The following is a 72,089-nucleotide window of genomic DNA, read 5'->3' as shown; positions in this document are numbered from 1 at the left end:
CGTCTCGTGGTGGCTGGTCTGGTCTGGGCTTCGCTTTTAGGGCCCTATGCGCTCTTTCTATTGGACATTCAGAGTCCATCGAGTTTCCTAGTATCGCATTGAATAGTTGCTGGAGATAATTGTTTAGTTCATCTGCTCCAATGGACTCAGGGATGCCTTTAAGTCTGATATTAGAGCGTCTGCTCCGGTTCTCCAGATCTTCAATCTTTTCTTCTAGATCTTGTATATGCTGGTTATGTGAGTTAAGAGTCTGGGAAACCATTGTAATCTCCTCTCCCATTTCCTCTGTAGCTGTTTCTAAGGAATCTACTCGTGTTCCCAACTCAAGCATTTCTGCTTTAATATCCGTAAGGCTGTTAGTAACTGCAGTTTGGAAGCTGTCCATTTTTTCCCATAGTTTCTCAAAGTTGGAAGCTATGTCCTGTTTGGATACCAGACCCTGCAGGTCTGCTTTAGTAGCGGGAATGTGTTCCGGGGATTCCTCTTCGTTCTCAGAATCCATATCTTCTTCAGTTTCCACTAGGGCGATTTCTTGAGATTTGGTGGTATTGGGGGCTTTAAAGAAGGTATCTACTGATAAAGATTTTAGGTTTTTGTCTCCTTTAAGACCTTTTCTTGTAGCCATGTTGTATAAGTTGGTAGACCAGTTGTTTTCTATTGCTTTTCTTTTGCGTTTTTTCAAGTGTCTATCTATGTGTTTAAGTTCCTTTATTTCTATTGTGGAGAGGTGCCAGTTCCTCCTGACCTCCGCTGAGTAGTAAGGTGTATTTAGCTATTTCTGCGCCCTCCCTATCTCCTCCTGCTCCTTCCAGAGATATTTAGTAGATAAGAGATGCTTCACCTTTCATAGCTTAAGTAAGCCCGTGTGCAAATATATCATCTTCATAGTATCGGTCTATGAGAGGCAGTGACACTGCAAGTGATGCAATAGTGGGTATGGGGTCAGCGTTTAATCATCCATGTCGGATCATCTCATCATATTATGGTTCTGGCCTCTACATCCTCTGTGTTAACTGTTTCTAGGCCTTGAGTGAGCGCTCAGACGGGAAACTGAAATAGTCACTGAAAGTTCCCCCACTCCAGGGAAGCTGTCCTCACTGGACGGAAACGGAAAAAGGAATTGGGGTATGACCTACTGATATTTCAATCAGCAGGAAATGTAGGGGAGAGGGAACCACACAGCGACCCCCAAGCTCCTGAAATATGCTGAGAGGGGGGCAGATGGGGAAGTGCTGCAAATGACTCTTCTTTATTTGATGTTACACCCTCTCCCCCCCCTCCTCCACAGCAATAACAACTTGTTGCAGCAAATAAAACTTTTTTCAGCATGGGTAGTACACTATATTAAAAGCTTCAGTATAACTGTCAAATAATCCACAAACAGATCTCCCTTTAGGTATAGTGCACTGATTTTCCCCAAACCATATGATTTCTAGACAGTTTGTGTCTGCAGGGGCATTAAGATCTTCTCACACTAAACATATGTAAAGTAATATCTGTAATCCCGTTTCTGATTTGTGGTTTTGGGGAACTTCTCTTTAATTATATCTGGGAGCTATGGTGTAGTTAGCTGGTATTGATATTTGGTGTCAGTCACTTTTGTGGTAGGGTAAAGAAAAGGAGAGAGAGACCGGAGCTCCAACTTTCTCTGCTCTGTGTGCTAGTGCTCTCAAAATGGCGTCTTTTCGCGCCACTGGGCTCTGTCTGATATGGCTCAATGTGCGTTATATATAACTTGGACTTGGGTGGTTTAAAATCAGCACATATGGGGTGAAAGTAAATGAATGTCTTTCCGGAGTAACCTCCGGTGTTTGCTTACCCCTCCAGAGTAGATTTGAAAGGCTGCGTTAGATAAGCCCACCTCTGTCTGCCTTTCTAACTTTCTTAGGTTGTTCAGTCGGCTCCGGAGAGGGGCCCCGACCCTCCGGAGGTGCCGTCCGGCTGTTGTATTAGTGCGGGTCTCCTTTTCTCTGTGTCCTCACCCCAGAATAGGAGCAAAGTGAAGAAAGTATCTGTTAGAGGGATTCCCCTTCTGAATATGTGCGCCGGTTCTCCTCTCCTCGTAAGATGCCGCTTCCCGTCCAAGCACCTAATTGCTCCTCACAGATGCCCCACTATATAAAATAGCAAATTAAGTCCTTTGGGGCAAATTTACTAATAAAAGACACCTAATTACTAAGGATTTTTTGAGGAGCTACTGTGTGTTGCGTCCATTCAGCTCGGCTGCTAGCTCCGCCTCCCATGAATAGATATTTAAAGGGACAGAATAGACAAAATTAAACTTTCATGATTCATATAGGGCATGCAATTTTTGCAAATTGGCTAAAATGCAAGTCTGTCAAAAGGGCCAAGATAACGGGGCAGTTTGCAGAGGCTTAGATACAAGGTAATCACAGAAGTAAAACATATATTAATAAAACAGTGTTTATTATGCAAAACTGGGGAATGGGTAAAAAAGGGATTATCTATCTATTTACACAATAAAAATTCTGGAGTAGACTGCCCCTTTAATATAACAAATACAATTTTAAACCAGATTATTGGGAAAAAGTGTACAATTTAAATCAAATAGTACTTCTCAGCAAACAAAAGAAAATGTTTCGATCTGGCATCATCAAGATCATTTTGGAGAAAATGTGGCAAAGAATTCTCACTTTCAGTGATAATGGGAAGTTGTTAGATTTCCAAATTTTTAAATCAAAAACCTGGTTAATTTCTTAGAAGAGTATTAAACCTGTGGGTTTATGTATCTATGAAATTTCATTGAGAAGTAAACCAGGAAGTATTGTTTAGTGTTAAGTGTTAATTGGGTGAAGTGGAAAGTAAAATAAGGAGATCATTTGTCAATAAGAAGGAAACTATGATTATAAGTTTTTAGTCACACCTTTTAAAGGACTAGATTTAGCACTCACAATTGCCCTATATATAAGATCTATCAATAATTCAAGGGTCATTAACTTGTTTTCATTATTTTTTCTTTCTTAATAACATTAACCATGATATACACACTTGATAACACAATCTTTTATTTTTAACTCTCACTTTATTTAACTTTAAACTCAGTATCAATAACACAATAGCATTATGGATGAATGAATGTAATTTACTAGCACATTATCCTAGATTACAAATGCAACACTATTGATAGCGCAGGGTGTGCGACCCCTATTGCAACCCTGTCTAAAGAATAGCACAAAATCTGGTATTAGAGGTGAATGGTTAAAGCGTTTTACCAGAGAATGTTAGCCCTGAAATTTTTTTTGCGCACCTTATACTTTCAATGGATAGCACAGGGTGCACTAGCATCACTCACATAAAAAGTAATTCATTTCATTTAAACACATGATATAATAGAATTGATTGCCACCATTTTTACTGCACAGTGTGCCCAGTCAGGTACAAAATTGCCTGACACTAGAATTGAGACGAGACACATGTGTTATTCTGGTTCACCAGTAGGTGGTGCTATTCTGTTTATTTCACATTTAGTATCGCGACAAAATCGTTCCTGCACCAGTTTTATTTTTCATATCGGTCATAAAATAAGTGCCTTTTACCACAGCAGCATTTTATTACCCCCTGCATTACCTCACCACCTGTATTCTGCCATCCACATATCCATACAGTCTCTCACTCAGCTGCTTCCTGTTAATCTGTGCTCCAAACTCCAACCTCCTTCAGCACATGTAAAACAGTGGACTTCAGTTAGATACTAGTACTGCTCCGACCTGTGGCTCTGCTCAGACTGATTATAAACTTTGCTCTTCACTCCTCTGTGTACCATTGTTCCCTGGCAATCAAGTAAGTCACCTAAGTACACTTTACACAACCCAGTCACACAGCATTTCCATAAGTAACCCTATAACTGCCAAACAGATCAAATTATTTGGGGCCGAATTATCAAGCTCCGAATGGTCCATAACTTGTCCGCCTGCTCTGAGGCCGCGGACATCAATCCGCCCGATCATATACGATCGTGCCGATTGACACCACCTGCTAGCAGCCGATTGGCCGCAAATCTGCAGGGGGCGGTGATACACAAGCAGTTGACAAGAAGTGCTTGTGTAATGATAAATGCCGACAGCGTATCATGTCCGCTCGCACATTAATAAATTGGCCCCTTCATCTCATTTTAGTCTTCTCAAATAAATAAAAACACTAGTTGGAAACCTAACATGTTTATTTATTCTAAACCTGCTGGTAAGCACAGCCTAAGGTCAATGTATCAATAGAGGGGGAAAAAAAGACAATAATAATGTAAGGTGGATGGAAAAGTTTTAGCATCAGCTGCTCTTTCATGTACTAAGGTAATATGTACTGCCTAAAATTTGAATTTGACAAATCTACCCAGACTTTATAAAATGGATACCCCCAAGACAGCACTTTCACCTAGATTACGAGTTATGTGCACTATAGAGAATTTAACGAACGCAACAAAAGTTGCGTTATTTAACCCTCTATATCGCAGCCATTACAAGTTTTGATGTGCTCGTGCACGCTTTCCCCATAGACATCAATGGGGAGAGAGCGGGTTAGAAAAAAATCTAACACCTGCTATTGCGAAATAAAAAGCTCCGTAACGCAGCCCCATTGATTGTAAAGTTTAAACACCCTAACATAGACTCACCGTCGAAACACCCCTAATCTGCCGCCTCCAACATCGCCGCCACCTACATAATGTTATTAAACCTTAGTCTGCTGCCCCCGATATCGCTGCCACCTAAATAAAGCTATAAACCCCTAATTTGCCGCTCCCGATATCGCCACAATTATACTAAAGTTATTAACCCCTATTCCCCTGTACCCCAACATCGCCCACACTATAGTAAATCTATTAACCCCTATTCTGCTGCTCCCCGACATCGCCGCCACTAAATAAAGTTATTAACCCCTAAACCGCCAGCCCCCCACATTGCAACAACTTAAATTAAACTATATTAACCCCTAAACCTAACCCTAATCCTAACATAACCCTAACACCTCCTAACTTTAACATAATTAAAATAGAGCTAAATTAAAGCTACAATTATTTACTAAATAATACCTATTTAAAACTAACTTACCTGTGAAATAAAACCTAAGCTAGCTACAATATAACTAATCGTTATATTGTAGCTAGCTTAGGTTTATTTTTTATTTAACAGGTAAGTTTGTATTTATTTTAACTAGGTAGACTAGTTAGTAAATAGTTATTAACTATTTAATAACTACCTAGTTAAAATAAATGCAAACTTACCTGTGAAATAAAACCTAAGCTGCCTTACACTAAAACCTAACATTACAAAAAATAAAAAAATACCATTACAAAAAATAACAAATTATCCAAAACAATAAAAATTATTCCTATTCTAATACCCTTTAAAAAAAAACAACCCAAAATATAAAAAAAAACTAATCTCAGAGGTGTAACTAGAAACCACAGGGCCCAGGTGCAAGAATCTAAGCCCCCCCCCCCCCCAAAAAAAAGTGAATTTGATACATATCTTTTTTTTTTTTTTTTTTTTAAACATTTAACACAGAAAAAAAAAATGGGAATCAGATTACATGTCTGCAAAAGGAGGTACCCTGTGCCCACAGTCTGTGAGATGGTCTGACCCCCCTATTACTGTATATAGTGGCACTGTTTAACCCACCAGTACTGTATATAGTGAGTCAGTGACATAGGCCCCTATTTATGAAAGTCTGGCGGACCTGATCCGACAGTACGGATCAGGTCCACCAGACCTCACTGAATACGGCGAGGAATACGCTCGCCGTATTCAGCATTGCACCAAGAGGTGACCGCTGCTTCATAACTGCTGTTTCTGGTGAGCCTGCAGGCTCGCCAGAAAAACGGGGCATCAAGCTCCATATGGGGCTTGATAAATATGCCCCATAGTCTGTAATCTGCCGGTGAGATGGCTGGCCTGACCCTACCTGCCCCAGTACTTTACATGGTCCAGCCCCCCCGTACTGTATATAGTTGTATGGTATAGTGACACTGTTTAACCCTGCCCCCCCATGCTGTAGTAACAAGGTCAGTAATATGCTGGTTCCACAAACATACACACACACACATACATACATGCATAAATACACACACAGTAACACACATACATACATGCACACATGCACACACACACATAAACATCAATGGGTAAAACAGAAATACTAACCCCTGTAGTCAGAGACGGTAGTCATGTCACACTCACATGATATCAGTGCAGGCAGTGGCAGGTCAACGTTTTATATTAAAAAAAAAAAATATTTTTTTTTAAGCTTGGCCCCCACCCTGGGGGCCCAGTAGCAATTGTGAACTCTGCACCACCTGCAGTTTCACCCCTGAATAATCTATAATAAACTACCAAGGGCCCTTAAATGGGCCTTTTGTGGGCCCTTAAAAGGTTCTTTTGTTGGGCTTTGCCCTAAAGTTAACAGCTCTTTTGATAAAAAAGAAAATCAAACACCCCCTAACAGTAAAAAGGAATCTACCCATTGCCCTTAAAATGGTATTTAGTTTTTTTCCTGCCCTTTAAAGGGCATTCAGCTCTTTTATGAAATGCCCAACCTCTAATCTAAAAAAAAACACACCACAAAAAAGAAAAACATTAGACAAAATAACAATTGAATTATCCAAAATAATAACAATTCATATTCTAGTACCCTTTAAAAAAAAAACACCCCAAAATAAAAAAACTAATCTATGATAAACTACCAATAGCCCTTAAAAGGGCCTTTTTAGGGCATTGCCCTATGATAAACAGCTCTTTGATCTGAAAAAAAAAATACAAAGACCCACTAACATTACAACCCCCCCAAACCCACAAAAGAAAAAAAACTATCTAAAAAAACCTAATCTACCCATTGCGTTGAAAAGGGCATTTGTATTGGCATTGCCCTTAAAGGGGCATTTAGCTCTTTTGCATTGTTCTGAGAAGGGCATTTAGTTCTTTTAAGAATAGCCCAAACCCTAAACTTAAAAAAAAAAAAAAACCCAACCAAAAACTCCTAAAAAAAAACTAACACTACTCACAGTTGCTGAAGTCCCGCTTGAAGGATCTTCATCCCGGTGGCTCCATCTTCATCCCGGCAGCTCCATCTTTATCCAGGCGGCGTCTTCTATCTTCATCCAGGCAGCATCTACTATCTTCATCCCGGCGGCGTCTTCTATCTTCATCCCGGTGGCGTGGAGTGGCTCCATCCTGAAGACATCCGGTGCAGAGCATCCTCTTCATACGGTCGCCGCCGTATACTGAATCTTCAATGCAAGGTACGAGATTCAAAATGGTGTCCTTTTCATTCCTATTGGCTGATTTGATTTTGGAAATTCAAATCAGCCAATAGGATGAGAACTACTGAAATCCTATTGGCTGTTCAAATTAGCCAATAGGATGAGAGCTTCTGAAACCAGCAAATAGAATTTCAGTAGCTCTAATCCTACTGCCTGATTTGAACAGCCAATAGGATTTCAGTAGCTCTCATCCTATTGGCTGATTTGAATTTCCAAAATCAAATCAACCAATAGGAATGCAAGGGACACCATTTTGAATCACATAACTTGCATTGAAGACTCAATATACGGCAGCAACCATATGAAGAGGATGCTCCGCGCGAGATGTCTTCAGGATGGACCCGCTCCGCCGGGATGAAGATAGAAGACGCCGCTGGGATGAAGATAGAAGATGCTGCCTGGATGAAGATAGAAGACACCGCGTGAATGAAAATGAAGCAGCCGGAAGGAAGATGGAGCCGCCGGGATGAAGATCCTTCAAGTGGGACTTCAGCAACTGTGAGTACCTAAAGAGGGGTTAGTGTTAGGTTTTTTTGAGGGTTTTTGGGTGTTTTTTTTTTTTTAGTTTAGGATTTGGGCTATTCTTAAAAAAGCTAAATGCCCTTTTCAGGGCAATGCAAAAGAGCTAAATGCTCTTTTAAGGGCAATGCCCATACAAATGCCCTTTTCAGGGCAAAGGGTAGCTTAGGTTTTTGTTAGAGTTAGGTTTTTTTACTTTGGGGGGTTGGTTGGGTGGTGGGTTTTTTGTTGGGGGGTCTTTGTATTTTTTTTTTACAGGTAAAAGAGCCGTTTAACTTAGGGCAATGCCCTACAAAAGGCCCCTTTAAGGGCTATTGGTAGTTTATTGTAGGCTAGGATTTTTTTTTATTTGGGGGGGATTTTTTATTTTGATAGGACTATTAGATTAGGTGTAATTCTTTTTTATTTTTGATAATTTTGTTTGTTATTTTTCGGAATTTAGTGTTTGTTATATTTTGTAATTTAGTCCTAGTGTTAGGATTTTGTAATGTGTAATATAGTTTATTTAATTAGTAGTTAGTTAAATTTTAGTTTAATAGTTATATTAGTTTAATTGTTAGTTTAAACTTAGTTTTTTTAATTTGACAGATATGTTTTAATTTAATTTAAGATAGGGAAATTTAAATTATTATATAAAGTTAGGTGGGAGTTAGGCTTAGGAGTAACTAGTTTAAATGTGTTTATTGTGATGTGGGTGGGCTTGCGGTTTAGGGGTTAATAGGTTTATTATAGTGGTGGCAGAATTAGGGGTTAATAACTTTAGTATAGTGGTGGCGATGTGGGCGGACGTCAGATTACGGGGTTAATAATATTTAAATAGTGTCTGCAATATGGCAGGGCCGCAGTTTAGGGGTTAATAACTTTATTATAGTGGTGACGATGTTGGGGAGTGGTGGAATAGGGGTTAATAAATGTTATTAGTGACAGCAATGTCAGGAGCGGCTGATTAGTAGTGATGTCGCAAACCTAAAAATTTCGGTTTGCGAACGGCGAACTCGAACTTCGGCTACTGTTCGCGAACCGGCGAACCTTGTGAACCGCCATTAACTTCAATAGGCAGGCGAACTTTAAAATCCACAAGGACTCTTTCTGGCCACAATAGTGATGGAAAAATTGTTTCAAGGGGACTAACACCTGGACTGTGGCATGCCAGAAGGGGATCCATGGCAAAACTCCCACGGAAAATTACATAGTTGATGCAGAGTCTGGTTTTAACCCATAAAGGGCCTAAATCACCTAACATTCCTAAATTGTTTGCAATAACGTGCTTTAAAACATCAGGTATGATGTGGTATCGATCAGGTAGTGTAAGTGTTACGCCCGCTTCACAGTGACAGACCAAACTCCCCATGTAACGCACTGCAAACAACCGCAAACAGTCCATTTGCACAACCACGAGATAGATAGATTTGATAGATAGATACATAGATTAAATAGATCAATAGATGCAATATACATATGATAGATACGAATTACATAGATCAATAGATGCAATATACATTTGATAGATACAAATTACGTAGATCATAAGATGCAATATACATTTGATAGATACGAATTACATAGATCAATAGATGCAATATATATTTGATAGATACGATTGATAGTTAGATAGATTCGATAGATAAATAGATAGATTTGATAGATATATAATTTCCCTAACAGAGTATAACAATAAGACATGCGGTCTGGGACCCGTGGTGTGTTAATTAGTACTATTCTTAGCAGTTCCATACCTGTTACTCCCCCTATCGGGGGAGGTCTATATGGCCTGCATTTTTGGAACAGGGAGATGGAAGAAGATGCTTGGTCTGTCCTCCTACTTCAAATTTGGCCGAAACACAAGTGGCTGTCACAAAACAGTCCGGCCACGAGATAGATTTGATAGATAGATATACATAGATTGATAGTAAGATAGAATCGATAGAAGATAAATAGATAGATTTGATATATATATATAATTACCCTGACAAAGTATAATAATAAAACATGCGGTCTGGGACCCATGGTAACTAGGTTGTGTTAAGTAGTACTATTCTTAGCAGTTTAATACCTGTTACTCCCCCTATCGGGGGAGGTCTATATGGCCTTGATTTTCGGAACAGGGAGATGGAAGAAGATGCTTGGTCTGTCCTCCTACTTCAAATTTGGCCGAAACACAAGTGGCTGTCACAAAACAGTCCGGCCACGAGATCGATAGATTTGATAGATAGATAGATATACATAGATTGATAGTTAGATAGAATCGATAGAAGATAAATAGATAGATTTGATAGATATATAATTACCCTGACAAAGTATAATAATAAAACATGCGGTCTGGGACCCATGGTAACTAGGTTGTGTTAAGTAGTACTATTCTTAGCAGTTTAATACCTGTTACTCCCCCTATCAGGGGAGGTCTATATGGCCTGCATGATATATAATTACCCTGACAAAGTATAACAATAAGACATGCGGTCTGGGACCTATGGTAACTAGGTTGTGTTAAGTAGTACTATTCTTAGCAGTTTAATCCCTTTTACTCCCCCTATCGGGGGAGGTCTATATGGCCTGCATGATATATAATTACCCTTACAAAATATAACAATAAGACTTTCGGTCTGAGACCCATGGTAAGGTTGTGTTAAGTAGTACTATTCTTAGCAGTTTAATCCCTTTTACTCCCCCTATCGGGGGAGGTCTATATGGCCTGCATGATATATAATTACCCTGACAAAGTATAACAATTACCCTGACAAATGTATCCAAAAGAATCCGCAAAATAGGCAAAAAGGGGAAGCGGCACTCACTGGATTTGTAATTTTAAAGAAAAAACTTTTTATTTCACAAACTCTCCTGTGACGTTTCGGGGTCGTTAACCCTTTCCTCAAACAATGCATAGTGAACAAACAAGCACCTAACCCCTTATCTAAACATACATGAGCTATAATAATAGTCCTGTGGTCTGGTTAAAGATTCAGCCTTGAGATTCTACTTGCTGACTTCAATGGACTATCTTCTTGCTCCTTGTCATATTTGCATCTTCTTACAGGCTATCTTCTTTATTTACAAAAAAAATATCCAGTCTTGATTGTCTATTTAGTTCAACACATAAGGATTTCTAAGGGTGGTATAACGTCAAAGCTGAGTCTGCCCACTCTTCTAGTAACACATATCTTATTATACATTTAATAATAATTTTTTCAATAGAAATGTTATTTGCTAGTTTCTTCCTAATAGCATTACCTCTTGTAAGTATAAGGAGGAACTATCCAATGTAAATGCAGTCACATATATATATATATATATATATATATATATATATATATATATATATATATATATATATATATATATATATATATATAGACATCAGTTCTCTTGTAAGATTTGAATTATTTTTCATTGAATAAATAGCAAATCACAGTTAGCCGTTTTGCCAAAAAGTTACTATATTTTACATCTGTTGACTTTAAATATGACTTAATGAATGGCTAGCATTTTCCTTTCAAGTGTGAAGTGGGCAGAAAAACTATTGTTTGGTGATGAGAGGCTATTAGTCTTTCAATAATAAAAGTTGGTCCAAGAAAAAAAATATTGTTAATTTTTGGATTCCTTTGAGCTCTAACATCCACATCCAACATATAAAGTATGACTTTTCAATTCCATGTGTCATACCACATGTCTGCTTTATGTGGCGATTGACGTGGTTTTTATTTGCATATTTATTGCACTCTAAATCTCTTTCCTGGACGTTGGCACAAAGCTGAAATGTAGATTCCAGTGCTTTCCCTATTCAGCAAGCTAAGCAATAAAAAACTGAAGTATACAGTAATTGGAATACATCACAAATTATCATACAGCCAAAAGAATAAATCAGAATTTAATACTTGGCTGAAGACATTCTTAATTTAAAACTTTCCTAAAATTACAACAATAATGCCAAGTTTTTTTTTTTGTTCTTCAAAGGTACATGTATAATTAGTAACAGACTCACACATAAGGAACAGGGAGTGAAGAAAAGTGCATGAATCTGCAGTATTTCATTTATTACATAATACACTTTTTAAAAGTTAATGTATTATTTACTTCAATATAGGAATGTACAATATGATCATACACAGTGATTCTATGGAGTATTAAATCAATAAAGAGAAAACATACAGATATGATCATTTATTTCTTCTTCATTTCCAAATGCTTCATTTGAAAGCCCATATGACGAAGCATTATCATAGGAAAGTCAAATAAAATACCTGTAAATTAGTGTTTGAAGATAAACAATAAAAAAAAGGTTAGCAAAAATTATTTTTAGAAGTTGTTTGTATTGTATTCCAAGATTTCCATTATAAGCAAAGTGGCATTAAAGTGACAGTCTAGTATAAATTAAACTTTCATTATTCAGATAGGACTTTTAATTTTAATCAACTTTCCAATTTCCTTTTATCATCAAATTTGCTTTTTTCTCTTGGTATTCTTAGATTAAACTAAACATAGGTAGGCTCATATGCTAATTTCTAAGCCTTTGAGGGCTGCCTCTTATCACATGCTTTTTTAATCTCTTTTCAACACAAAGAGACAGAAAGTACAAGTGGGCCATATAGATAACACTGTGTACAGGCACAGGGGGTTATTTAAGATTTAGCACAAAACAATGCTAAATTTAAGATAATAGATAATAAACAGTCACAGTCATGTGATCAGGGGGTTGGAAGAAGGTTCCTAGATACAAGGTAATCACAAAGGTAAAAAGTACATTAATATAACTGTGTTGGTTGTGCAAAACTGGGGAATGGGTAATAAAGGGATTATCTATCTTTTAAAACAATAAAAATTATATGGTAGACTGTCCCTTTAATTATAACCGTAAGATGAATTGATGTTCTTTATAAAAAAAAAGGCACACGTCCACCTAATCAAATGATAAAAAAAAAATGAATTCACCATTCACCATTCATGATCTTAAATTCTATGTACTACAAATTTGACTTTTCAGTAGTCAATTAGAAATTCACTAGAGATTCATTATGCTCATTTTATGTAGAGCTGGGATTGTGGAATAATTGTACATAATAAAATGGAAAATGGTTAAATGAACTTAGACTATAGTGCTGCCTAGATACCTATTGTTTGGTAAAGCTGGTAAAGATTCTGGGCTAGATTACGAGTGAAGTGATATTTTAACATGCGCACGTTTAATAACCATCCATTACAAGTGGCTGGTTAATGCTCCCATGAGCTTGTGCTTTCACTTTGTGCTTAATGCAATTAACCAGAGGTCAGACCACTGCCTTGCTAAAGAAGCTGAGGGTAAAGGTGATGGACTGGCCAAGCATGTCTCCAAACCTAAACCCTATTGAGCATCTGTGGGGCATCCTTAATCGGAAGGTGGGGGAGCGCAAGTTCTCTAACATCCACCAGCTCCGTAATGTCGTCATGGAGGAGTGGAAGAGGACGCCAGTGGCAACCTGTGAAGCTCTGGTGAACTCCATGCCCAAGGTGGTTAAGGCAGTGCTGGAAAAAATGGTGGCCACACAAAATATTGACACTTTGGGCCCAATTTGGACATTTCCAGTTAGCGGTGTACTCACTTTTGTTGCCAACGGTTTAGACATTAATGACTGTGTGTTGAGTTATTTTAAGGGGACAGCAAAGTTACACTGTTATACAGGCTGTACACTCACTACTTTACATTGTAGCAAAGTGTCATTTCTTCAATGTTGTCACATGAAACAATATAATAAAATATTTACAAAAATGTGAGGGATGTATTGACTTTTGTGAGATACTATATATACTGTATATATATATATATATATATATATATATATATATATATATATATATATATATATGTGTGTGTGTGTGTGTTAATATGTGTATATACACATATAAACACATAAATATATATGTATATTTTTTGTTTGTTTATATTCATATACATATATGGTTTTATTTTGCTGCCCAACACTGAGCAAATTGCCCCCTGTGCTGCGCTAAGGGGTTTGCAGTGTCTGACGGAATGAGAACAAGACTCCTATTGGAGCCTATGGAGGTGTGCTCAGGCTGCCAGGCAATGCACACCCGAAGTCACGTTTGCACAGAACTTTACTTGTAATATCAGTTCACATTTACGTACGCTGGTATTACTGAGTGGAGCGGCAATATCATACTTGTGTAAGTTCAATATTTCTCTCCACTCGTAATCTAGCCCTCTATATGGTTCAAAGTCTGCTCCTGATGTCTATCTCATTTAATTTGTGAATGTAATTAAATTATTATAGGGATTCTATATTCTTGCAGAGATATCTCCTTTCTAGCCAAATTAAACATTTCCCCTAAGATATCCATGTATTCGCTCCAATTTCCTTTCAAGCTTTAAAATCCCACAAAAAAGTTATATTTTGGCTTCTTTTACAGTTTTCTGAACTCTTTGTCTATAACATAAAACTCATCTAACACATTAATGAGCGTTTGCCAGTTACAGTAAAATGTATTTAGGTTGGTTTGATATTATTTCTATGGGATGGAAGTAAGCAGGCATTATTATTTTTCTGAATTCCCTCATAGCTGTACAGGATTTATGTTAAGAGGAGGCACCTTGAGTAATTTTCTTAAAATAAAAAAAATAATTAAACAAGACATGTACAAGAAACTAAAACAATTATATCAAGTGAGAAACAGGAATGTTTGCTTTTCATTCTGATTTTCTGCCAACAATGAAAAGAATAGTTTACCTACTGTGTTTAGCTAATTATTCTGAGTGTTATACAGGGCATTATGTCACCACACCTGTTTTCAGGTTGTTTCCAGACTCATGATTCAAGCCTTCAATTCAATGAATCAAACCACTTACACTTTCATTAGTTCATCTTTATTTCAATTTGCATCACACACTACACCATTGTTTTAACCAATGAGGTTACCTGAAAGTGTTTCAATCATTTTATATATGGTTAGGTCGAAATCCTCCCTAATTCATCTGTTTCCCACATTTTATATTTTCTTTATAATGAATTGAAAAAATAATGTTGAAAAAACTTTGTAAATAATAATTTATCTGGAGTTAAAGGGACAGTCTACACCAGAATTTGTATTGTTTTAAAAGATAGATAATCCCTTTATTACCCATTCCCCAGTTTTGCATAACCAACACAGTTATAATACTATACTTTTAACCTCTGTGATTATCTTGTATCTAAGCCTCGGCAAACTGCCCCTTTATTTCAGTTCTTTTGACAGACTTGCAGTTTAGCCAATCAGTGCCTGCACCCAGATTACTTCACGTGCACGAGCACAGTGTTATCTATATGAAATACATGAACTAACACCCTCTAGTGGTGAAAATCTGTTAAAATGCATTCTGAAAAGAGGTGGCCTTCAAGGTCTAAGAAATTAGCGTATGAACCTCCCAGGTTAAGCTTTCAACTAAGAATACCAAGAGAACAAAGCAAAATTGGTGATAAAAGTAAATTGGAAAATTGTTTAAAATTACATGCTCTATCTGAATCATAAAAGTTTAATTTGGCCTAGACTGTCGCTTTAAGACATGCTTTATGGGCTGAATAGCTTCCAATGATTTTGAGAAAGAAAATCCTGATTGTGAGAAAGAAGTGGAATAGTACAATAAAAAAGATCTAGGGGCCAATTTATTAAGTGCCGGACGGACATGATTTGCTGTAGCGAATCATGTCTGCCTGGCATCGCTAAATGCAGACAGCATACGCTGTTGGCATTTAACATTGCAAAAAACATTTCTGGTGAAATGCTTGTGCAATGCCGTCCCCTGCACATTCACAGCCAATTGACCGCTAGCATCCCGATCGGATCGGGATGATTGCAGTCCGCCACCTAAAAGGTGTCGGACAAGTTAAGGACAAGAGGTCTTACGACTGCTGCTTCTTTACTTAAAGGGACACTGAATCTTTTGTGATTCAGATAGAGCATGCAATTTTAATCAACTTTCTAATTTACTCCTATTATCAATTTTTCTTTGTTCTTTTGCTATCTTTATTTGAAAAAGAAGGCATCTAAGCTAAGGAGACAGACAATTTTTGGTTCAGACTCTGGACAGCACTTGTTGATTGGTGGGTGAATTTATCCACCAATCAGCAAGAACAACCCAGGTTGTTCACCAAAAATGGGCCGGCATCTAAACTTACATTCTTGCTTTTCAAATAAAGATACCAAGAGAATGAAAAAACTGTGATAATAGGAGTAAATTAGAAAGTTGCTTAAAATTGCATGCTCTATCTGAATCACGAAAGAAAACATTTTTGGGTTCAGTCTCCCTTTAAGTTTCCGGCGAGCCAGAAACTACGGGGTAGATTGCAGCATCCGCTGCTTGGTAAATCTACCCCATAGTCTTTAAATAATACACTTACAAATGAATTATGTATGTTATAGAGAACTGAACTTTTTAGGACATAACACGAGGATGGGAGAAGAAAGTAGTGAGGGAATGGTGCCTCAAAGTAAAAGGAGCCAATTTATCAAACATCAGTCGGACAAGGTTTCTGACCAGGAACCTGTCTGCCCAGCATCACAGCGAGTAGGCAGCTTCAAATGCCCCCATTTTCCATTGCAATTGATTGTGCAGCCATGCCCCCTGCTGTCAATCAACCAATTGCAAAACTTGTAAATCATTAAGGTTACATCAGACCAGAAGGATTTAAAGGGACGCTAATTCCAATTTTTTTTTTCATAATTAAGGCAGATAATACAATTTTAAACAACATTCCAATTTTCTTCTATTATCTAATTTTCTTCATCCTTTAGATATCCTTTGCTGAAGAAATAACAATGCACATGGGTGAGCCAATCACACAAGGCATCTATGTGCAGCCACCAATCAGCGGTTACTAAGCCTATCTAGATATGTCTTTCAGCAAATAATAGCAAGAGAATTAAGCAAAATAGATAATAGAAGTACATAAGAAAGTTGTTTAAAATTGCATGCTCCCTTTAGGTCATGTCCCTTTAATTCCTTCCCCTCATGAGTGTCAACAAGGTTTTCTAGCAGCTGGGACTTGGAAACTGTATCTGCAGCTTCATAAATGGAGCCCAAAGACTGAATATAGTTATTTTGATAGTCAGGCTATTTGTACCAGCTGCAAAAGAGTGAAGACATATAAGTTAAAAACAATATAGATCCTGATTCCTACAAAATCCATGCAACAAATTGTACCAACCAGCACAAATAAATGTTCTGAAAATGTACTAGGTGTCATCTTGCTTTCTTTGCCTACAGGACAGACATACAGAATGTAGCATAGAATGCAACCAACTGAATTTGATAAAACAGTACAAAAAGCTCAGAATATTGAAAAAGAAAATGAACACATTAATAAATATATAACTAAAAAACATACAGCAGTTAATTATGATTGGTCAGTTAAAAGGACACTCAGGTAAAATTAAATTTACATGTAATTATAAACAACTTTCCAACTTACTTCCATTAAAAAAAATGTGCATAGTCTTATATTTACATTTTTTGAGTCACCAGATCCTACTGAGCATGTGCAAGAATTCACAGACTATACGTATATGCATTTGTGATTGGCTAATTGCTATCACATGGTACAAGGGGAGTGGAAATATACATAACCTTGAAATTTGTTATAAAAAAAATCTACTACTCATTTGAAGTTCAGACTAAGTGCTATTGCATTGTCTTGTTATCTTGCATTAGTTGATTATGCAAATCTAATGTGTTGACTGGTCCTTTAACTTGTCCTGCTTTATTGTGTGGAACAGAATCCACTTCCCTACTACTAATGTATGTGGGCCATCCATCAACACAATCAACTTCCACATACCTTCTGCCCTGGAAATATGTTTACTGATGAAACAAAAACCTCTCATAAGATGAACTTTTAATTTTAACCATCCCAGAGTAAACACCTAACAATAACCACCTCTTCTTCTGAAAGTGAACCCATCTCTGCTGCCCTGTTGTTAGGTCTTGCCTATATATTTGCCAATTTGTGGTTAAAAGTCTTGCTTAATCCCTCACTTCTTCCCTCATCAAAGTTTAAAGACAGCTTTACTATAAACACAAAGAAATATAAATCACTCATCATTTGTGTCTGGTTGTTAATCCTTTCACAACTGGTGCCATACACAAGTTAACTTGTTCATCACCAGAGAGTAGTCAGGACAAGCCAAGTTCAATGCGAAGATCCAGAAGGGTCAGGGATAATTCAAAGTACTCAGTACAAGACAAGTTGGAGCTGTGCAACCTACAAAAGCATACATAAGATTTATACAATACTGTTCAAAAATTAAATTATCCCCGTTGTCAACTTTAGCCTTCAGTGTTTTAATTTGGATGGTTAAAGAGTTAATTGATGCCTTGTGTTTTATGTCTCTATCCCTCTAATTCTGAAACTCTCTGTTCTACTAAATGTATTCTTGATGAAAAGTGTTTCATTTCTTGTGACAGGGAATCCAGACTATTTTGTATAGCATTAAATTTTGGAAGAAACAATGCATTAATCTGCTTGATTAACTGAGAGGACCGACTATTATCTTCTATAGAAATCTCCAATCCTGGGTCTAAACTAGGTCTATTATTTCTTATACTGGTTTCTGTTTCATACCATCCCTGCAGATTAAAGTTTAGATGTGGTGGATACAAATCTATCCATACACTAAATAAAATAATGGCTGGGCTGCAAGATGACGCCGTGTGTGTGGTTGGGAGTCAGGAGAGAAGGCCAGGGGTTTTGCTGGTCGGCTAAGCGAGCCTAAGGTTGACCCGAATCCACAGCGGGATGGCCAGCGGCTCGTCTACTTTCAAACCAACACTGCTGATGCCTCTAGGTCTAGATCCGTAAAGCCGCATTGACGGGGAATAACTAAAGGCGTGAGTGGCAACGCTGCGGTTAAAGGATCAGAAGCCGAGGGAAAAAGACAAATTATCCCCGGTGTTCAAAAACTTTAGTTAATATTTCAATCAATATCCGAGTCTCTTTTGTGAAGTGTCTTTGGTGACAAGTGTATATAAAGTTGCGAGTAAAAAAAAATTGTCTTATGTGTACATATAGATAAAAAACACAAGTTTATAAATTAATGAATTTACCAATTATCTTTGTAATAAAGGACAAGGCAAGTAGTAAGTTAAATAAGTGCTCCAAGTATCTATAAACTCATGGGTATACCACATATCTAGATACCTTGAATTGAAAGGAAAAAACAAACAAACAAAAAAATCCCGCCTTAACCTACACTTAATAACCCTAAGTTGTTATCCATTCACATATGCTTTATGGAGCCTAACAGAAACCAATCTCTATGTAACTGGACTTCTCCAAATTAATATCTCATCACATTAAAGCATATAAGTCCCAGCTCTCCTTTTTTAATTTTTTCTCTCTTGTACATGTACAAGGCCTGACCTGGTCTTTTACCCTCGGCTTCTGATCCTTTAACCGCAGCGTTGCACTCACGCCTTTAGTGATTACCCATCAATGCGAATTTACGGATTCTAGACTTAGAGGGATCAGCCGTGTTGGTTTGAAAGGTAGACGAGCCGCTGGCATCCCGCTGTGGATTCGGATCAACCTTAGGCTCGCTTAGCCGACCAGCAAACCCTGGCCTTCTCTCCTGACTCCCAGCCACACACGGCGTCCATCTTGCAGTCCAGCCATTATTTTATTTAGTGTATGGATAGATTTGTATCCACCACATCTAACTTTAATCTGCAGGGATGGCAAGAAACAGAAACCAGTATAAGAAATAATAGACGTAGTTTAGACCCAGGATTGGAGATTTCTATAGAAGATAATAGTCAGTCCTCTCAGTTAATCAAGCAGATTAATGCATTGTTTCTTCCTAAATTTAATGCTATACAAAATAGTCTGGATTCCCTGTCACAAAACACGAAACACTTTTCATCAAGAATACATTTAGTAGAACAGAGAGTTTCAGACTTAGAGGATAGAGACATAAAACAGAAGGCATCAATTAACTCTTTAGCCATCCAAATTAAAACACTGAAGGCTAAAGTTGACAACCTAGAAAATTGAGCGAGAAGAAACAATGTACGTATAGTTGGTTTCCAGAAGGGGTCATACACAGGGATTTAATGCAGTTTGCTTCCGTTCAACTTCCATTATTATTAAATTTACCAGACAACACTAGACAATTTATGGTAGAATGGGTACACAGAATAGGGATTGTCAGACATTCCTCAGATAGTACAAGGAAACCTAGACCCCTAATCATAAAGTATTTAAACTTTCAAGATAAGGTTAAAATCCTGCAGAGTTTTAGAGCACAGAAAGAGGTATTATTCAAGGGGAAAAATTGTTAATCTTTCAGGATTTTTCAGCTGAGGTGGCCAACAAAAGAAGGCTATGTGCACCTATCTGTTCACACCTGATTAGAGAAGGTAGAAGTGTGAGGCTGCTATATCCTGCTAAAATTATTCTTAAAACAAAAGATGGTTTTAGGACACTTGACAATGCTCAGGAAGTTGAGGAATTTTTGAAAGAGGAATGAATTATGTAGGATTCAGAACAAAGTTAATTATGATCAGACGTGTATTTGAATATTTAATGATCAGAGGTTATTGTATTTTATTTTCTCTCTCTCTGCTGCTCTCCCAATGTGTGGGTATCATATGTGCATGAGTGATGGCTTGTAGGCTAGGCTCATAGAATGTTGGAGGGATTACATGCCCAATCAAAAGTAAAGCCATTTTAGAGCATTTTAACAGATTAAAAGTTGATATCAGGATGCTTCAGGAAACACACTTGAAAGATGAGGAAAGTAAAACATTGAGATGGGGGTGGGTGGGTGAAGTCATATATACGCCCTTAGGTAAGAATTTAAATGAAGTCCGAAGACTGCCTTATCCTTATGAAAAGACAGAAAAGGAGATTCACAAGAGAGAGCAGATAATTCAGAAACTCTTCTAGCAGAAGAGATGGCCAAAAGGAATAACACTTTCCAAGAAAGTAGTTAAATGTCCAAAGAATGCATAGGCTCAATGGAGGAGCCTGTAAAGGATTCAAATCAAAATTAAGACTCCAAGGAGGAGAGATTGATATAATGACAGGCTTGATATGAACCAAAGCCTGTACAAAACAGTGAATATCAGGAAGTTTAGCAATTTTTCTGTGGAATAAAACAGAAAGAGCAGAGATTTGTCCTTTCAAGGAACTTACAGACAAATGTTTATCCAAACCATCCTGAAGAAACTGTAAAATTCTAGGAATTCTAAAAGAATGCCAAGAAAATGTATGAGAAGAACACCATGAAATGTAAGTCTTCCAAACTCAATAATAAATCTTTCTAGAAACAGATTTACGAGCCTGCAACATAGCATTAATCACTGAGTAAGAGAAACCTCTATGAGTAAGTACTAAGCATTCAATTTCCATACCTTCAAATTTAATGATTTGAGAACCTGATGGAAAAACGGACCTTGAGATAGAAGGTCTGGCCTTAATGGAAGTGGCCAAGGTTGGCAACTGGACATCTGAACAAGATGCCAAGGTCCGTTTTTAGATGAGATGCCATCAGATCTACTTCTGGAAGCACCCACATCTGAACAATTTGAGACAACACATCTGGGTGGAGAGACCATTCTCCCGGATGTAAAGTCTGATGACTGAGATAATCCACTTCCCAATTGTCTATATCTGGTATATGAACTGCAGAAATTAGACAGGAGCTGGATTCCACCCAAACAAGTATCCGGGATACTTCTTTCATAGCTTGAGGACTGTGAGTCCCACCCTGATGATTGACATATGCCTCAGTTGTCTGTCGAAAACAAATGAACGGTTCTCTCTTCAACAGAGGCCAAAACTGAGTTCTGAGAATTGCAAAATAATGATTGGTAATCTCGCCTCTTGAGATTTCCAAACCCTTTGTGCTGTCAGAGATCCCCAAACAGCTCCCCAACCTGAAAGACTCGCATCTGTTGTGATCACAGTCCAGGTTGGACAAACAAAAGAGGCCCCTAGAATTATACGATGGTGATCTAACCACCAAGTCAAATAAAGTCGAACATTGGGATTTAAGGATATTAATTGTGATATCCTTGTATAATCCCTGTTCCATTGGTTCAGCATACAAACTTCCATGCACATAGCTACTGAAGGGAATGACCGAGACTGAAGGTTCTGACAGGCTGCAACCAATTTCAAACGTCTCTTGTCTGTTAGAGACAAAGTCATGGACACCGAATCTATTTGGAAACCTAAAAAGGTTACCCTTGTCTGAGGAATCAAATAACTTTTTGGTAAATTGATCCTCCAACCATGTCTTCGAAGAAGCAACACTAGTTGATTTGTGTGAGATTCTGCAGAACGTAAAGACTGAGCAAGTACCAAAATATCGTCCAAATAAGGAAACATTGCAATACCCCACTCTCTGATTACAGAGAGTAGGGCACCGAGAATCTTTGAAAAGATTATTGGAGCTGTCGCTAGGCCAAAAGGAAGAGCAACAAATTGGTAATGCTTGTCTAGAAAAGAGAATCTCAGGAACTGATAGTGATCCGGATGAATCAGAATATGAAGATATGCATCCTGTAAGTCTATTGTGGACATATAATGCCCTTGCTGAAAAAAAGGCAGAATAGTCCTTATAGTCACCATTTTGAAAGTTGGTACTCTTACATATCGATTCAAAATCTTTAGATCCAAAACTGGTCTGAATGAATTTTCTTTCTTTGGAACAATGAATAGATTTGAATAAAACCCCAGACCCTGTTCCTGAAACGGAACTGGCATGATTACCCCTGATAATTCCAGGTCTGAAACACACTTCAGGAAAGCCTGAGCCTTTACTGGGTTTGCTGGAATGCGTGAGAGAAAAAATCTTTTCACAGGCGTTCTTACTCTGAATCCTATTCTGTACCACTGAGAGACAATACTCTGAATCCAATGATTTTGGACCAAATTGATCCAAACATCTTTGAAAAATTTTAATCTGCCCCCTACCAGCTGAGCTGGAATGAGGGCCGCACCTTCATGCAGGACTTGGGGGCTGGCTTTTGATCTCTAAATTGCTTGGATTTATTCCAATTTGAGGAAGGCTTCCAATTGGAAACAGATTCCTTTTGGGGAAGGATTAGATTTCGTCCCTTATTATGTAGAAAGGAACGAAAAAAAGGTTAGCTGCTTTAGATTTACCCCTTAGGTTTTTTATCATGAGGCTAAAAAAAACTCCCTCCCCCCCCCCCCCAGTGACAGTTGAAATTATTGAATCCATCCGAGAACCAAATTATTTATTACCTTGGAAAGAAAGAGATAGCAATCTGCACTTAGAAGTCATATCAGCATTCCAAGATTTGAGCCACAAAGCTTCTTCTAGCTAAAAATAGACAAACACATATATCTAACATCAATTTTGATGATATCAAAAAAAGGCATCACCAATTGAAATTATTAGCAAGTTTAGTCAACTTAACAATGCTAGACAAATCATGAACTGATACTTGTTGCGCTTAAGTTTCCAACCAAAAAGTTGAAGCAGCTGCAACATCAGCCAAAGAAATTGTAGCCTAAGAAGATGAACCTGAATATAAATAAGCCTTTACTTGTAGAGAAGATTCAAGTTTCTTATCTAAAGGATATTTAAAAGAAGTACTATCTTCCGTAGGAATAGTAGTGCGTTTAGCAAGAGTAGAGATAGCCCCATCAACTTTGGGGATCTTTTCCCAAAATTCCAATCTAACTGCTGCCAAAGGAATACAATCTTTTAAACCTTGAAGAGAGGAATAAAAGAAATACCAGGCCTAATCTATTCTTTAGAAAGCATATCAGAAATAGCATCAGAAGCTGGAAACCCTCTGGAATAACCACAGGAGGTTTATAAAAATAATTTAAATGTTTACTAGTTTTAATATCAAGAGGACTAGTTTACCTCCATATCTAAATGTAATCAACACTTCCTTTAATAAAGAACAAATATACTCCATTTTAAATAAATATGAGAGGATATGGTCAGTGTCAATATCTGAGGCAGGATTTCTGAATCAGATAGATCCTCATCAGAGAAGGATAAATCAGCATGTTGCCGGTCATTTGAAATTTCATCAACTCTATGAGAAGTTTTAAAAGACCTTTTATGTTTTTTAGAAGGTGGAATGGCAGACAAATCCTTCTGAATAGAATCAGAAATAAATTATTTAAATTTACAGGTATATCTTGTGCATTAGATGTTGGAGGGAAACAACAACAGGTAATGAACTACAATTGATGGATACATTTTCTGCATGTATAAAAGTTTATCATAGCAACTATTACAAACCACAGCTCGGAGGTATAATCTCCACAAGTTTACAACAAATGCACTTAGCTTTGGTAGAACTGTTATCAGGCTGCAGGATCCAACAGTGAATTCTGAGACAGGATCAGATTGAGACATCTTGCAAATGTAAGAGAAATAAACAACATATAAAGCAAAATGATCTAATTCCTTATATGGCAGTTTCAGGAATGGCCAAAAAATGCAAACAGCATAGCCTTCTGACATAGAATAAGGCAAGAGGCCAATAGGAATGGGGACTTAAATAGTGATAATATTTTGGCACCAAGTATGATGCAAAACAAACAGAAACATTTTTTTTTGGCGCCAAAAACGTCCGAAAATGACACACTCAATGGACATAGATGACGCAACCTTGTGAAGGACTCGGCGTCAACTAAGATGCCGGAAATGACGAATTTGTGTCAACAAACATAACTTTGCACCAAAAAATCTTTTGCGCCAAGAATGAGCAATAACCTTTGCATTTTTGCGCCCTCGCGAGCCTAATTCTGCCCGCAAATTTAAAAAAACAGTCAATTTGAAAAGAGACTATACCCCAGGTAAGATATTTTTTCAAAAAAACGCATTTCCCAGATATGAAACTGACAGTTGCAAAAAGGATAATATACTGAAAATCTTGAATCATGGCAAATAATAAGTACATATATTTAGAAATTTATATAAATAGATAAAGTGCCAAACCATAACTGAGAGTGTCTTAAGTAATGAAAATATACTTACCAAAAGACACCCATCGACATATAGCAGATAGCCAAACCAGTACTGAAACGATTATCAGTAGAGGTACTGGAATATGAGAGTATATCGTCGATCTGAAAATGGAGGTAGGAGATGAATCTCTACGACCGATAACAGAGAACCTATGAAATAGATCCCAATGAGAAAAACCATTGCATTTAATAGGTGATACTCCCTTCACATCCCTCTGACAATCACTGTACTCTGAGAGGAATCAGGCTTCAAAAATGCTGAGAAGCGCATATCAACGTAGAAATCTAGCACAAACTTACTTCACCACCTCCATAGGAGGCAAAGTTTTGTAAAACTGAATTGTGGGTGTGGTGAGGGGTGTATTTATAGGCGTTTTGAAGTTTGGGAAACTTTGCCCCTCCTGGTAGGATTGTATATCTCATACGTAACTAGCTCATGGACAAAAATAATTGGATAAAGTGGCCAAACATCAAAGAGATGCATATTTTATACAAAAAGAGGAAAAGTTAGAGATTAAAAGAGGGAGAAAATTTATGAAATATGGAAATAAAACAGGTACATTTTTAGCTAAATTGATAAATACTTCTAAGCAATCTAAATACATAAAATCAGTACGAGTACAGGACCATCCAGTCTATAAATCAGAGGAAATTTTGGAGGCTTTTTAGAAAGATTTAAAAATACCAAAGATAACATTAAAACAAGAATTAAAATCAATCATCCAATTCAAATAGAAGAGATTAAGGAAGCAATTAAGAAGTTACCTTCAGGTAAATGCTCCAGGTCCTGATAAGCTCCCTGCAGAGTTTTATAAAATCCTGGATGACAAAATTTGTCCCCTATTACATAATACTCAATATATATAATAATTATTTTCTTGATGTGAAAAATCCATCCTTACATCCTTATATTTTAAGGAATTAAGAATTATACTTTTACATAAACCAGGTAAAAATGCAGAAGAAGTTGAATCATATCGCCCTATATCATTATTAAATACTAATAAACATAATTTTAACTCAAATATTAGCTAAAAGATTACAAACCAATCATGGCCCCTCAATCATGCAGACTTAGGAAGTGTTTCCCCATAGGAAAACAATGGGGCTGCGTTTGGAGCTGAACGCTGCTTTTTTGCAGGTGTTAGGTTTTTTTTTCAGCTCAAACTGTCCCATTGTTTTCTATGGGGGAATCGTGCACGAGCATTTTTTTGAAGCTGCCGCGGTCCGTAAGCACCGCTGGTATCGAGAGTTGAAGTGGCGGAAAATATGCTCTACGCTCCCTTTTTAGGAGCCTAACGCAGCCCTTCTGTGAACTCTAAATACCAGCGGTATTTAAAAGGTGCGGGAGAAAAAAAGCACGCGTAGCTAACGCACCCCTTTGGCCGCAGAACTCTAAATCTAGCCGTTAATTTGTCCATTAAAAAATACTATTTTCATTCTCTAAGCAAATTTAAGAGAAGAATGGCTGTATAATTGGGGGGAGCTAACAGAGAATTGTTTTATTGTTTCTTGTTGATATACAAATATCTATCTATATATGTATTTATAAATATATGTGGGGTGTTTTTGATTTTGTTCTTTTCACCTTTCGTTTTTGTTTTGTTATGTTTTAATTTTACATTGAAGTATCAGCAACATTATTGGGATGGTGTAGAATGAAGGTTCCACTCCTATTCGATTATAGTATACACAGAAAATGTGTCAATAGTAAGTTGTTAATTGAACTTGTTTTGTTGTTTATCTTGTATAGGTGGGACTGTATATTTGAGCTATCCGGATAGAGATGTATTTATACTCTGATTTATGTTTGTAAATGTACGTATGAACCTCAATGGAGAAAGGAAATGTGAAAAGTTTTCAAAATATGGTGATAAGGGGGCACATCATTTTTTTGTTTTGGGGGATTGAGTGTGTACATATATCTATGTGTTAATATGTGTATATACAAATATTAACATATAAATATATATGTATATATTCATATACATATATATTTAAAAATGCTGCCATTGCTGCACTACTTACCTCCTTCGCTGCGCGAGGTTCTGATGTCATATGTGTACATTATCGGGCTCTGGTATTACAAACGTGAAGCGCTAATATCTCTTGCGCACAAGAGATATTTAGTGCTCCCCTTGTAATCTGGCCCTTAGCATTTATTTTGCTTTCTTTTGTTTTTTTATATTACATATGTGGTATGTTTTAATATATATGAAAATATTATCTGAGATATATATTATATATATATATATTTATATTTCTATTTTCTTCCATTTTTGGGTTTTCAGCTCTTGTTCAGAGTGCACCTAACAATTTCTCTGTTGCTTTTAGATTTCTATAGGTTGGATGTACCTAATTATGTCATTTTCCATAAATGAGAGTAATTTACATAAATTGTGTTTTTGCCATAATGAGAGGGTTAGTTGTGTCTACCCTAAATCACATAGTGCAATATAAATGATTTGAGGCTAGATTACAAGTGGTGCGCTAACCATCACACAAGTCGAGATACAGATTACAAGTTAAATAAATGTGACCACTCTGGCACAAACTAAATTAGTGCTCGCCAGGTTAGCGCTACTAAAAACCTCCCATATGGCAAGATTACAAGTCGTTTGGTAAATCTAAATTTATCTTTAGTGAAAACACCACTAACGATATGGTTTTTTGTGATTCTCGGGCTCCACTGGTATACCAATTTTAAAAAAATATGTTTTTTTTGCTAGCAGAGTTTTGGGCATGCTCGTGCATGTGTTCTCCCATAGAAATCAATGGAGAAAAAAAAAAGTGGAACCTATCACCCTACCATAAGCCCCTAGTCTAATAACCCCTTAAACTGCCATCCCCCACATAGTAAACTATCTAAATAAATCATTAACCCCCTAAACTGCCTTCCCCCCACAACGCACAGTAATAAAATAATAAATTAACCCCCTAACCTAACACCCCCTAATTACCCATAAATTAAAACCATACTAACTATCCTAAAAAATTAAAAAAACTTACCTGTTAAATTAAATTTAAACTTAAGCTTACCTTAACCTAACATTACTTAAAAAAAAATAAAAACATTACAAAATATAAAAACATAATATTACCCCCCAAAGAACCTAGCCATTACAAAATAAAAAATTCTAACATTTACACAAAAAAAGCCTACCATTGCAAAAAATAACGAAAGCTACCCTTACAAAAAATGTAACAAACGAAATTACTAAATAATAAAAAAAGTATTCCTATTCTAATACCCCCCAAAAAACACCCCAAATTAAAAAAAAATCATATTCTACAAATAAACTATTAAAAGCCCTTAAAAGAGCTCATTTGCATTCAATAAAACAATTAACCCCTAACATTACAACCCGCCAACCCCCAACGCCCCAAAATAAAAAACTAACTAAAAAACTACCCTTTGCCCCAAAAAGAGCATTTGGCTGGGCATTGCAATTAAAAGGGCATTTTTCTCACTTTTTCTGCCCATAAAAAAAAAAAAATCTTTAATTTTTTTTTAATTTTATTTCTTATTTACATCCTATTTTACGTATATCTTCATTTTTATAACCAGTATTACCTAGCAGCCTTCCAGCTGTATTTCCTTGAAAGTGGTTAATTGGAGGAAATATAAATAATCTCACTCCTATTCTTACAGAGGGTTTTTACATAGGCTGCAAAACAAAACATTGTAGGAACAGAAATAACAGATTGTAAATTAATGGATTTTAAATAGGATTTTAATAGTATTAGAGTAAAAACTCATCAATGGGTATTGTCGTTTTGTTTAAATACGTTTCTCTGCTTACATTGCTTATAATGTGACTATATATTTTACTGAAATATGAATGCGCTCAAAAATGTATCCCCTTTTAATCCTACCCACTTTAAAATGAGATTCCCTAAACATATGTCCTGTTTCTAAATCAGCTATAGAAGCATTACCTATGCTAGTACAAATATGCCCCAAGAGATTTGTCTCAAGAAGCTCAGTTACTAATGATAAACTGGATTCATAATGTTATACACTAAAATTGTAACTGTAATTCAAACAAGATATCCTTAATTTATTGTAAATAAAATGGGATTGAAAAATATGTTACCTAAAATTCAGTAAGGAAATTGAACATTTTTAGCACATCTTTGTATCTCATACCTATCAACATATTTGCAACTAGTGATGTTGCGAATAGTTCCCGGCGAACATAGCATGTTCGCGCTTGTCGTGGCGGGCGAACATATGCAATGTTCGATCCGCGCCCCCTATTCGTCATCATTGAGTAAACTTTAACCCTGTACCTCACAGTCAGCAGGCACATTACAGTCAATCAGCGGCAGACCCTCCCTCCCAGACCCTCCCACCTCCTGGACAGCATCCATTTTAGATTCATTCGGAAGCTGCATTCTTAGTGAGAGGAGGGACAGTGTAGCTGCTGCTGATTTAATAGGGAAATCGATAGCTAGGCTAGTGTATTCAGTGTCCACTACAGTCCTGAAGGACTCATCTGATCTCTGCTGTAAGGACAGCACCCCAAAAAGCCCTTTTTAGGGCTAGAATATCAGTCTGCTTTTTTTTTTTCCCTGAGTATTCTAATTGCAGCTTTCTGCCTGCTAGCGTGTGTGTCAGGCTCACAGCGTATACTGTGCCCCACTTGCCCAGTGCCACCCACTCATATCTGGTGTAACAGTAGTGTACATTTAAAAAAAAAAACACTTTTTCTGACTGTGAAATAATAGCAGGACAGCTGCCACGTACCAAGATGGCACCAATAAAGATGTGGGGAGGGTTTTTAGAGAGCTGTTTTGGGGGGGGATCAGGGAGGATGGGGCTAAGGGATGGGATGCTACACCACAGCATATGTAAATATGCTAAAAAAAATTTTAAAAACCCTTTTATTTTAGTACTGGCAGACTTTCTGCCAGTACTTAAGATGGCGGGGACAATTGTGGGGGATGGGGGAGGGAAGGGAGCTGTTTGGGGGGGATCAGGGGGTCTGATGTGTCAGGTGGGAGGTGATCTCTACACTAAAGCTAAAATAACCCTGCAAGCTCTCTACAAACTACCTAATTAACCCCCCCTTCACTGCTAGCCACTAATACACATGTGATGCGCAGCAGCATTTTAGAGAACTTCTAATTACTAGAAAGCAATTCCAAAGTCATATATGTTTGATATTTCTGAAACAAAGGGGATCCCAGAGAAGCATTTACAACCATTTGTGCCCATAATCTGCACAAGTGTTTGTAAATAATTTCAGGAGAAGAAACCTAAAATTGCGAAAATAAAATATTTTTTTTTTTAAAAATTTGATCGCATTTGGCGTGTTGAAATGGTGCATTAAATATACCAAAATGGGCATAGATCAATACATTTGGGTTGTCTACTACACTAACTTAAGCTAAAATTAACTCTGCAAGCACCCTACATGCTCCTTAAATTAACCCCTTCACTGATGGGCATTAAACCACGTGTGGTGCGCAGTGGCATTTAGCAGCCTTCTAATTACCAAAAAGCAATGCCAAAGCCATATAAGTCTGCTATTTCTGACAAAGGGAATCCCAGAGAAGCATTTACAACAATTTATGCCATAATTGCATAAGTTGTTTGTAAATAATTTCTGTGAGAAACCTAAAGTTTGTGAAAAAGTGAACAATTTTTTTTATTTGATCGCATTTGGCGGTGAAATGGTGGCATGAAATATACCAAAATGGGCCTAGCTCCATACTTTGGTTTGTCTACTACATTACACTTAAGCTAAAATTAACTCTACAAGCTCCCTACATGCTCCCTAATTAACCCCTTCACTGCTGGACATAAAACACGTGTGGTGCTCAGTGGCATTAAGCAGCCTTCAAATTACCAAAAAGCAACGCCCAAAGCCATATATGTCTGCTATTTCTGAACAAAGGGGATCCCAGAGAAGCATTTACAACAATTTATGCCATAATTGCATAAGTTGTTTGTAAATAATTTCTGTGAGAAACCTAAAGTTTGTGAAAAAGTGAACATTTTTTTTTTTATTTGATCGCATTTGGCGGTGAAATGGTGGCATGAAATATACCAAAATGGGCTAGATCAATACTTTGGGATGTCTTCTAAAAATATTATACAATGTCAAGGGATATTAAGGTATTCCTGACAGATATCAGGGTTCCAATGTAACTTGCGCTAATTTTTTAAAAAAAAGTGGTTTTGAAATAGCAAAGTGCTTCTTGTATTTATTTCCCTTATAACTTGCAAAAAAGCAAAGAACATGTTAACATGCCAGTGTTCAGAGGCCACGTACCTGAACTCGAAAAGTTCTGGAGGGACATAGTTGACTGGCTAACCAGGACACCCAATCTTCTACAGCTTCGGCTCGGAACCTTGACACACCATCCTCCTCCAGCTTAGCTTCGGGCACCTCTCAAGTTACCACTCGCCCGCCTGCCAACCACACCAACACTAGCACCACAGCCGCTTCACTTGATCTGTACTGAGGAGTTATTTACACATCAGTTGGGAAGAAATGAGTGATGCGCAACCATCTATGCCAGAGGATGCAGATAACAGGGATATGTCCTGAGTCAGCAGCATTACACACATGGACGTACGGTGTGATAATGATGATGTTGTACCCCGCTGCGGGAGTTTGGTCTGTCACTGTGAAGCGGGCGTAACCCTTACACTACCTGATCGATACAACATCATACCTGATGTTTTAAAGCACGTTATTCAAACAATTCTAGGAATGTTATGCCCTTTATGGATTTAAAACCAGGACTCTGCATCAACTATGTAATTTTCACCATGGGAGTTTTGCCATGGATCCCCCTACCGGCATGCCACAGTCCAGGTGTTAGTCCATTTGAAACAACTTTCCCCATCACTATTGTGGCCTGAAAGAGTCCCCTGTCCGGGCCGGATTGGCCTACCAGGATACCAGGAGATTTCCCCGGTGGCTGCAGAAGCTGGGGCTGGAAAAGCTACAATTTAAAGGGCTGACTAATGGATGCAACTGGGTTGTAGGGTGCTATATAACATCAATCTGACATTTTTATTTAATACAAAGTTATATAATTTAATTCTGAAAAAAATATTGAGGAAGGAGTGTCTCAGTAATCCCCTTTGAGAAAAATGGGACGTGTGCATTCTACCAACTCAACGGAAAATAGGGCTGGTCTTTATATTTTTCCAGGGCTGCTTTTTATTCCCAGTTCGGCCATGGTCCCTGTGGGTTTTAAAATTCGCCCTGCCCCATTGAAGTCAATGGCGGTTCGCCCCGGTTCGTGAACTTTTGCGGAAGTTCGCGTTCCCCAAATTTTTATGTTTGCAACATCACTATTTGCAACTAAAATAGTGATATTTAAAAAGAGAAATTAACAGTTTATATCTTATATTATTATGTTTGTCATTTAAATCTCATGTCATCAAAGAAGTTGTAAAAAGGGCATTAACACCCATTTCCTGTTATTCCACATCAATGTCAGACTCCAGAATTATTTTATTTCTGATTTTCCAGAGAATTGGTTTTAATTAGATAATTTTAATTCTAAATTAAAGAAAAAATGCCTATCTCATCAACAGCTATACCTCTTACTCCTCTGATATTACTCTCATGCTATGAGAAACAACTAAGTATCCAATTAGCTATAGGTCTATGGGCTAGCTTGGGATTCTATAAAAAATGTCACTAGTACTATGAATCGCTGGTGGAATTCTCCTAAAGGCTATATTTACTTTGAGAGCAATGGGTCTCAACATGTAGTATGTAACAAAAATACTTCTAGAGATTTTAACGCAGAGCAGGAATAATAAATAAACCCCCACACTCGTAATCTAGCCCTTATTAAGTTAGTAGAAAACACAAAAATCTTAGATTATGAGGAACCGGTTTGATTTCCTTCAGAATTCAAGGACTTATTCTATCCAGAAGTCTATTGCAATCTTTCATTTAAATACTTTTTTTTTAACATCTATACTATGGCCGTATCTTCAGAGATTTCAGAGGTATCAATTGAGGAATGGGCCCACATATCTATTGAGCACATCTGGCCAAATCAGTAGAGAACATTGCAACTGGGGGGACCTGGATACCACCCTGCATTATGTCTGGTCCATTTGTGTGTCTCACTCTGCTGCAAAACATGACTCAAAGTATACAGAAAGTATATGGATTTACCCTACAAATTTGATAATTATAGTTCCCAATCCCAAGATGATCACACACAGTGTTGTGCATAAAACTGCCACCCATATTTATACAGAAAGGCTGGGTAAGTGCAAACCCTGGCATGGGATAACCACAAGAGGATGACACAAAGTCACATATAAATGACTCCTCTTATGTGGCTTCTGACTTAGCCTCCATTGAATGCACAAACAGCAGGAAGGGAGCTATTTAAAATATTTAAATAGGGGTCCTGCACAGCCTTTTCCCAGGCCCAGTGAGGTCCAGTCACACACCATGCATTTTAATTTTCTTTTTAAAAGGGCACCTGTAGCCAAAAACAAAGTACAATATTTGCAATATATATGTACTAAAATTTTGCCGCTTACGTTTTTAAACGTGGAGAATGAACTTGCATGTGTTTTCATTTCCTGTTATGACTCGTACACAATACTACTATATTGTTCATTCCCTACACAGGTCTCTATTTTCTATGCTCCCTAGTCACAGTGCATGTACAGAGAAACATACTCAACAGCCATACATAATTAAGCACTAGCTGTGCACAGTAATGTGTACACAGTAGACAATAGCAACTTTGGGGCCGAATTATCAAGCTCCGAATGGAGTTTGGATGCCCCTTGTTTCCCAGGCTCGCCGGAAACAGAAGTTATGAAGCAGCGGTCTAAAGACCGCTGCTCCATAACTTATCTGCCTGCTTTGAATCACCGAACGGAAAACAACCCAATCGAATACGATCGGGTTGATTAACACACCCTGCTAGGGGCCCGCAAATCTGAGAGGGCGGTATGGGCACACGTAGTTCTGATGAACTGCCTTGGGCAACGATAAATGCAGACAGCGTATGTTGTTGTCGGCATTTATCGATTTGCAGCGATGTGCGGCGGACATGATATGTTACAATGTATCATGTCCACTTGCAACTTTGCTAAATATGCCCCTTTATGTCTTACTTTAGCAAAAATAAGGCAGGGTTGTCAAGAAAAGTTAGTTTAGGCAGCTAAGACAACTTGTCATTGAGTAGACTGAAGAATATAAGTTTCAGCTGCCTCTCAATGCATGGACTACTTTGTTGCTGAACTAACACTTGCCAGGAATACTAATCAACTATATAGAAGTTCTATCAGAAGGAGGGAATGCAACTTCTGCTTAGCTTGTTGTTTTCCTACACTTTATTTCTGGAAGACTTCCTTCTTTGCCGAGTATAGTATATATAATGATATAGTTGTATCAAACAGTTCAGAATAGTAAATCTCAATTTTAAGCACTTTAGATAAAAAAGAATACATATTGCAAAAATACTAAATAAGTCATTTATTATTCAAACCCGAGCACGATCAGGTTGATTGACACCCCCTGCTGGCGGCCGATTTCAGGGGGCAGCACTGGTGCAATGCTGAATACGGAGAGCGTATTGCTCTCCGCATTCAGCGATGTCTGTCGGACCTGATCCGCACTGACGGATCAGGTCCGGCAGACATTTGATAAATAGGCCTCAGAGCATGCAATTTTAAACAACTTTCTAATTTACTCTATTATCAATTTTTCTCATTCTCTTGTTATCTTTATTTGAAAAAGAAGGTCTCTTAGCTATTTTTTTTGTTCAGAGCAATGGACAGCATTTGTTTGTTGGTGGGTGAATGTATCCACCAATCAGCAAGAACAACCCAGGTTGTTCACCAAAAATGGGCAGGCATCTAAACTTACATTCTTGCATTTCAAATAAAGATACCAAGAGAATGAAGAAAATTTTACAATAGGAGTAAGTTAGAAAGTTGCTTAAAATTGCATGCGAATGAAAAAAATTGGGTTTAGTGTCCCTTTAATACACCTATAAAATAAATCTACTATTCCCTCATCATATTTTGTGTATTTATTTTTTATTTGTTATGTCATTTTGGAAAAGTCTACAACTTTTTCCATATAATAAAATAATTACAAGATACAGATATTCCATTTTTAATATTTTGAATTATACTTTGGGAATAACTGGTTATGCTACCAGCGTTTTCTAAATGATATGTAATTATTTTGACACATGTGCTAAACTGAATTGGATGTACCCCCCCCCCCCAAAAGAAAAAAACATAAGCAGATAACTGTGATTTTGCTATTATGCTTTCTAGGAATTTCCCTTTTTTTAATTGATTTTTAAAGTGTTAATGATTTAGTAGTTAGATGGCTATACAGAGAATTGAAACTCATGGCTGCTTTAGGCAAATTATTGGAAATACGCTTTTGCTTTTAAATTCTGAATTAAACATTATTTATCCCCAGTAGTTGTCAATCCATAGCTGTAATAATATAAACAACAGTGACGTGTACTTCAGAGAAGACAATGACAGCATTGTAATTGTTTGCTGACTTTCTTTTTCAAAGCAAAAGATAATTGTAACATTTCTAGCAGATTACTGATTCCTAACAGATTATTGCTAACTAGTCTTAAAGCCCGTTCACAAGGGCCATTTTTTGCAGTACAGCGGGTCCCACCCCTTGCGCTCTCCCCCCCCCCTCTCTTTTGCTGTCTCTCTCCCTCTTTTGCTGTGTCTCTCCCCACTCTCTTTTGCTCTCTCTCTCTCTCTCCCCCTCTCTTTTTGCTCTCTCTATCCCCCTCTCTTTTGCTGTCCTCTCTCCCTCTTTTGTTGTCTCTCTCCCTCTTTTGTTCTCTCTCTCCCTCTTTTGCTCTCTCTCTCCCCCTCTCCTTTTTCTGTCTCTCTCCCTCTTTTGCTTTCTCTCCTTCTTTTGCTCTCTCTCTCCCCCTCCTCTCTTTTGCTGTCTCTCTCCCTATTTTGCCTCTCTCTCTCTCCCCCCCCTCTTTTGCGCTCTCCCCCCCTCTCTTTTGCGCTCTCTCCCCCCCCTCATCTTTTGCCTCTCTCTCCCCCCTCTCTTTTGCTCTCTCTCTCCCCTCTCTTTTGCTCTCTCTCTCCCTCTTTTGTTGTCTCTCCCCCCTCTCTTTTGCTCTCTCTTTCTCCCCCCTCTCTTTCCTCCCCCCCTCATCTCTTTTGCTCTCTCTTTCTCCCCCCTCATCTCTTTTGCTCTCCTCTTTCTCCCCCCCTCATCTCTTTTGCTCTCTCTTTCTCCCCCCTCATCTCTTTTGCTCTCTCTTTCTCCCCCTCATCTCTTTTGCTCTCTCTTTCTCCCCCAATCTCTTTTGTGCTCTCTTTCCAATCTTTTTTGTGCTATCTCCCCAATCTCTTTATCCCCCTCTTCTGCTCTCACTATCCCCTTCTTTTTAGAGCTCTCTGTCTTCTTATGATTCACTCACTGTGCACAGCCACACACCCGGCACCTCTTATGATTCACTCACTGTGCACAGCCAGACACTCGGCACCTGGCCCCGCCCCACCGCGTCATGCCCGTCCCCACCCGTGTCACGCCTGGCCCTGCCCACACCATGCCCGCCGGCCACGCCCACTCCACCACACGCGCCGGGGGGAAGACAGTTAGAAGGCCAGGTGTGTTTGTCCTCGTGCGCAGTCTCTACTGCGCATGACAGCTTCGGACAAACACACTTGGCCTTTTATAATATAGGATATGTCTTTTTATGAGTGTAGCTGTAATTTTAAAATTTATCTATGTTGTGTTTAGCGCAAAGATTTTTTAACGCACTACCCTTTACCCCAAGGCTACCCCGATGAGCGTAAAATGCAATTGCGCTATCGCTATTGCATTTACTTTCAACTTGTAATATGCGCGCTATTTCTGATGCACGCAAAAACACGATATTGCTCATGTGCAACAATAGCGTGCCCCTTATAATCTAGCTCTAAGTGACTGAGTTAGTTGATTGTTGCCATTTAAAGATGGTCAGTGGTAACTTATGTAGCTAAGAGACTTTACAACTTTAGATAAATATACATTTTGATTATATTCTTAATACTATAACCATTGTTTTTCTAGTCCACCTACCATTTTTTTCTACAATGCCTTAGTCATTTATTTTCTAGCCAATATAAAGTTGTACCCTTGTCAATAACTTTTACTGTAAAAATAGAATTTTGAGTTAATGCATCATTTCTTTTCATGCAACAGGCAACCTTGTGGTTCACCAATGTCAAGCAGAGAAAATCAAAGCATAGGCAGAATATTCTATTTTCAATGATCAGTTACTGACAGCGACTGGAACTGGAAAATGAATCATATCTGACTTGAAAGTTACAATTTATTACCAAAGACATTTTTCCAAACTATTCCCCTTATAAATACAAAAAATACACTGCCAGCATATATTATGCTTATCTCACATATTAAGACATTATGTGATTTATATATCAGGAGATCTATTTTAACAAAAAGTGTGTGTGTGTGTTAGCCAACGTGAATTAGTATGGTACGCAAGTGTTTCCATTTAAATGTTATTTACTACACATTTTTAATGGAAAAAAAAAAAAAAAACATTTTTGGGACAGAAGTAGAGGGTCCAAGACAAACCTTTTAAAATAAAACAATTGCCTCTCATTTTTACAGTGATCACTGTGACTAGCTTTTACTTCACATTTTTAATGAAAAACATGTTTAAAGATTACCATATTATTTGTATGATAGAATATTTTTGAGTATGATTTTTTTATGGCTCACTAGAAAAGTAAATTCTTTTTCCACTCACACGCTAACCCGAAGGTCTTCAAGGACAAACTGCGCTAAAGCGGAAATGTGCATTGAGAAATACTTCAACTACCTTTGTTCTTCACTTAGAAGAAAATTGTATTTTTTATTTTAAATATATGTATATCTAAATATTTATGTGTATGTATATATATATATATATATATATATATATATATATATATATATATATATATATATATATATATATATATATATATATATATATATATATATATATATTATATATATATATATATATATATATATATATATATAAAACAAAGAACAGAAAAGCACTCCAAAGGTCTTGCCAAAAATAGTCACTTTATTAGTGAACGTTTTCGGGTCACAAACGACCCGTCCTCAGACTTACAAAAACAATTATGCTAACCCACCACCCGTGTTTTATCAGTACAACAAACAATCGTCATCACAATCGCCTGAGGCAACATGTAAAAAAGACAAGATACATAAAATCTTAATATCCTAAAACAGCATGCTAGCAAATGTGGAATCCAAATAGTACTAGTAGCATCTTAGTATTGAGATCCTACCTTTGTTAAGATGTTGTTTTAGGATATTAAGCCCCTCAAACGTACTCTGTCTTTTTCCATGTCTCTTCTCTGTCCGGTCCTATATCCCACTACTTTATATTGCACTGGGACTCTGTATGTTTTCTTGCTTGGCTTACGGCACTCTACCTATTTATGGGCTCTATCTAAATAAGTGTTTTCTTTTCTTGTCTGGATTTTCCTCTTCTTTCTGTTCTAGTAAATATTAACCAAAGTGGGGCTCTCTCATCATTTCTCTACATGTTGTTTCTTGTTGTTTCCCAGTTTTAAAATACTGATTGTGTTCATATATTCCCCTATACACTGTATTTGTTTATGGTTGCCTAGTAACCCTGGACATTATGTTTGACCAGATTCTACCTCTTCCGGTAGCAGGTCTACTTCATTGGTTACTATGGTTACCACGTAATGTCCACATTTTGGACTTTCCGACTGCTCGGATCTGTCAGGTAATCTATCGCAACAACGCATAGTATTAGTAGCGTACTAGTATTTGGATTCCACATTTGCTAACATGCTGTTTTAGGATATTAAGTTTTTATGTAACTTGTCGTTTTTACACGTTGCCTCGGGCGATTGCTTCCCCAATGGTTGGGGGTGTGTCCACTGAAGAGAATGTGATGACATTTGTTTGTTGTACAGATAAAACACAGGTGTTGGGTTAGCATAATTGTCTTTGTAAGTCTGAGGACGGGTCATTTGTGACCCGAAAATGTTCACTAATAAAGTGACTATTTTTGGCAAGACCTTTGGAGTGCTTTTCTGTTCTCTGTTCTATGCTTATCTCTTGAACAGCACCCAAGGCAAACGATACAAAATCTGGAGTGCACATTGTTTGGACTATATATATATATATATATATATATATATATATATATATATATATATATATATATATATATATATATATATATATATATATATATATATATATATATATATATATATATAAACCCGAAAAGCTCAAAAAGCCCAAGTTATAATATTGCGTACGTTCACGTATCCCCATACAAATCAATGGACCAAAAAGAGTGGAGAAAAACAAAACTAACACTCAACTTTCGCGCAAACCGGATCTCATATTCTTATGTATGTTAACCCGTTATGAAAATATTAATATTTTAATGTACGTCACATAGCAGAAAATTTTCTATTTATTCATAAATACAAATTTTCTATATAAATGGTATTTGCACAAATATATATTTATTACCTATATAATATATATATATATATATATATATATATATATTATATATATATATATATATATATATATATATATATAAATATGATTATACTGTATATAGGTATAGATATTGGTATAGATACATATATATATATATATATATATATTTATATTTATAAATACTTAACATATTCTGCTATGTGCAGAACATTGGAATGTCAATTATTTACAGTACAAACACAGTATAACACTTTACTAAAAATGAATATTGCATAAATATGCTTTTACATGTTTTCATCTACTTAAAGGGACAGTCTACACCAGAATTTTTATTGTTTTAAAAGATAGATAATCCCTTTATTACCCATTTCCCAGTTTTGCATAACCAACACAGTTATAATAATATCCTTTTAACCTCTGTGATTATCTTGTATCTAAGCCTCTGCAAACTGCCCCTTTGTTCAGTTCTTTTGACAGACTTGCAGTCTAGCCAATCAGTGCCTGCATCCCAGATAATTTCATATGCACGAGCACAGTGTTATCTATATGAAATACATGAACTAACACCCTCTAGTGGTGAAAAACTGTTAAAATGCATTCTGAAAGAGGTGGGCTTCAAGGTCTAAGAAATTAGCATATGAACCTCCTAGGTTAAGCTTTCAACTAAGAATACCAAGAGAACAAAGCAAAATTGGTGATAAAATTACATGCTCTATCTGAATCATGAAAGTTTATTTTGGCCTAGACTGTCCCTTTAACTGCAAAGGGCTCAAGTGCACTCATATACAGTATCCCACAAAAGTGAGTACACCCCTCACATTTTTGTAAATATTTTATTATATATTTTTATGTGACAACACTGAAGAAATGACACTTTGCTACAATGTAAAGTAGCGAGTGTAGAGCCTGTATAACAGTGTAAATTAACTGTCCCCTCAAAATAACTCAACACACAGCCATTAATGTGTAAACCATTGGCAACAAAAGTCAGTACACCCCTAAGTTGAAATGTCCAAGTTGGGCCCAAAGTGTCAATATTTTGTGCGGCCATCATTATGTTTCAGCACTGCCTTAACCCTCTTGGGCATGGAGTTCACCAGAGCTGCACAGGTTGCCAATGGAGTCCTCTTCTACTCCTCTATAATGACATCACTGAGCTGGTGGATGTTAGAGACCTTGTGCTCCCCCATGTTCCGTTTGAGGATGCCCCACAGATGGTCAATAGGGTTTTGGTCTGGAGACATCCTTGGCCAGTCCATCACCTTTACCCTTAGCTTCTTTAGCAAGGCAGTAGTCATCTTGAAGGTGTGTTTGTAGTCATTATCATATTGGAATACTGCCCTGCGGCCCAGTCCTGAAGGGAGGGGATCATGCTCTGCTTTAGTATGTCACAGTACATGTTGGCATTCATGGTTCCCTCAATGAACTCAAGTAGTTCCCCAGTGCCGGCAGCACTCATACAAGCCAAGAGCATGACACTCCCACCACCATGCTTGACTTTAGTTAAGACACACTTATCTTTATACTCCTCACCTGGTTGCCACCACACACGCTTGACACCATCTGAACCAAATACATTTATCTTGGTCTCATTGGACCACAGGACATGGTTCCAGTAAACTGTTTGCAGGCTTTCTTGTGCTTCATCTTTAGAAGAGGCTTCCTTTTGGGACAACAGCCATGCAGACCAATTTGATGCAGTGTGCGGTGTATTGTCTGATCACTGACAGGCTGACCCCCCACCCCTTCAACCTCTGCAGCAATGCTGGCAGCACTTATACATCTATTTCCCAAAGACAACCTCTGGATATGACGCTGAGCATGTACACTCAACTTTTTTGGTCAACCATGGTGAGGCCTGTGCTTAGTGGAACCTGTCCTGTAAAACCACTGGATGGTCTTGCCCACCGTGCTGCAGCTCAGTTTCAGGGTCTTGGCAATTTTCTTATAGCCTAGGCCATCTTTATGTAGCGCAACAATTCTTTTTTTCAGATCCTCAGAGAGTTCTTTGCCATGAGGTGCCATGTTGAACTTCCAGTGACCAGTATAAGAGAGTGTGAGAGTGATAACACCAAATTTAACACACCTGCTCCTCATTCACACCTGAGACCTTGTAACATTAATGAGTCACATGACACCGGGGAGGGAAATGGCTAATTGGGCCCAATTTGGACATTTCGACTTAGGGGTGTACTCACTTTTGTTGCCAACGGTCTAGACATTAATGGCTGTGTTTTGAGTTATTTTGAGGGGACAGCAAATTTACACTGTTATACAGGCTGTACACTCACTACTTTACATTGTAGCAAAGTGTAATTTCTTCAGTGTTGTCACATGAAAATATATAATAAACTATTTTCAAAAATGTGAGGGGTGTACTCACTTTGTGGGATACTGTATATATATATATATATATATATATATATATATATATATGTCTATATGTGTGTACATATGTATTTATGTGTTTATATGTGAATACAAACATATATAAACATATCAAAACATAAATATGTGAGCGGGGCGGAGCCAGCAGCCAGGGCAGCAAGACATGCTATTCTAGAGCTCCTGAATATCCCCCAATATGAAGATTTCTAACGTGTATTGGAACATTAGACATATGATATAGGACAATAAAGTGAAACAGTCGACAACGCAACACTGCAAAGGCCTTCCAACTCATTGGGATTGCTGTATGGAGTGAGCCGCCATATTAGAGGACACCTAAGCATCATATCTTCAATCGGTGATACTTCCCTTATACTTTCATCAACCCTTAAGCTATCCTTAATGCTCTCACTGGATATCCACCGGCAAGCCCTTATTGGGCAATTGAGAGCTATTGTGCACCCACAACGCATCGCACCACTGATAGGAGAAACAGAGGGGTTACCGGTGATAGCAACTTAGACACGCCACATGGTGAAGGAGATATGCATCAGGATGAAGAGGTGGAATGCAAGTCAGCAATGCAGAGTGTCGGACCTGAGATGGTGGAACAGATATGTTTTTTTCTAGGCAGTACGGTACCTTACAGTCCTCCCTCGCCTGCGCAGATCCTGAGCAGCATAGCGCAGTTCGGCTGGAGGTGTCGCAGATGAGAGGAACGAGCCGAGTGTGTAGTTTGAAACTTACAGCCTACACTTCCATTGATAATGTGGAGCATGCTACAACCGGGGGCCCCCCTTCAAAGCCGGAGGCTCTGGCAAGTGAGTTACTAGCTGCCGAAATCCGGTTAAGGTTGCGTTCTGGGCAGCAGTCCTTGTCTGAATACTTTAGCAGCCATTCATGCTTCTCCGTAGAAGTGCGCACTACTGCTAGAGCCGGAATTGGGTAAAGGTCTTCAAACTATCCGCATAACCAGAGTGGGGTTTTCTCACTCTAGAGGACTTTATACAGTATGTTATTTCAATAGTTACCCATATCAATACTTTCATCAGCACTTGGAAGATCCTGGACAGATTAGTAGAACTGACATGATAATGGCCTGCCAATAACAACACTCAGCCCCTTTAGTTGATAGCCCCTAGGCTATAGTCTATGGCAAGTGACACGCAGACACCAGTGGTGTTTATGCTCAGAGTTATACCCGGGACTTCTGTGAGCTGATTGAAATTGCAAGTATCATTGTTTAACAGAACGTGCCACTTATCACACTATGATACTGAGTGCTTATGTTATTGTTTTATTACCTCTCCTTGCTCCCTCATTTTGTTTTCAAATTCACTGTATTCCTGTTGAACAAAGCAATTTGACATACACTTATATTTATACACCTCATACTGACCTATTTACCATACCACATTGACAGATATAACTCTAACCCATATGTTCCACGGTCTATCTATGCCTATTTAGATTGAGCATCCCTTACTAATTAATAGTCAAGATTTCACCAGGGAGGGGAATATGACAGCAGATTTTGCTCCTGTTTTTCAAATCTGGGCCTTAAGTCTCATTATTTTATCTCCTTACCGCAGTACTTCCCCCAAAATGATTTTTTTTTATGTCATAGATACTGTTACTGTCTGAAGAGGTTTATGAACTGGCAGACTATAATCCCTAATGCAAATAGTTTGGAACCAGGTATATGGGTACTCACAGATTAACTAACATTGCTTGTGTTGGAATATTTCCACATATATTTTATAGAGCCATGGTAATTCGTTTTAATACAGAGATCTATGGTCACCTCCTCTACTTGGGAAATATGGCTTAACATATAGTTTATATACCCTTGTGGTACATTTGTGAGGATTAGAATTTAGATAAACTTCATTTTAACCCTAGAGTATAGTCCTTGTTGATGAAGGAACCTTGAAATATTCCCTTTTAAGAACACTACTGGGAGCAATATATTATATCGGTTATGGATGCCATGCACTTTATGAGACAGTGAGCTTTATCTTATATTTAATTGTTTAAGTTGTCATCTGGGTGAATAACTCATGCATGTAACTATGGCCATCAGTATTTAATAGTCTATGAGGTATATCCATTTGTTGAGCTAAATATTTTAACATTGAACTCAAGCCTGACACAGGACCAGACCCCAATCCCTTTTCACTACTTAGCGCCTAGATTTAGAGTTCTGCGGCAAAAGGGGTGCGTTAGCTACGCTGGCTTTTTTCTGGCCGCACCTTTTAAATACCGCTGGTATTGAGAGTTCTCTGAAGGGCTGCGTTAGGCTCCAAAAAAGGAGCGTAGAGCATATTTACCGCAACTTCAACTCTCGATACCAGCGGTGCTTACGGACGCGGCCAGCTTCAAAAACGTGCTCGTGCACAATATCCCCATAGAAAACAATGGGGCTGTTTGAGCTGAAAAAAACCCCTAACACCTGCAAAAAAACCGCGTTCAGCTCCTAACGCAGCCCCATTGTTTTCTATGTGGAAACACTTCCTACGTCTGCACCTAACACCCTAACATGTACCCCGAGTCTAAACACCCCTAACCTTATACTTATTAACCCCTAATCTGACGCCCCCGCTATCGCTGACACCTGCATATTATTCTTAACCCCTAATCTGCCGCTCCGTACACCCCCGCCACATACATTATCCCTATGTACCCCTAATCTGTTGCCCTAACATCACTGACCCCTATATTATATTTATTAACCCCTAATCTTCCGCCCCCAACGTCGCCTCCACCTAACTACACTTATTAACCCCTAATCTGCCGACCGGACCTGAGCGCTACTATAATAAATGTATTAACCCCTAATCCGCCTCACTCCCCGCCTCAATAACCCTATAATAAATAGTATTAACCCCTAATCTGCCCTCCCTAACATTTCCAACACCTAACTTCAAGTATTAACCCCTAATCTGCTGACAGGAGCTCACTGCTACTCTAATAAATTTATTAACCCCTAAAGCTAAGTCTAACTTTAACCCTAACACCCCCTAAATTAAATATAATTTAAATCTAACAAAATAAATTAACTCTTATTAAGTAAATTATTCCTATTTAAAGCTAAATACTTACCTGTAAAATAAACCCTAATATAGCTACAATATAAATTATAATTATATTATAGCTATTTTAGGATTAATATTTATTTTACAGGCAACTTTGTATTTATTTTAACCAGGTACAATAGCTATTAAATAGTTAAGAACTATTTAATAGCTAAAATAGTTAAAATAATTACAAAATTACCTGTAAAATAAATCCTAACCTAAGTTACAATTAAACCTAACACTACACTATCAATACATTAATTAAATAAAATACCTACAATTACCTACAATAAAACCTAACACTACACTATCAATACATTAATTAAATACAATACCTACAAATAACTACAATTATATAAACTAACTAAAGTACAAAAAATAAAAAAGATCTAAGTTACAAAAAATAAAAAAAATATTTACAAACATTAGAAAAATATTACAACAATTTTAAACTAATTACACCTACTCTAAGCCCCCTAATGAAATTGCAAAGCTCCCCAAAATAAAAAAATGCCCTACCCTATTCTAAATTGCAAAAGTTCAAAGCTCTTTTACCTTACCAGCCCTGAACAGGGCCCTTTGCGGGGCATGCCCCCAGAAATTCAGCTCTTTTGCCTGTAAAAAAACACATACAATACCCCCCCAACATTACAACCCACCACCCACATACCCCTAATCTAACCCAAAACCCCCTTAAATAAACCTAACACTAAGCCCCTGAAGATCTTCCTACCTTATCTTCGCCTCACCGGGTATCACCGATCGGTCCTGCCTCCAAAATCTTCATCCAACCCAAGCGGGGGCTGGCGATCCATAATCCTGTGGCTGAAGAGGTCCAGAAGAGGCTCCAAGGTCTTCATCCTATTCTTGAAGAAGAGGCGATCCAGACCGGCAACCATCTTGATCCAAGTGGCATCTTCTATCTTCTTCCGACGACGTCCAACTGAAGAATGACGGTTCCTTTAAGGGACGTCATCCAAGATGGTGTCCCTCGAATTCCGATTGGCTGATAGAATCCTATCAGCCAATCGGAATTAAGGTAGGAAAATTCTGATTGGCTGATGGAATCAGCCAATCAGAATCAAGTTCAATCCGATTGGCTGATCCAATCAGCCAATCAGATTGAGCTCGCATTCTATTGGCTGATAGGAACAGCCAATAGAATGCGAGCTCAATCTGATTGGCTGATCGGATCAGCCAATCGGATTGAACTTGATTCTGATTGGCTGATTCCATCAGCCAATCAGAATTTTCCTACCTTAATTCCGATTGGCTGATAGGATTCTATCAGCCAATCGGAATTCGAGGGACGCCATCTTGGATGACGTCCCTTAAAGGAACCGTCATTCTTCAGTTGGACATCGTCGGAAGAAGATTGATCCGCGCTGGAGGTCTTCACGATGGAGCCGTTCCTCATCGGATGAAGATAGAAGATGCCGCTTGGATCAAAATGGTTGCCGGTCTGGATCGCCTCTTCTTCCCAGATAGGATGAAGCCCTTGGAGCCTCTTCTGGACCTCTTCAGCCGCAGGATTATGGATCGTCAGCCCCCGCTTGGGTTGGATGAAGATTTTGGAGCCAGGACCGATCGGTGATACCCGGTGAGGTGAAGATAAGGTAGGAAGATCTTCAGGGGCTTAGTGTTAGGTTTATTTAAGGGGGGTTTGGGTTAGATTAGGGGTATGTAGGTGGTGGGTTGTAATGTTGGGGGGGTATTGTATGTGTTTTTTTACAGGCAAAAGAGCTAAATTTCTTGGGGCATGCCCCGGTAAGGTAAAAGAGCTTTGAACTTTTGTAATTTAGAATAGGGTAGGGCATTTTTTTATTTTGGGGGGCTTTGTAATTCCATTAGGGGGCTTAGAGTAGGTGTAATTAGTTTAAAATTGCTGTAATATTTTTCTAATGTTTGTAAATATTTTTTTATTTTTTGTAACTTAGTTCTTTTTTATTTTTTTGTACTTTAGTTAGTTTATTTAATTGTAGTTATTTGTAGATATTGTATTTAATTAATATATTGATAGTGTAGTGTTAGGTTTAATTGTAGGTATTTTATTTAATTAATTTATTGATAGTGTAGTGTTAGGTTTAATTGTAACTTAGGTTAGGATTTATTTTACAGGTAATTTTGTAATTATTTTAACTATTTTAGCTATTAAATAGTTCTTAACTATTTAATAGCTATTGTACCTGGTTAAAATAAATACAAAGTTGCCTGTAAAATAAATATAAATCCTAAAATAGCTATAATATAATTATAATTTATAATGTAGCTATATTAGGGTTTATTTTACAGGTAAGTATTTAGCTTTAAATAGGAATAATTTATTTAATAATAGTTATTTTATTTCGTTAAATTTAAATTATATTTAACTTAGGGGGGTGTTAGGGTTAGGGTTAGACTTAGCTTTAGGGGTTAATCCATTTATTACAGTAGCGGCGAGATTCGGTCGGCAGATTAGGGGTTAATAATTGAAGTTAGGTGTCGGCGATGTTAGGGAGGGCAGATTAGGGGTTAATACTATTTATATAGGGTTATTGAGGCGGGAGTGAGGCGGATTAGGGGTTAATAACTTTATTATAGCAGCGGTGCAGTCCGCTTGGCAGATTAGGGGTTAATAAGTGTAGGCAGGTGGAGGCGACGTTGAGGGGGGCAGATTAGGGGTTAATAAATATAATATAGGGGTCAGCGGTGTTAGGGGCAGCAGATTAGGGGTACATAAGGATAACGTAGGTAGCGGTGCTTTGCGGTCAGCAGATTAGGGGTTAATAAGTGTAGGTAGCTGGCGGCGACGTTGTGGGGGGCAGGTTAGGGGTTAATAAATATAATATAGGGGTCGGCGGTGTTAGGGGCAGCAGATTAGTGGTACATAAGTATAATGTAGGTGGCGGTCGGCAGATTAGGGGTTAAAAAATTTAATCGAGTGGCGGCGATGTGGGGGGACCTCGGTTTAGGGGTACATAGGTAGTTATGGGTGTTAATGTACTTTAGAGCACAGTAGTTAAGAGCTTTATAAACCGGCGTTAGCCCAGAAAGCTCTTAACTACTGACTTTTTTCTGCGGCTGGAGTTTTGTCATTAGATTTCTAACGCTCACTTCAGCCACGACTCTAAATACCGGAGTTAGAAAGATCCCATTGAAAAGATAGGATACGCAATTGACGTAAGGGGATCTGCGGTATGGAAAAGTTGCGGCTGAAAAGTGAGCGTTAGACCCTTTTTTGAATGACTCCAAATACCAGAGGGCGGTAAAAACCAGCGTTAGGAGCCTCTAACGCTGGTTTTGACGGCTACCGCCCAACTCTAAATCTAGGCATACTACAGTGATTCTTGTGACTGGCCTGACTATATATACATATTCATATCTCTTACTACATGAGACACGCAGAATTATGGACATTTAGCCTGTTTGGTCTATTTACCTCTCAAATATTTAGAGACAGTCAAGTATTGTTTTATTGCTTTATTGATTTATTATCATTATTTTAATTGTGCAAAGTGCTTAAGTATCTGTATCAAAGGATGTATTTTCCTTATCAGCCTACATTAGCTATGGCCTTGAATAGACTTCTAAACTAGGTAACGAAGTGAACAGCTCTAGGCCAAACAATAAATAGTTTTTCTACCTGGCCACAGATATCCACCATTAGTAATAACCACCCCTCCATTCAAGTTATTCACCCGCCTCCCTCTCCCTTGGTAACTCAGCTCTGTTATGTGTGTTGGTTCCCCTCCCCTATACACTATGGCCCAAAGGGGGCCACCACAAAAGCCAACTCTCCATATCTCATCATCATTACAATAGGAAATCACTGAGTATTTTTTCTACAGATGTGGAGATTATTTTTCATATATTATAATATAAAACAGAGTTTAATTTTCTTACGCCCAAACCCTTTTCTTTTATCTTATCAAGACATGATATGTAATTTTATATTTACCTACTGAGACGTTGTTTTTTACCTCTAGTGGACAGCCCTTATTTCTTCATAGTCAGTTATTTTTATTAGTATTTTTGGGTTTTCCAATGTTAGACAACTAATTTGATATGTGAAGTGGTATCATTTGTCATGTTTTATTGGGTTATTTTTCATGTTCTAACAATGTTTGTCTTGTCCTGTTGTAACTGTTGACAATGGGCGAATCCTTTATGTTATTTTACCTTGAAACTTCAATAAAAATACTTTAAAAAAACCCCAAAAAAACATAAATATGTATACACATACATACATGTATATATATATATATATATACATACATCTTTAGTTATGTTTTTGTATGTATCTCTATGTTGAAGCCCTTTGGCTTCATATCTTTGAGCCCTTTTCTGTGCTGTATTTTTAAAAAATAATTTTATTAGATGGTGTTTTTATGCATGTAACTGTACTTTGTAATGTATTTTTGATGTGTTTTGTGCAACTTTTTTGTTCCGCGAAAAAGTTACCCAGAGCTCTGAGGACTTGGTAATCAGGCTAACTTAAACCGAGATTGTGCTCAAGCGATCGAGTTCACTTTCAACTTGTAATAATAGCAGTAAACCCATCAAGTGCAAACACCCACGATAAACCCCTTATTGCTTGCGCATAACTGTTATCATCAAAGGCCTGGTTTTTTGTGCATCACTGCAATGCCTCAATCCTGAAGCATCCAGTGATTGACCACTGGGCCTGAAACACGCATGCACTGAGGCATGCTAGAATCTAGGCTCCATTTTAAGTATACAATCACTGTGACTGGCTATCACAGGGATTGTATACACAGATGCTATAATTTTTGACAATTACTGTACTGCTGCTGGCTAGCCTCACATGACTTCAGCAGCAGCATGAGATACACGCTGATCTCAGCATATATGTCATGAATGGAGGCACCCCACTGACAGGCATGAAATCACAGGGACACCACATCCCTGCGATGGCTAGCCTGGAGTATCCTCCATTATGCAATTTCTGTACTGCCTCACTCCTGAGTGGAGAGGAGCAAGGACTACGTGACCCTGTACTGTGCTGGTGTTTAAACAGGTTAAAAATAAACATACCATTTTCTTATAAGTGAAAAACAAAAGTATATGAAGTATTTATATATAAAAAAAACACATTTTTTTTTTTATTATTATTATTTTTTTGTCAATATGGAAAGTGGAATGTGGAAGTGCATATTTATGTGTATATATATATATATATATATATATATATATATATATATATATATATATATATATATATATATATACACACACACACACACACACACACATCTATACAGTATATATGTGTGTTATGTCACAAATTGAACCAATAAGGTTGGAGGTAGGCTTTTAAAATGTGTGTTTCTTAATTGTATTGTACCAGCTATGAGTATGACAAGTAGCCGAAAAGCGTAAGTTTAATATTTTATCTGACGTGATGTGAAGGGACTGGTGCTTGCTTCGTTCTATTTTGCCACCATAATGTGTTCTTTTTACCAGTGGATAATAAAGGCAACATTTTATTGAGAGCTCTTCTCTTTTCTGTTTATTGCTTGAGCTGGAGCCCAACATATAACTTTCAATTTGTAATATGAGCAATGATTTAGCGCAGTACCATTTATCATTGAAATTATAGATTCCGCTAAAGGGATGACAGCTGTAATCGAGGCCCATGTCATTCATATTTCTACGTAAAAAGATTTCACAGAAACTGCTCATATAAATGTAAATAACTGTAATCATTGTTAAGCATACTGATCTAATCTGGCATGGCAAGACAAACCTAAATTGGCTCATATGACCCCTAAAGTGTATTTATTTATGCTTGAAAGAGCCCTGAACATCCTACACTAATAAAATGCTTGTATTACTAACTAGAAGTAGAAAGGGAAAACCAAATGTGAACCCTTTGCTCACATGCGCAATGACTACTATGATATACTACAGGATATTTCTGCTCTGTGAAAGGCATAGTGAGCTAAAAAAGACTGTACCCTGAGTGTCATTTGACTGATAAACAAGCAGGGAAGTTTTTCTAGATTATATTCATTCATTCTCATTTGAGTTTCTCTCTCTTTTGTATGTAAGCTACTTTGGGGGTCTCCCTAAGAGTAAGAAGGGGAAACAGATGAGCACTCCTTCCCATATGTCCTAAAGGAATGCAATGCACCTCACTGGTGATGCACAAAGAGGCCAAAATGCACATATGGGGCTTGTTGCTTTCTGTTGTTCAAGTACTTTGGCAGTGGACTGTTTTTTTTTGGCAGGATCAGACTGATATCTTTCCTCTGTGAAAAGCTTAAAGAGACTACACCTTGAGTACCAGTGGCCTGATGAACAAATATGGAGGTTTTCCAGTTTATGCTCATTCACAGTTGAGTATGTCTCTATATTTTCTTTTTTTTTAAAGTTAGAATTGGGAATGCATTAGCACGAGACAAAAAAAGAGCATTAAAAAATTATTGTTTTTGTAAGCACAAACAAGCCTATATTGAAAAATTTATATAAATGTGCTTCTTGACACTTTTAGCTGTGAGTTAGAGATCAAGGGGTATATTTATTAATGTGCGAGCGGACATGAAACAATGTAGCATATCATGTCTGCCACACATCGATAAATGCCGACAGCGTATTGCACCAGCAGTTCTTATGAACTGCTGGTGCAATGCTGCCCCCTGCAGATTCACGGTCAATCGACTGCTAGCAGGGGGTGCCAATCAACCCGATTGTATTCAGAGCAGGCGGACAAGTTTTTGAGCAGCAACGCTAACCCGACTTGCGCAAAAAGCTGATCTTACAATATTGCTCACGTGATAACCTTGTGCCCCATAGAAGTCAATGATGCAAAAAAAAAAAGTGCAAAAAATCCCTAACACCCTACTCCCATGCTAACCTGAATCGCCATAAGACCCCTATTCTAATAACCACTAAACGGCCTGATAGCCCACCAAAAAGTCCCCACTACACTATTACCACCTAAACTGCCAGCCCCCCACATTGCAAACTACCTATGTACACTATTAACCCCTAAACCACCAGTGCCCCATCACAAACTACCTATGTACACTATTAACCCCTTAACCACCAGCCCCCCACATCACAAAGTCTGCACTACACAATTAACCCCTAAACCACCAGTACCCCACATTGCAAAATCTGCACTACACTATTAACCCCTAAACCACCAGCCCTCCATCACAAGCTGCCTATGTAAACTATTAACCCCTTAACCACCAGCCCAATACATCGCAAAGTCTGCACTACACTATTTGTCATGATCCGGTGTACAAGCGCTCAGGAAACAGACCCTCGGGGCAGTGGTAGGGATTTGAAGACACCGACCCCTGACCCGGGGAAGAGTATCCTGGACGTGGATAGATGATATTCTGTGATTCATATTTGCTAGAAGTTATTGTAGAAGAAATGAAGAGTGCAACATTTGTATACAATATATTCTAACTTCACTGTGACTTATAGTTAGTTAATAGAAGTAGCTGCAGGATTCAATGAGAGAAAAAATATAGCAATGTGGAATGTTCAGACTTCAGAGTAAACTGGTAGAAGATTGACACTTAGATGCAAACTAAGGTTTGTTGCAGGTTCACAGTACATAATATTATATAAAGCTGTATGTCAGAGTTAAGCACAGCTGCACAGGTATTTAGACAAGCTGCAAGTTTAGGCATTAATTACTGTTTGTGCATATAGATGCAAACTTGGTTTGTTGCAGGTTCACAGTACATAATATTATAAAGAGCTGTATGTCAGTAATTAGCAGAGCAGCACAGGTGAAAGTTAAGTTTAAGGCATCAATTACTGTTTGAACATATATTGGAGAATCACATGAAAGCTTTTAACTGAACATAAAGATGCAGAGTTCTGAATAGCAGCAGGATATTTCAGCAATGACAACTTGTAGCAGAAAAATAGTTATAAAGTTCTGAGTAAGATGCTGTTGTAATTAGAGAGTGATGGTAAGCAAAAGCATAGTTGATTTATAATAAAGTTCAGAGATTGTTAAGTAGCTGTGTCCAGGAAACAGAATGGAGATATTTTTGATACTTGCGGTTTGATGATGTTTAGCATAGGTAATAGAAAATGCCGTATCTTGGAATAGTTGGTAAGTTCAAGCAGAAAACAGTCACAGACCTCTGTTGTTCAGGATCACAACTTCAATGTTAATGCCCAGCACATTAGACCTGAGAAGGCTTAAAAAGAGGCTGAGGTAATCAGGTGCATGAATGATTAATCAGGCAGGCAAGCAAGCTGAATGTGAATACTGCCCAAATTCAGCAGTCAGAGAAGGAAGTCTTAAAGGGATAGTGACATTAGGCTGAGATATGTTACAGATCGCCCTCCTTAAAGGTGACCTCCGGGCACCCAACACAATCCAAAAGGAGAGAGAACAAAAATGATATGGAGAACCGGTAGTAGGTGTATGGAGGTAGTGAGTCCAATCGGAAATCAAGAAAGGAGGGTTGGAGATCTCTTGAAAAAGTTGAATGACGAAGTAAAGGCCATGTAATTCAGGTATCAAAAGATCTTGAAAATGATGAGAGCAAAACTTGAAGTCAACTTTTTTGTAGTCATAGCGAGAATGCATGAACGCCACATACAATGAGGTTCCTACCACAGAATCATCCTGAGGGTAGATAGGCGTATGTTCTTCATGATAGATGAGCATGTACATAGCCAATGAAAAGGCAGCCAGTCCTAGAGATATGAATAGGCTTTCCTCAGCTTCAGAAATAGAGATGCAGCATTCTGGATTGATAAACAGATTAACCACCTTTGGGTCAGAGATTCGAGTATCCTCAGAATTAACCTCTTGGCTGAGGATTAGATATACTCCAAAAGAAAAAGCAATAGCCACTTCTAACGCAATAGCAGGGCTTTCTTCAAAGTAGGAGATAGGAGTGTAGAGTGCAAGATTTGTCCAGTTCTTGCCATCTTCTAATTCAATATGAAATGTCTCCTTACGGGATTCAGAAACAAAAGTGTCCCCACTAAGAACAGGTATATGAATGCCCACACCAGGGCAAGGTTCAGGAATATCCTCAATAGGATCAAGTGTAGGAATGCCCATGCCAGGGCAAGGTTCAGAAGTACCCACATCTGGGCAAGGTTCAGGAATATCCTCAGTAGGATCGGGTGAAGGAATGCCCATGCCAGGGCAAGGTTCAACTATAGAGAAAGGAAAAGAACCCACTTTAAAGCCAGGAACCATACTCTCTTCTGAGCAGAGGGCAAGGCTTTCTTCAGGGCTCATAAACGAAGAATTAACAAGACCCAGTTTACAGCCAAGAACCATACTCGCTTCTGAGTAGAGGGCATGGCTATCTTCAGGATCAAGTATTATTACACCCATTTCTGAGTTAAACAAAGGAATACCCATACCAGGGTCAAAAACAGGAGAGTCCACCTTGATGTCAGGTTTAGTAGTATAATCATGGAAAACAGGAACAGGAATGGGCACAGGGGAATCTTCTTGAAGAACTTTTGTACAAGTTTCAGGTTCAAGAATGTCCACTTGTGAACTTGGTTCAAAGTTTTTCTCACAGGATTGAGTAACAGGAATTCCTGTACAGGAAACTGATGTAGTAGAAAATGTAGGTTGGTGCAAAGTATCTCCCAAGGGAAACAATTTCTTAGATGTAGTAACAGAAGAATTTTGAGAAGGTGAAGTGTACTGAAATATGCCACACTCAGGTAGATGAGGAGGAATTGTGACACAAGATTCTGACTGAGAAGTTGTCTGGGGTTCAGCAGGCATACATATTTGAGTTTGAATATCAGAGCTAAATTCTCCAGGGACTATCTCTGGTAAACTGTTAGATTGTTTATCTGGAACAAAATTATCTTTTGTTTCTAGCACAGGATTTATAGACATTGAGGCAGCATGAGTGGGATGCAAGAAATCAATAGTTGGGAACAGTTTTTGTAGTTGTTGTAGAGTCTGAGAATAGATACCATTAGATGTTTAAAAAACAGACAGATGGTGACTAGAGACATCATCCAGCTCGGTGTTGACAGTGTCATGAGGCAAGAGAGGGTCTGGTACAACAGAAACTAAAACAGGAGATTCAGGCTGAGTTTCCTCTTTGCACTTCTGATTTTCTGTAGGCTGAAAGATTTTCTTCTTCTTCTTTTTCTTAGAGAGCTTAGATAACTGATCTTTCTTCCCAGTATGAGGCTTCTTAGGTTGCTGCCATTGTGGCTTGTAGTAAGGTTGAGAACAGAAATCCTCTTCATCACTGGATGCATAATTCTGATGCGATAAATCAGCATAGTAGTTGAGGGGACCTTTTCTCCAAACAGCAGTCTATAAACCAGATGTCTTTTCTTCCAGCTCTGAATCTGTCCAATCTAACAATTCCATGGGAATATCAAAAATAGGAAGATCAGTATTTCCATGAGAGGTTTCATGATGGGAGCTGTCTGTATCATCCATATTGTAAATATAACAACCAAGGATGTCATTATAGCAAATAGGTTGAGGTTTTGTCTGAGTTTGTGGCAAATTAAAGTTGCGATCATACCAGTCTAATGCCAATTCAGCTGGATCTGTGAAGTCATCCGTCTTGTTGACATATTCAGACTCAGAATCAGTATCACCAGGATAGGAATCACAAACAGGAGGAGTAGATGGTTTTCTGGAACAGTAGTCCTGTCTCTTTAAATCTTTAAAGGTCTGATTTTTTTCTGCTGAATCTATGAATGCATCCTCTTCAGCTACATAGTCAGACTCAGAATCAGTTTCACCAAAATGGAAATCACGAACATGAGGAACAGATGAAATTCTAGAATAGTGGTTCTGTCTCTTTAAATCTTTGAAAATCTGTTTTTTTTCTGCTGAAGCTATGGTTAAATCCTCTTCGTTTTCATAGTCAGATTCAGGATCAGTTTCACCAAAATGGAAAGCATGAAATTGAGGAACAGATGACATTTTAGAAAAGTAGTTCTGTCTCTTTAAATTTTTTTCTGCTGAAGCTATGGTTAAATCCTCTTCATTTTCATAGTCCGATTCAGGATCAGTTTCACCAAAATGGTAACCACAAACATGAGTAGAGGATTGTCTAGAATGGGAGTACTGTGTCTTTAAATTTATTAAAGTTTGAAAATCTTCTGTTTTTCCTTTAGGGATTGCTTGGGTCTGAGATATGTTGTAATTTTTCATTTTCCTTTGAGGGTCGGTGCATCCACTACCACTGCGGATCCCTTTTTTAGGCATTAACATTCTGTCATGATCCGGTGTACATGCGCTCAGGAAACAGACCCTCGGGGCAGTGGTAGGGATTTGAAGACACCGACCCCTGACCCGGGGAAGAGTATCCTGGACGTGGATAGATGATATTCTGTGATTCATATTTGCTAGAAGTTATTGTAGAAGAAATGGAGAGTGCAACATTTGTATACAATATATTCTAACTTCACTGTGACTTATAGTTAGTTAATAGAAGTAGCTGCAGGATTCAAGGAGAGAAAAAATATAGCAATGTGGAATGTTCAGACTTCAGAGTAAACTGGTAGAAGATTGACACTTAGATGCAAACTAAGGTTTGTTGCAGGTTCACAGTACATAATATTATATAAAGCTGTATGTCAGAGTTAAAGCACAGCTGCACAGGTACTTAGACAAGCTGCAAGTTTAGGCATTAATTACTGTTTGTGCATATAGATGCAAACTTGGTTTGTTGCAGGTTCACAGTACATAATATTATAAAGAGCTGTATGTCAGTAATTAGCAGAGCAGCACAGGTGAAAGTTAAGTTTAACCCCTTAATGGCCGGACCATTTTTCAATTTTCTTACCCTTAATGACAATGGCTATTTTTACATTTCTGCAGTGTTTGCGTTTAGCTGTAATTTTCCTCTTACTCGTTTACTGTACCCACACATATTATATACCGTTTTTTTCGCCATTAAATGGACTTTCTAAAGATACCATTATTTTCATCATATCTTATAATTTACTAATAACAAATGATAAAATATGAGGAAAAAATGGAAAAAACACACTTTTTCTAACTTTGACCCCCAAAATCTGTTACACATCTACAATCACCAAAAAAACACTGATGCTAAATAGTTTATACATTTTGTCCTGAGTTTAGAAATACCCAATGTTTGCACGTTCTTTGCTTTTTTTGCAATTTATGGGGCAATAAATACAAGTAGCACTTTACTATTTCCAAACCACTTTTTTTCAAAATTAGCGCTAGTTACTTTGGAACCCTGATATCTGTCAGGAATACCTGAATATCCCTTGACATGTATATATTTTGTTTTAGCAGACATCCCAAAGTATTGATCTAGGCCCATTTTGGTATATTTCATGCCACCATTTCACCGCCAAATGCGATAAAAAAAAAAAAAGTTCACTTTTTCACAAATTTTGTCACAAACTTTAGGTTTCCCACTGAAATTATTTATAAACAGCTTCTGCAATTATGGCACAAATGGTTGTAAATTCTTCTCTGGGATCCCCTTTTTCAGAAATAACAGACTTATATGGCTTTGTGGTTGCGTTTTGGTAATTAGAAGGCCGCTAAATGCTGCTGCGCACCACACGTGTTTTATGTCCAGGAGTGAAGGGGTTAATTAGGGAGCTTGTAGTGTTAATTTTAGCTTTAGTGTAGTGTAGTAGACAACCCCAAGTATTGATCTAGGCCCATTTTGGTATATTTTATGCCATCATTTCACCGCCAAATGCGAGCAAATAAAAAAAAACTTTACATTTTTCACAATTTTAGGTTTCTCACTGAAATTATTTACAAACAGCTTGTGTAATTATGGCAGAAATTGTTGTAAAAGCTTCTCTGGGATCCCCTTTGTTCAGAAATAGCAGACTTATATGGCTTTGGCGTTGCTTTTTGGTAATTAGAAGGCCGCTAAATGCTGCTGCGCACCACACGTGAATTATGCCCAGCAGTGAAGGGGTTAAATTAGGTAGCTTGTAAGGAGCTTGCAGGGTTAATTTTAGAGATCAGCCTCCCACCTGACACATCCCACCCCCTGATCCCTCCCAAACAGCTCTCTTCCCTCCCCCACCCCACAATTGTTCCCGCCATCTTAAGTACTGGCAGAAAGTCTGCCAGTACTAAATAAAAGAGTTTTTTTTTTTTTTTAAATAAAAATAATAAAATATTTTAGTTGTGATGAACCCCTTCCTTAGCACCAACCTCCCTGATCCCCCCCTCCAGCTCTCTAACCCTCTCCCCTACCTAATTACCGCCATCTTGGGTACTGGCAGCTGTCTGCCAGTACCCAGTTTGGCCCCACAAACCAAAGTATTTTAATTTTATTTTTAACTTTTATTTTTATTTTTAATTATTTCTGTAGTGTAGCAGCCCCCCCACAATACCCCCACACCCTCCCCCTCCCAGATCCTTTTATATGGAAAAAGAATTTTTTTAACTTTTTTTCCCCCTTCCTAACTTCATTGGTGTCAGTGTGGCTAATGCGTGCACGTGCACGCGCGCACACGCTCCCTCCTCCCACCCGGTCAAACGGCACCATCGGCACCATTGCTACCAGTGCAGAGATGGCCACAGAGTGGCTCTCTCTGCATCGGAAGCTTGTAAAGGGGTATTGCAGGATGCCTCCATATCGAGGCATCACTGCAATACCCTCAGAGCTGCTGAAAGTGGTTGTGATCACTTCCAGCACTCTGTTAGACAACTGACGTACCAGGTACGTCCATTGTCATTAACTGCTTGTTAATGCATGACGTACCTGGTACGTCAGTTGTCATTAAGGGGTTAAGGCATCAATTACTGTTTGAACATATATTGGAGAATCACATGAAAGCTTTTAACTGAACATAAAGATGCAGAGTTCTGAATAGCAGCAGGATATTTCAGCAATGACAACTTGTAGCAGAGAAATAGTTATACATTTCTGAGTAAGATGCTGTTGTAATTAGAGAGTGATGGTAAGCAAAAGCATAGTTGATTTATAATAAAGTTCAGAGATTGTTAAGTAGCTGTGTCCAGGAAACAGAATGGAGATATTTTTGATACTTGCGGTTTGATGATGTTTAGCATAGGTAATAGAAAATGCTGTATCTTGGAATAGTTGGTAAGTTCAAGCAGAAAACAGTCACAGACCTCTGTTGTTCAGGATCACAACTTCAATGTTAATGCCCAGCACATTACACCTGAGAAGGCTTAAAAAGAAGCTGAGATAATCAGGTGCATGAATGATTAATCAGGCAGGCAAGCAAGCTGAATGTGAATACTGCCCAAATGCAGCAGTCAGAGAAGGAAGTCTTAAAGGGATAGTGACAAAATAAATAAAATGACAAAAGTTTAAACTGTTGAGATAGGATAGAACCATTGAGTCATTTCAAAGAAGGACACATTGTCTCAAAAGATAATATTAGCTTTTTGCTCAGTATATGACATCAGATAGGAGACACTTTTCCTGATTAACATAGCTTTTGAAGCTCACAGCCAGGCTGCTCACAGACCAGCAAAAACATGTTTACAACGTAGCCTAGTTGTCTGGCGTAGGTGACATATTTTGTGGAAAAGAAACCATTCACAGTTCAATGCAAATTAGTGCCTGCTGTGTCAAGTATACAAACACTGAACCATGGACTTAAAGATACAAACATTTTTTTTTTATTCTCTAAGGCCTAGATTTAGAGTTTGGCGTTAACCGTGAAAACCAGCGTTAGAGGCTCCTAACGCTGGTTTTAGGCTACCGCCGGTATTTGGAGTCACTCAAAATAGGGTCTAACGCTCACTTTTCAGCCGCGACTTTTCCATACCGCAGATCCCCTTATGTAAATTGCGTATCCTATATTTTCAATGGGATTTCTCTAACTCCGGTATTTAGAGTCGTTTCTGAAGTGAGCGTTAGACATCTAACGACAAAACTCCAGCCGCAGGAAAAAAGTCAGTAGTTAAGAGCTTTCTGGGCTAACGCCGGTTTCTAAAGCTCTTAACTACTGTACTCTAAAGTACACTAATACCCATAAACTACCTATGTACCCCTAAACCGAGGTCCCCCCACATCGCCGACACTCGAATACATTTTTTTAACCCCTAATCTGCCGACCGCCACCTACGTTATCCTTATGTACCCCTAATCTGCTGACCCTAACACCGCCGACCCCTGTATTATATTTATTAACCCCTAACCTGCCCCCCACAACGTCGCCTCCACCTACCTACACTTATTAACCCCTAATCTGCCGACCGCAAAGCGCCACCACCTACGTTATCCTTATGTACCCCTAATCTGCTGCCCCTAACACCGCCGACCCCTATATTATATTTATTAACCCCTAATCTGACCCCCACAACGTCGCCTGCACCTGCCTACACTTATTAACCCCTAATCTGCCGACCGGACCTGAGCGCTACTATAATAAAGTTATTAACCCCTAATCCGCCTCACTAACCCTATCATAAATAGTATTTACCCCTAATCTGCCCTCCCTAACATCGCCGACACCTAACTTCAATTATTAACCCCTAATCTGCCGACCGGAGCTCACCGCTATTCTAATAAATGTATTAACCCCTAAAGCTAAGTCTAACCCTAACACTAACACCCCCCTAAGTTAAATATAATTTAAATCTAACGAAATTAATTATCTCTTATTAAATAAATTATTCCTATTTAAAGCTAAATACTTACCTGTAAAATAAATCCTAATATAGCTACAATATAAATTATAATTATATTATAGCTATTTTAGGATTAATATTTATTTTACAGGTAACTTTGTATTTATTTTAACCAGGTACAATAGCTATTAAATAGTTAAGAACTATTTAATAGCTAAAATAGTTAAAATAATTACAAATTTACCTGTAAAATAAATCCTAACCTAAGTTAAAATTAAACCTAACACTTTAATATCAATAAATTAATTAAATAAACTACCTACAATTACCTACAATTAACCTAACACTACACTATCAATAAATTAATTAAATACAATTGCTACAAATAAATACAATTAAATAAACTTGCTAAAGTACAAAAAATAAAAAAGAACTAAGTTACAAAAAATAAAAAAATATTTACAAACATAAGAAAAATATTACAACAATTTTAAACTAATTACACCTACTCTAAGCCCCCTAATAAAATAACAAAGCCCCCCAAAATAAAAAATGCCCTACCCTATTCTAAATAACTAAAGTTCAAAGCTCTTTTACCTTACCAGCCCTGAACAGGGCCCTTTGCGGGGCATGCCCCAAGAAGTTCAGCTCTTTTGCCTGTAAAAGAAAAAATACAATACCCAAGCCCCCCAACATTACAACCCACCACCCACATACCCCTAATCTAACCCAAACCCCCCTTAAATAAACCTAACACTAAGCCCCTGAAGATCTTCCTACCTTATCTTCACCATACCAGGTTCACCGATCCGTCCTGAAGAGCTCCTCCGATGTCCTGATCCAAGCCCAAGCGGGGGGCTGAAGAGGTCCATGATCCGGCTGAAGTCTTCATCCAAGCGGGAGCTGAAGAGGTCCATGATCCGGATGAAGTCTTCTATCAACGGCATCTTCAATATTCTTTCTTCCGGATCCATCTTGCAGACCTCCGACGCGGAACATCCTGCTGGGCCGACGGACTAAAGACGAATGACGGTTCCTTTAAGGGACGTCATCCAAGATGGCGTCCCTCGAATTCCGATTGGCTGATAGGATTCTATCAGCCAATCGGAATTAAGGTAGGAATATTCTGATTGGCTGATGGAATCAGCCAATCAGAATCAAGTTCAATCCGATTGGCTGATCCAATCAGCCAATCAGATTGAGCTCGCATTCTATTGGCTGATCGGAACAGCCAATAGATTGCGAGCTCAATCTGATTGGGTTGTAATGTTGGGGGGGTCTTGTATTTTCTTTTACATGTAAAAGAGCTGATTACTTTGGGGCAATGCCCCGCAAAAAGCCTTTTTAAGGGCTGGTAAAAGAGCTGATTACTTTTGTAATTTAGTATAGGGTAGGGAATTTTATTATTTTGTGGGGCTTTTTTTATTTTATTAGGGGGCTTAGATTAGGTGTAATTAGATTAAAATTCTTGTAATATTTTTTTATTTTTTGTAATTTAGTGTTTGTTTTTTTTGTAATTTAGTTTAGTTAATTGTATTTTAGTTTAGATCATTGTAGGTAATTTATTTAATTAATGAATTAATAGTGTAGTGTTAGGTGTATTTGTAATTTAGGTTAGGATTTATTTTACAGGTAATTTTGTAATTATTTTAACTAGGTAGCTATTAAATACTTATTAACTATTTAATAGCTATTGTACCTAGTTAAAATAAATACAAAGTTGCCTGTAAAATAAATATAAATCCTAAAATAGCTACAATGTAATTATTAATTATATTGTAGCTATTTTAGGTTTTATTTTATAGGTAAGAATTTAGTTTTAAATAGGAATAATTTATTTAATTATAGTAAATTAATTTAGATTTATTTAAATTATATTTAAGTTAGGGGGGTGTTAGGGTTAGGGTTAGACTTAGGTTTAGGGGTTAATAACTTTATTATAGTAGCGGCGATGTTGGGGGCGGCAGATTAGGGGTTAATAATTGTAGGTAGGTTGCGGCGACGTTGGGGGACAGATTAGGGGTTAATAAAATTGATTAAAGTGTTTACGAGGCGGGATTGCGGCGGTTTAGGGATTAATACATTTATTATAGTGGCGGCGATGTCCGGTCGGCAGATTAGGGGTTAATAAGTGTAGGTAGGTGGAGGCAACATTGGGGTGGCAGATTAGGGGTTAATAAATATAGGTGTCGGCGATGTTGGGGGCAGCAGATTAGAGGTTCATAGGGATAATGTAGGTGGCGGCGGTGTCCGGAGCGGCAGATTAGGGGTTAATAGTATAATGCAGGTGTCAGCGATAGTGGGGGCGGCAGATTAATAAGTGTAAGATTAGGGGTGTTTAGACTCGGGGGTTCATGTTAGGGTGTTAGGTGTAGACTTAGAAAGTGTTTCCCCATAAGAAACAATAGGGCTGTGTTAGGAGGTGAACACTGCTTTTTTGCAGGTGTTAGTTTTTTTTTTCAGCCAGCTCAGCCCCATTGTATCCTATGGGGAAATCGTGCACGAGTACGTTTTGCCATCTTACCGTTACCGTAAGCAACGCTGGTATTGAGAGTAGAAGTGGAGCTAAATTTGTCTCAACACTCACTTTTCTGAAGCTAATGCAGCCATTCAGAAAACTCGTAATATCAGCGTTGGCTTAAGGGAGCGCTAGAAAAAAACGGAGTGTTAGCTCCGCAGGTTTTTACCAACAAATCTAGGCGTGTGTTTCTTGCACAAACATAAAGATATCTTTCTCGTTTAGTGTTGAGTATTTTTTAGCGAGTTTGTTCACTCAATTACACCATGCTGAAGGCATAAATAAAGCCTGCTTGTATTGTAAATGTTTCAGTATTGAGTTTTAGGTTAAATGAGGCTTTTAAGTATAGTTGATCCCACCATTTCCAAATTAACATTTAGTGCATGTTAAAGTTATTAGTGTATTAAAGACTATTGCCCTATTTGATTCACCTTATTATCTACCAGTTTTGATTACAAAGTTACAATATATCTTGGAAAAATAGTCTATAAAGCCTTATAGTAAAATAGAGCTGGCATCACCAATCCGCTTCCAAAGAACTCAGCTGCAAGGAGTAGAACTAGCAGGCACAGTTAAGGCTATTGTGTGGAGCGGTTCCCCAAAAGTCCGTTTAATACAAATTGGAAAAAGCGTCCATAAAGCCTTAGAATAAGCGTAGAATAAAACAGCAAACTTTATTGTGCATAATGTTAAAAGCACACAGGAGATGATAAAAAATTCAACAAGACCAAACAGAAAAACGTTTGACCGGTTTCGGTGTTACAACACCGTAATCATAGACTTAAATTCTCTGCATCTGTGGCAGACCTTTAAATCGTCTATCACACTTTGATAGGTTAAAACAAAAATGAAGAATTGACATAGGAATAACCCTTAAATAATCTTTTGGTGAATAATCAAAGTATGACAGATCCAGAACCACTAAGTCAGCACATAACAATGCCATTAAACTCACTGATTGTAGTCAAAATTATGACATACTATGATTGTTCAGTTATGATAACTAAACATCTTAGAGAAAGTCAATAACTACAAGAAAAAAGGAGATAATATAAATAAAATAAGATTAATACTTTTTATACAGTCAAATTCAGAACTCTCTCAATGTCTAAACATCTTAAAGGGAGCAAATGACATTAAGAAGGCAGAAGAAACATACTAGTAGGATGACAATAATAGTCGAAATACAGGTGTAATTAAAACATACAGTATCCCTAAAAGTATATTAGACCTTTACAAAGGTCTTCACTCATATAAATAAATACATGATGTAATAAGGGACTAGATATGTCATAAGAATGTATCTTTGCCAAAAATGTATAATGTCAATAATGTATATTTTTGTTTTAACCTATCAAAGTGTGGTAGATGATTTAAAGGTCTGCCACAGATGCAGAGAATTTATGTCTATGATTACGGTGTTGTAACACAGAAACCAGTCAGACGTTTTTCTGTTTGGTCTTGTGGAATTTTTTATCATCTCCTGTGTGCTTTTAACCTTATGCACAATAAAGTTTGCTGTTTTATTTTACGCTTATTATAAGGCTTTATGGACTCTTTTACCAATTTGTATTAAGCGGTCTTTTGGGGAACCGCTCCACACAATAGCCTTAACAGTGCCTGCTAGTTCTACTCCTTGCAGCTGAGTTCTTTGGAAGCGGGGTGATGATGTCAGCTCTATGTTACTAACATGTGGAAAGTGATTGGCTCTGTTATAGTTACGTGATCGGACTAGGAAAGGACGCTTTGAGGAGGAAGTGCGGAAGCTGCTCTCCTAATGCTCGTTGAAGTGAATGAGGCCTATTTATCAAAGGTCTTGCGGACCTGATCCGCATTTAACATTGCACCAGCAGCTCACAATCGGCCGCCAGCAGGCATAGCTTAGGTATTAACCCCTAATCTGCTGACCGCACACCGCTGCCACCTACGTTATCCCTATGAACCCCTAATCTGCTGCCCCTAACACCACCGACCCCTATATTATATTTATTAACCCCTAATCTGCCCCCCAAACGTCGCAGCCACCTACCTACACTTATTAACCCTTAATCTGCTGACCGGAGCTCACCGCTACTATAATAAATGTATTAACCCCTAATCCACCTCACTCCCGCCTCAATAACCCTATAATAAATAGTATTAACCTCTAATCTGCCCTCCCTAACATCGCCGACACCTAACTTCAAACATTAACCCCTAATCTGCCGACTGGAGCTCACCGCTATTCTAATAAATTTTTTAACCCCTAAAGCTAAGTCTAACCCTAACACTAACACCCCCCTAAGTTAAATATAATTTAAATCTAACAAAATAAATTAACTCTTATTATATAAATTATTCCTATTTAAAGATAAATACTTACCTGTAAAATAAACCCTAATATAGCTACAATATAAATTATAATTATATTGTAGCTATTTTAGGATTAATATTTATTTTACAGGCAACTTTGTAATTATAGTTAATAACTATTTAATAGCTATTTAATAGCTAAAATAGTTAAAATAATTACAAAATTACCTGTAAAATAAATCCTAACCTAAGTTACAATTAAACCTAACACTACACTATCAATAAATAAATTAAATAAAATACCTACAATTATCTACAATTAAACCTAACACTACACAATCAATAAATTAATTAAATACAATACCTACAAATAACTACAATTAAATAAACTAACTAAAAAAAATTTCAAAGCTCTTTTACCTTACCAGCCCTGAAAAGGGCCATTTGTGGGGCATGCCCCAAAGAATTCAGCTCTTTTGCCTGTAAAAAAAAACATACAATACCCCCCCAACATTACAACCCACCACCCACATACCCCTAATCTAACCCAAACCCACCTTAAATAAACCTAACACTAAGCCCCTGAAGATCTTCCTACCTTATCTTCACCATGCCAGGTTCACCGATCCGTCCTCGGAAGTGTTGATCCAAGCCTCCGAAGTGTTGATCCAAGCCCAAGTGGGGGCTGAAGAGTGACGTCCATCCTCCGGCTGAAGTCTTGATCCAAGCGGGCAGAAGAGGACATCCGGACCGGCAAACATCTTCTTCCAAGCCGCATCTTCTATGTTCTTCAATCCGATGATGACCGGCTGATCTTCAAGACCTCCAGCGCGGATCCATCCATCTTCACCGACGACTTCCCGACGAATGACGGTTCCTTTAAGGGACGTCATCCAAGATGGCGTCCCTCGAATTCCGATTGGCTGATTCTATCAGCCAATCGGAATTAAGGTAGGAAAATCAGATTGAGCCAATCAGATTGAGCTTGCATTCTATTGGCTGTTCCGATCAGCCAATAGAATGCAAGCTCAATCTGATTGGCTGATTGGATCAGCCAATCGGATTGAACTTGAATCTGATTGGCTGATTCCATCAGCCAATCAGAATTTTCCTACCTTAATTCCGATTGGCTGATAGAATCCTATCAGCCAATCGGAATTCGAGGGACGCCATCTTGGATGACGTCCCTTAAAGGAACCGTCATTCGTCGGGAAGTCGTCGGTGAAGATGGATGGATTCACGCTGGAGGTCTTGAAGATCAGCCGGTCGTCATCGGATTGAAGAACATAGAAGATGCGGCTTGGAAGAAGATGTTTGCCGGTCCAGATGTCCTCTTCTGCCCGCTTGGATCAAGACTTCAGCCAGAGGATGGACGTCACCCTTCAGCCCCCGCTTGGGCTTGGATCAACACTTCGGAGGCTTGGATCAACACTTCCGAGGACGGATCGGTGAACCTGGCATGGTGAAGATAAGGTAGGAAGATCTTCAGGGGCTTAGTGTTAGGTTTATTTAAGGGGGGTTTGGGTTAGATTAGGGGTATGTGGGTGGTGGGTTGTAATGTTGGGGGGGGTTTGCATGTTTTTTTTTACAGGCAAAAGAGCTGAATTCTTTGGGGCATGCCCCACAAATGGCCCTTTTCAGGGCTGGTAAGGTAAAAGAGCTTTGAACTTTTTTAATTTAGAATAGGGTAGGGCATTTTTTTATTTTGGGGGGCTTTGTTATTTTATTAGGGGGCTTAGAGTAGGTGTAATTAGTTTAACCCCTTAATGACCACAGCACTTTTCCATTTTCTGTCCGTTTGGGACCAAGGCTATTTTTACATTTTTGCGGTGTTTGTGTTTAGCTGTAATTTTCCTCTTACTCCTTTACTGTACCCACACATATTATATACCGTTTTTCTCGCCATTAAATGGACTTTCTAAAGATACCATTATTTTCATCATATCTTATAATTTACTATAAAAAAATTATAAAATATGAGGAAAAATTGAAAAAAAAAACACTTTTTCTAACTTTGACCCCCAAAATCTGTTACATTTCTACAACCACCAAAAAACACCCATGCTAAATAGTTTCTAAATTTTGTCCTGAGTTTAGAAATACCCAATGTTTACATATTCTTTACTTTTTTTGCAAGTTATAGGGCCATAAATACAAGTAGCATTTTGCTATTTCCAAACCATTTTTTTTTTCAAAATTAGCGCTAGTTACATTAGAACACTAATATCTTTCAGGAATACCTGAATATCCCTTGACATGTATATATTTTTTTTTAGTAGACAACCCAAAGTATTGATCTAGGCCCATTTTGGTATATTTCATGCCACCATTTCACCGCCAAATGCGATCAAATAAAAAAAATTGTTCACTTTTTCACAAATTTTTTCACAAACTTTAGGTTTCTCACTGAAATTATTTACAAACAGCTTGTTCAATTATGGCACAAATGGTTGTAAATTCTTCTCTGGGATCCCCTTTGTTCAGAAATAGCAGACTTATATGGCTTTGGTGTTGCTTTTTGGTAATTAGAATGCCACTAAATGCCACTGTGCACCACACGTGTATTATGCCCAGCAGTGAAGGGGTTAATTAGGGAGCATGTAGGGAGCTTTTTGGGGTAATTTTAGCTTTAGTTTAGTGTAGTAGACAACCCAAAGTATTGATCTAGGCCCATTTTGGTATATTTCATGCCACCATTTCACCGCCAAATGCGATCAAATTAAAAAAAAACGTAAAATGTTTAACAATTTTAGGTTTCTCACTGAAATCATTTACAAACAGCTTGTGCAGTTATGGCACAAATGGTTGTAAATGCTTCTCTGGGATCCCCTTTGTTCAGAAATAGCAGACATATATGGCTTTGGCGTTGCTTTTTGGTATTTAGAAGGCCGCTAAATGCCGCTGCGCATCACACATGTATTATGGCTAGCATTGAAGGGGTTAATTAGGTAGCTTGCAGGGTTAATATTAGATTTAGTGTAGAGCTCAGCCTCCCACCTGAAACATCAGACCCCCTGATCCCTCCCAAACAGCTCTCTTCCCTCCCCCACCCCACAATTGTCCCCGCCATCTTAAGTACTGGCAGAAAGTCTGCCAGTACTAAAATAAAAGCTATATATATATATATATATTTTTTTTTTTAAAAAAAAGCATATTTACATATGCTGCTGTGTACGATCCCCCCTTAGCCCCCAAACTCACTGATCCCCCCCCAAACAGCTCTATAACCCTCCCACTCTAACTTGATAGGCGCCATCTTGGGTGTCTGCCAGTACCCAGTTTAGAAGAAAAAATGTTTTTATTTTTATTTTTGTAAGCATTTCTGTAGTGTAGCTTCCCCCCACACAAAACCAACCCCCCACCCCTCCACGATCTCTTTTTGTGCTTTTGCACAAACAAGATTAGGCCAATTATGACTTAAAAAATTTTCCGTAGTGTAGCGGTTCCCACCCGCTCCCGCCCCGTGCACGCGCCCGCCCGCCACCCTCCGTGCACGCGCGCGCGTCCGTGCGCGCCCCCCGGCGGTGCCGCCCCCGATCCCACCCCCCGTGACTTAACACAGCACACCGATGGCCGCCCACCCGCCTCCCAAGTCGGCTCCCACCCACCAACGATACCGGCCATCGATGTCCGGTGCAGAGAGGGCCACAGAGTGGCTCTCTCTGCATCGGATGGCCATGTAAGGTTATTGCAGGATGCCTCCATATCGAAGCATCACTGCAATAACCGGAAAGCAGCTGGAAGCGAGCAGGATCGCTTCCAGCTGCTTTCCACACTGAGGACGTGCAGGGTACGTTCTCAGGCGTTAACTGCCTTTTTTTGAGGACGTACCCTGCACGTCCTCGGTCATTAAGGGGTTAAAATTGTTGTAATATTTTTCTAATGTTTGTAAATATTTTTTTATTTTTTGTAACTTAGTTCTTTTTTATTTTTTGTACTTTAGTTAGTTTATTTAATTGTAGTTATTTGTAGGTATTGTATTTAATTAATTTATTGATAGTGTAGTGTTAGGTTTAATTGTAGATAATTGTAGGTATTTTATTTAATTTATTTATTGATAGTGTAGTGTTAGGTTTAATTGTAACTTAGGTTAGGATTTACTTTACAGGTAATTTTGTAATTATTTTAACTATTTTAGCTATTAAATAGTTATTAACTATTTAATAGCTATTGTACCTGTTTAAAATAATTACAAAGTTGCCTGTAAAATAAATATTAATCCTAAAATAGCTACAATATAATTATAATTTATATTGTAGCTATATTAGGGTTTATTTTACAGGTAAGTATTTAGTTTTAAATAGGAATAATTTATTTAATAAGAGTTAATTTATTTCGTTAGATTTAAATTATATTTAACTTAGGGGGGTGTTAGTGTTAGGGTTAGACTTAGCTTTAGGGGTTAATCCATTTATTAGACTAGCGGCGATATCCAATCGGCAGATTAGGGGTTAATTATTGTAGGTAGCTGGCGGCGACGTTGTGGGGGGCAGATTAGGGGTTAATAAATATAATATAGGGATTGGCGGTGTTAGGGGCAGCAGATTAGGGGTACATAGGTATAATGTAGGTTGCGGCGGTATACGGAGCGGCAGTTTAGGGGTTAAAAAAATATGCAGGTGTCAGCGATAGCGGGGGGCGGCAGATTAGGGGTTAATAAGTGTAAGATTAGGGGTGTTTAGACTCGGGGTACATGTTAGGGTGTTAGGTGCAGACATAGGAAGTGTTTCCCCATAGTAAACAATGGGGCTGCGTTAGGAGCTGAACGCTGCTTTTTTGCAGGTGTTAGGTTTTCTTTCAGCGCAAACTGTCCCATTGTTTTCTATGGGGGAATCGTGCACGAGCACGTTTTTGAAGCTGGCCGACTCCATAAGCAACGCAGGTATTTAGAGTTGCAGTGGCGGTAAATATGCTCTACGCTCCTTTTTTGGAGCCTAACGCAGCCATTCTGTGAACTCTAAATACCAGCGGTATTTAAAAGGTGCGGGGGAAAAAAAGCATGCGTAGCTAACGCACCCCATTGGCCGCAGAACTCTAAATCTAGTCGTTTATTTTTACTATTTTGGCACGTCCTATCCCTTTAATTTAATTTTAGGGTTAGAATTAATTTCAGTACTGAGCTGCACCAAGTTTTTTACACTATACAAGCAATGCTAATAATAACACTTTTATATAGCATCATTAAATCCTATCTGTGTTTTTAAAGTCACATTGTTCATTTTCTTTTATTGAAAAATATGAAAAGTTATGTTTTAATTTAGTCCAAGTTTGTTACCCCTGAATGCATGATGTCTTGACTACAAGGGGAGAATGAAGTGCTACCCAAGTGCATTCTTTTTTTCTGGTCAAATTTCTCTTTCTTTGACTTAATGTATTAATATAATTTGTACTGTCTCCCATGACTGAAGGCAGGTAAAACTGTACATAGAGTAACTGAATGGAGATAGACTGACCACAGTTAAACAGAGAGCAGATTGATTCTTGTTTGAAGATCAGAGCAGATTATTTCTGTGTTAAAATAAACAGATTGTATTCAACATCAACTTGTACACACTGTCTCTGTGGGAATTTTCTTGTGTACTGTTCCAGTAGAGATGAGATCTTGCTGAAACAGTTTCCACAAAGTGATCGTCACCTGGTGAGATTAGCTTTTATGAATTACTTGATTGCCAATTACTACTTCATTTTGATTATTATAAATATTAACCCTGTAACTGTAGTTCTGAGCTTGTTATCTGCTTCAGTTTTTCTAACTACCGAATCAGAGCTATATACGCCTTCAAGATACTGTCTTATGTGAAAGCTTTATTATAGCATGTGAGACTATGCACTACTTTTAACTTATGTACTAATACAGCAAGAGAAGGCAGTATAGTGTTTTGTGACAAAACCATATTCACTTTTATGGAAGAGACTTTGCCGCTTGCCGGCATTGCTCTGACACGCTCCTTTTCTTTGAATAGCTCAACAGACTGCAAGGCCGACAAGGGCCCTCAAAGACAGAACAGTAATGGGTGTGATGATATATCAGAATGTATAATAGTAAAGTTTAGAGAGTAGCTTCAAAAAGTTTCTAATTACAGAGTTTAACACTACTTTGTAAAAGTGGTAGGTCATTTTTACACCACTATCTACATATTACATTTTCATTTAAAGGTAATTTAGTCCTTTTGATTTTTCATGATATTCTGATTTGTATATTTTTACTATTCCACTCAAGCTGTAGCGCCAGTATACTGTATATTTTTTCTTATGCCAGTAATTCTTTTTCATTGTGTGATCTTTTGAGAGGGGTCATAATATACTAGGCAGTAGGTTAGACATATGATAGCCTTCTAGTATTAGTGGTTAGATAAAATAATAAAGAATTAAATAATGCATGGGATGTACGCATAATCTATCATGAAAAATGTTTAGCTACCATATAATAAATATTTTTTATACATCATACTTATTTACATTGAAAAAATAAAAAAGAGAGAGGAATTGGTATAATATAGAAATCTGTATCTCATCTTATAATAGGATAACATAATAAATAAACAGATGCAATAGTATTTATATAGATTTGAAACTGCTTTAAAAAAAAACTAAATCTTAAGATAGTATACATACCTTTAATAATGTTGCAATACAATCAGAAATGCAAACAAATAAATGGACAAAAAAAAATAGAGTGGTGCATCAACAGTTATGCTTGAGCGATAAGGAATTTATCATGACTTTTCAACTCGTCAGGCTTTCCTCCTGTATTAGAAGTTGAAAATAAATGTGATCACATGAGTGCAATTGAAGTTATATATATATGTGTGTGTGTGTGTATATCTCTATGTTAAAGCCCTTTGCCTGCCTTTCCCACTATTGGTAAATTCTATATTGCTGCATTCTCCCTATTAGGGAATCACTGTGTGTTAACACAGTATGAAGTAAAAAAATCTGAGATTTTGGATATCTAATTTGCATAT

This window comes from Bombina bombina, chromosome 4 (assembly GCF_027579735.1).
Source record: "Bombina bombina isolate aBomBom1 chromosome 4, aBomBom1.pri, whole genome shotgun sequence".
Classification (NCBI taxonomy): Eukaryota; Metazoa; Chordata; class Amphibia; order Anura; family Bombinatoridae; genus Bombina; species Bombina bombina.
This window is presented reverse-complemented; position numbering follows the sequence as displayed.